Below are 72,089 nucleotides of genomic sequence, written 5' to 3' on the forward strand. Positions count from 1 at the left end.
GGTTCTCAGTGTCCTGCTTTTGGTGAAGCTGGCTTTGAAAACTCACTCCTTCTGCCTCAGTCTCCTGAGTTGCTGGGATTACAGGTGTGTGCCACCACACCCAACAGGTCTTAATTTTTAAGACCACATTGTATACTGCTGTGTCTATATATATCATATTTCCTTTACCATTCATCTACTGATGGATTGTTAAGTTTACCCCTTATGTTGGTTATTGGTAAAATGCTGTTTAAGCAAGATGGTATACACATCTTTTCAACACACCAATTTCATTTCCCTGAAATTTATACCCAGAGTGATAAGACAGTTAGGTTTTATGATAGTTCTATTTTGGATTTCTCTATATGATTGGCCATAATGCCTGCACTGATTTAAATTCCCAAGAAAGTGGGCTGGGAATATAGTTTAGTTTCTAGAATGCTCACCTCACATGCACAAGGCCCTTGGGTTCAGTCTACTGCACCACACACTCAAAAAGAAGGATGTGGAAGGATTCCATTTCTCTAATATCCTCTTCAACATTTTTACCTTTGGCCTAGTTCCTTAATAGCCATTCTAACAATATGTGGTCACATCTCATTGTGGTTTCAACATGCACTCTCCTGATTACTAGGGAATGTAAAATTTTTCATACACCCATTTACCATTTGTTTGCTTTCTTGAAAAATATCTATTCAGGTACTTTGTGCCAACTGTATAAATTATCTGTTGATTAAAGTGGTGAACTTGATCAAAGCGAACAAGGCAACAGGGAAGAATTTTACAAGAGATAAAGATTTGTTAAAATAGGAGCACAACTGTAAGGTTATCATCAGACATCCAGGAGAAAATACTGAAGGCCAGAATGCAGGATTTATTCAAAGTGCTGAATGAGGGCTGGGGTTGTAACTCTGTGCTGGAGCATTTGTCTGGAGGCTTGGTTTCCATCCCCAGGATCACATTTTAAAAAAATATTTTTTTGAATGAATGAAAAACACTGATCACGAACAATTTATCTAGAAACTATCCTCCACAATAAAGGGAATATAAAAACTTCTGACAAAAACACAGCAGAGGAAATTTATAAGAAATCCTACTGCCATAGAACAAATGCTGAAGGGAATCAACCATTGCACTGAAAAATAAAATGATGGCACAGAGACACAAAACTGTTGGGACTAATGACACATTAACTAACTCAGGCTGACTCCTTACTTCCTGGTGAGTGAGCAGGATCAAGGCTCAAAGGCGGTTTCAAAGGTTCATGATGATAAACTGGACCACCGTCAGGGATTGGTTAACAACAGTTCTAAGAACGTGATCAGCTTGTGCTTGCCATATAGTCCAATGGGACTCTCGCTTGCGTGAACACCCCATGCCTTGCTGACCTTTAAGCTGATTGGTTCCCGCCTAGCCCCCACCCTATATAAAAGCTGTGGGATTTCCTCAATAAATGAGTTCCTGCTGTGACGGGTCTACCTGATGCGTCTGATTGTCCTCCGCCGGGAGGGCTGGGGAGCGGGCGGTCAGTCGGCCTTACCTATCCTGATCTGACCTTGTTGGGGAATGTCCCCTTCCCTTGCCGCTGGTTGAGAAGGGCAAGGGGGCTTAAGACCCCGACATCTGGCGCCCATCCTGGGGTCCCTCAAGGCTGAACCACAGCCAAAGCAAAGAGGCAGTTTCAAAACCGAAAGTACCGGCAGATCGGGCCAAGTGAGTTCCGAGGTAAAGCATCCCTGAAAAGATGGGGCAAACACTCACCACACATGGTGACCCTGCACTCTCAAATCTTAGACTCATGCTGAAGAGTAGGGGCCTTGAGTTGTCTGATACACAGGTGGAAAAAGCCTGGGATACCTTTACTTGGGTGGCTCCTTGGCTTCCCACCGCTAATCTTTTTGACTGGTCCACATGGGATCGTGTAGAACAACTTGTTAGGAAGAGGAAAATCAGTTTAGGGGAGGGTCCCCCATTAGGAGTCTGCCCTACGTTATCCGCCTTTAAGGCCTGCTTCTCTCCAGGACCTCCCAAAGGGGGCTCCAAGTTTCTCCCCAGAGAGCCATCGTGTAAAGAACCGCCGGCTCCTCCCGTTGCATCTCCTTCCAGAAACTTGCCACATAGTAAACAACCTTGGGAGACCTTTAATGAGGATCCCAATCCATCTTCATCCGCTCCTCCCAAGGTTGAGGAACCACGAGGGCAGCCAGTCTCTACACATAGGGAGGGCTCACTACCGCCCCGGGGAGGCTCATTGCTGCCATCTTGTATTCTGGGGCCACATCAGACTCCAAAGAAAGCTCTTGCCCTCCTCCTTCCGGATGGTGGGAATTCTTCCCGGTGGCCATTTTATGATACAGGGCAAGAACTCACAGACTCTAACCTCCCCCTTCCCTGTATGGCCTTCCCGGTAAATGGTAAAATGTTAGTTTGGGAAGGAATGACTACCGATCACAAATTGGCATGTGCAGGGATGAAAGATCACTCCATGGGAAGGTGGATTGTGGTACCAAAGATATTGGCACACAGCTTCCGCAAGCAAGCGGGCAGATGGAAAGGGATTCCATATCTTCAAGTCTCTTCTTTCTTGCGCTTCTCTGCTCTTCCTGCAAACGCCTCCTTCTTCTCCCCCTCTTAATCCCTCCTCCTCCTCCAACTTTGACTCAGCTGTTTCTGCTTCCATTCCCTGGCCCAGCCCACCTAGTCCTCTTGCCATGAGGTCCCACATACGCCGGTGTGGAGGGAGTAACCAACCCAACCATCAGTGGCATGTCCTAGTAAGGAGTATGATATAGTAGCCCCAGGCCCCACAAGTAGTGGGAGATAATTATTTCACAATTTTCTGCATCCAAACCTTAATTGATTACTAACCAGGAATAACAGTTAAAATGCCCTAGGCATCAAGTTTCTGCTGGAACATTTTAGCCCCTTTCAGATCCAAATCTCAGTCAAGGCTTACATTGAAATGTAAATAGAGAAAGCCTGAAGACTCAGAAGGAGACAGTCTCAAACCCAAGGAAAAAAAAAAAAAGAAAAAAAGAGCAAAAAGTCTTACCTGAACTCCAGCAAAAGTAAATTTTATGGTGCTTTACTAAAGTAATTAATGGCTGTATCATTTTTCCCATATCATTTTTCCAGGACTCTTGTTTTTTTTGAATTCTACATTTTTTTTGAGCTCATGACTTTTTTGATCAGTTCAATCATTTTTATTCAACTAGAGATTTTGAACATCTGTTACATTGCAATGGAGATTCACCTATAAAGTTTCAAGGCCTTTGATTTTGTGTTATGTGTATGTTGTGCTGTCTGATGTCATGTTTTGTCTGTATCAAAATTGAGCACTCCTAAAATTAAAATTTAAAAATGGATCCAAATATTTTAATTCACGTGATTTAAAGAGGTTCAATTTAAATTGGGTAAACTAATAGAAGTGAAATGTCTTGAAAATAACTTGCAAGTCTCTAGGTGGTCAAACTAATAAAATGTTGGTGTTTATAAAATGTCTAACATCAATTTTTCTGGGACTTTCTCCAAAAAGAAAAAGCTGGCAAATACTGTTCAGGACACTTGTCTAATATCTTGTTTTTTTTTTTTTAAGAAAATAAGTGAATTAGAGTTGACATGCATGGGATTACTCAAATGTGTTTGTAGAAAAAATTGTTTTGGGTCATCACTAAACTAAAAACAAGGTTACTAAGAGTTATGTCCTAAGTGTAATTCTATATACAAAGGGTACTAAAGGTTTCAACTGTGTTTCAATTAGAGTACTATAAATAACAAAATATTTAATCTTATTAAAATGGAGTAATTTATATAAATTAAGAAATTTCATAATAGTTGTTTCAGAATGTGAACAAAAAGGTCAACAGATAGGAAAGAAAAAATAAAAGGTTCTAGATATGGAAGTATATTTAGTGAAAAACAAAATGTTTCTGGGTAAGAAAGTGCTTATGTGATAAAATACTTGAGGGTCTAAATAAGTGCTAAGAAAGTCTGTAAAGGGCAAGTTTCAATAAGTTTGCATGTAACTAAGTTGGTTGTATGTATGTGACACAGTTAAAGCTATTTAAGGTTTTTTCCTAAGGTGAAATACTAATGTTCTGATATAAACCAAAGTTTAATCTATATGGTAAAATGACAAGGATTTCTTAGAAACACTAATTTACTCTTAACTTTGTGTCTATTAAGTTTTATTCTTTAGAAAAATTAGCTTAAAAATTGGGGTTTATACAATTATGGTTACGCAACTGTTAGAGTATTGTACTATGTTACAGAGTCTAAATTTTTCTTTAAAAAACTAAATTTGGTAAGATAAAAGTGTCAAGGTAATTGTGAAATGGTCACTCTTTGTATGTTGAATGTGTTCATATTTTCCAGGTATATAAGTTTTTAAAGCAGGGAATTTATCAAGCAGTTATTCTCCAAACTAAACTTGTCTGTAATAGTAATTTTAAACTTAAAAAGAGTAAATTTTATTGAGGATTTATTTCTATCATTTAACGTTCTATTATAGGACCTGTCATCAATAGGGTATATGTAAAATTTGTTAAATGTATTTCTGAAGGTTATTGAGAGCCTGATTTGTTTAAAGGTTAAACATAAAAACATTTTGTCACTTTGTCACACAAAAGGAAAGTTAAAAGCTCTCAGCCTTTCTTAAATTCATGTTTAGATACAATGTTAAATTGTGTTAACTAATGTTCATATAGACTCAGGATTCAATATATGTAAACTTCTTAAAATGACATTTAAGAAAGAGTGTAATGTGCAGTAGCAAAAATGGGACAACAGTGATTGAGATTGGGGTCTCTCACCTCATGACTTTGGACAGTGGACTTCCTCGAGAGCTACAAAGAGCTCCTAACATTGCACTTTGCAGTTCTACCGTCTTAGATCTACAGGCTCAACTTGATTCCTTGGTTGCTGTTGTCCTGCAAAATCGTTGTGGTTTGGATCTGCTAATGGCCGAAGGAATGAAGGCTTTGCCTATTCCTTGGTGAGAAGTGTTGTTTCTACGCCAACCGCTCTGGCATTGTACAAGATTAAATCAAAACCTACAAGAAGATCTGGAACGTCTTAGGAGCGAGCTCCACTCCAATTTCCTCTGGACTGGGTTATACGGGTGGCTCTCCTACCTCCTCCCGCTTAGGGGACCACTAATCACCATTATCCTTGTGTTCACCTTTGGGCCTTACATAATCAATAAGCTTATCCATTTCCTGAAAAGCTAGGCTAAGTCTGTGCAGCTCATGGTGGTCTGACAGCATTATACCACCCTTCATAATGATGATTGGGAGACCTATAGGATCATGGATCACTCGTATCAAGACACTCGGGTCTAAGTGTCTCTCCCTTAAGCCCTGCTCCTCCTGAGGGGCCTGCCTGAAGTGCTAAGGTGGTAGTCAAAGACGGGTAAGATTCAGGGGGAGCTCATACCGACCTAAGACAGGAAATGAGGATTAGACCCTCATTGTCCAATGACGGGTAAGGATGTTGCTCTGCCATGGACAATCTAAGACAGGCACACCTTCGAGTAAGGCGGACCCCCAAACTGTTAGGGTGATGTTCCCTGATTGGTTAAATCCTCCCAGGGGCAACCTAAGACAGACACACCCTTAATATAAAACAAAAAAGGGGGATATGTTGGGACTAATGATACATTAACTAACTCAGGCTGACTCCTTACTTCCTGGTGAGTGAGCAGGATCAAGGCTCAAAGGCGGTTTCAAAGGTTCATGATGATAAACTGGACCACCGTCAGGGATTGGTTAACAACAGTTCTAAGAACGTGATCAGCTTGTGCTTGCCATATAGTCCAATGGGACTCTCGCCTGCATGAACACCCCATGCCTTGCTGACCTTTAAGCTGATTGGTTCCCGCCTAGCCCCCACCCTACATAAAAACTGTGGGATTTCCTCAATAAACAAGTTCCTGCTGTGATGGGTCTACCTGATGCGTCTGATTGTCCTCCGCTGGGAGGGCTGGGGAGCGGGCGGTCAGTCGGCCTTACCTATCCTGATCTGACCTTGTTGGGGAATGTCCCCTTCCCTTGCCGCTGGTCGAGAAGGGCAAGGGGGCTTAAGACCCTGACACAAAACCATATGAAGTTCTGACCTGAATGAGATTAAACCTTAGTGTGCTTTAGATTTGCAAATGCATTATTGTAGAGATGTTGAATATCTTTTCATGTATTTGATGGCCATCTGTTCTTCTTTTGAAAAATGTCTGTTCTGTGACTTTCCCCATGTTTTGATTGGGTTATTGTTTTTGTTGGTGTTTTATTTGTTGTTAAGTTTTTGGAATTCTTTATACAATAAGGATATTAATCCCCTCCTAGAGGATTAACTGATTCCAATTCTCTAGATTCTTTCTTTGTGCTTGTTTGCTATGCAGAAACTTTTGATGACATCCCATTAATTGATTCTTGGTTTTATTTCTTGGGCTTTAGAGCTCTCTTTTTAACTATTTATTTTCTGAAGTTGTAAATGGAAAGAAAGCCTTATTTTACTTATTTATTTTATATGGAGATAAGGATTAAACCCAGTGTATAATAGGTACTAAGAAAGTACTCTTCCTGAGCTGCAGTACCAGCCATTTTGAGTTGTTTATAAGGAAGTCAGTGCTGCATCAAATATGTTGGATGGTTGACAGAAGGTTTTCTTGTACCAGATGCAGTGTGTTTGGTCTAATACAAAACTCTTTGATCTACTTTGATTTTGCTTTTTTAAAGTTTTTATTTGTTCTAATTTGTTGGACATGACATTAGAATACATTTACATCATTTCATAGATCATACATAAATGGAATGTTTGTGGAGGGTGACACATAGGGATCTAGCTTCATTTTTCTACATATAAATATCCATTTTTGCCAGCACCATTTTTTGAAAAGGCTTTATTTTCTGGAAATTTTTTCAACTGTAAGATGACTGTAATAATGTGAGTTTGCCTCTGTGTTTTCACTACTCCATTTGTTCATAGTTGTACTTCAAAGCCAATTTTCTGCCTGTTTTGTTGCTATAGTTCTGTAACATAATTCAAGATTCAATACTGTAATGCCTCTTACAGTGATCTTCTTGCTCAGGATTGCTTTGGCTATTCTGGGTCTCTTATTCTTCCAAAAGAATTTTTAAAATTTTTTCAAACATTAGTTCAGGATATACCATAACTCAAAGTGGAACTGTAACAATTCCTTGGGTGGCAAAACAATGAGGTAACTTCAGCAAATGATAAGAAAATTGGGCATCACTAACCACATCTCTGTTCCTGCCAGGGGGGAAACTTCACCTGAGTGCAGACAGGCAGTGTTCAGGTCTCTGGATACTCCACTCCCACCAATGGTTATGCATCAGAACTCTGCTGGTCTTGTTCAGAGTCCAAGGCTGGCTTTCCCACCACTGCTGACTGCATACATCAGTCTCCATTGGTCTCCTTGGGCCAATCAGGCTGCACACCTAGGGAAACTCAAAACTGACTGACCTTGCACAAACATGGCTTAGGTCACCATCTAGTGTTCAAATGGAAGTAATGATCCTGGGTTAAGGGAAAATGTGCAAAGGACCAGGAGGAAGACATGACATTAAGAAGAGGGATACAAACCAAGCTAGACAGAGAACACTGGAAAAAATACCAACTTCTTAAATGCAAAACATAGACATGAGTGCATACTACCAAGACCAAACAGAAAACCATTCTCTTACCAAGTGGATCAAACATGACCACAAAGACTGACTTGCAAAAGATGGGAGAAAATTCAGACGAAGAATTGAAAATGGCTGTTTTGAGAAAATAGTGACCTCCAAGAAAAACAGAAAAGCAATTCAGAAATTTGATAAAGATGTTGAAATAATCTTCAAACATCAAACAAAAATTAGGGAGCAGAATAACACAGTGAAATAAAGCCAGACACACTGAAGAATCTACACAGCAAAATTGATCAAGCTGAAGAAACAATCAGTGAACCCAAAGACAGGACAGATGAAAATACATGGTGAGGGAGAAAAAAGAGTGAAGAGAAATAAAGTGAACATTCAGCATAGAGAAGACAACATCAAAACAATCTTAATCCAGTTGTTGCAGTGCACACCTATAACGCCAACTACTTGGAAGATGAGGCAAAGGACTGCAAGATCAAGTCCAGGCTGGGCAACACAGGTGCCCCAAACACAACATGTAAAAATATCAAAATAAAAAAAAAATAAAATAAAAACAAAGACTGAGGAAGAAGCTCTGCAGTAAGTGCCCTTGGGTTCAACAGGAAGGGGATGAGGAGGAAGACAGCGAATGAGAGGGGAGGGGAGGTGACAGCAAGTGGGGAGAGGGATGTGAATAGGGGAAGGGGAGGGGAGGGGAGGGGAAAGGAGAAAAAAATGGGCAAGACTGCTGAGGACAGAGCTCCAGGGTAGAACATTTGAATAGTATGCCCCAAATCCTGGGGTCCTATATCCCAAACATACAATAAAAATGAAAGACAAAGAAGCCCAGGTCAACCAGCTCTCCGAGGGCCTCCACTCCCACTCCAGGAACATCTCCCACAGGCCTCTCGGCTTTGGCTGTGCACCATTGTATTCTGGGGAAAAAAGTCTGGGCGATTCAGCAACCTGAACTCCCGGGATCCGGACTACGTTTCCCAGAGGTCTCTGGCCCGGGCGGTTAGGGCTGTGCACGCTGCATGCTGGGTAAAACAGTTCCGGAGCTCCCATTCCTTGAACTGAGGTCTGCGGACTACGTTTCCCAGAAGGCTCCGGGGCACCGACGTTGTGGAGCTGACCGAGTTGCATGTTGGGAGACGGAATGGGCAGGCGGGAGTTTGAAATGGGCTCCTCCTGGACGCTCTCGAATTCTCCTCAAATCCTGCGTCCCCTCCTGAGGCGGGGCGAAGGCGGGGCGAAGGCGGGTCTACACGAGTGTCGAACTGTTGTGACTCCAGGAGGACCCTCACGGGGTGTGGTGGGGAGGGCGCAAGGACGAGGACCCGATGGAGGAGACCCGAAAAAACCTGCCCGTTTGGGGAGCCGCCGAGAGGCTGCAGCGGCCGTGTGAGAGGCAATCTTGGGGCGGGTCCTGTGGGGACTGAGGCAGTTGCCTCCTGTCACCTCCCTGCAAGACCTTGGCGCCGAGGGCCCGCAGCCCCGCTCTCAGGAGGCCGGCGGGCGAGCTGCTGCGTGAATGTGGAAGAGCAGCGCGGGGTGCGGCCAGGGAGAAGCTCCGCAGCCGCATTTCCCGACTTTCTCCAGATCCCCACCTGCTCCCGCAGCTGCCGACCCTGCGGGGACTGCGGAGGTGGCCAGGCTCGTGCCTGTGTCTGCTTTCAGAGGTCCTGGGGCTGCAGCGGTTGAGAGGAGCCCTCCTCTCCCTCGCCCGTCCTTAGTGTCCGGGCTGCGCTGTCGGGGTGTCGGGTTGGTGTCCAGACAGGCCCCTGGCGCCCTCTGGTGGCTCCTTCTCGGACCTGGCGGTTGGTTCAGGGGCTTCTGTCTCCAGTTCTGCCTGCAGGTGGTCGACACTCAGGTGGGCTGGGTAGTGTGTTCGGTGAGACGCCTCCTTTCCTGTCCGAGTTGTGAGTGTTCCCTCCTCTGAGCGAGTGTTCCAGTCCCTTCCACCACTCTGAGAGGAAGGGGAACCAGGAGACGCACTGATGTTAGTTGCAGACCTGCAGCTCTAAGGGTAGGTCTGCTGTGTAGTTTGACATCCAAGAGACTGATGGCCACCTACACAGGGAAGGTGCGGTCAGAACTGAGCATCAGTACCCGGAATGAGAGACCACAACCTGGATCAGGCATTGAGCAGCAGGCGTCTACACACTGTGTTAGTACTCAGAACAGGAATGAGGTCAGAGTCACACAAGGCATATAATACACTAGATGATGAGATTGCAGTTTCCTGAATGTGGAGAATCCAGGGTAGAAAGGCAAGAGAGGCTTCTGAACTATTCAGGAAAGTGAAAGGTAGAGAGGCAGGAGAATGGTTGTAGGTGTTGGCTGTAAGGAGTTATAAAAATGAATTAAAAGTAATGAAAAACAAGAGTGGAAGAGGACACAGAAGTTGGCTATGAGTAATGGATGAGAGGGAAGAAGGGACTGTAAGAGGAACAAATACCAAGTGATGAACAAGCAAGCAATTGTACGATCAAAACAACTCAAACCCATGTTTAATGAAATCCTACCCAAGTTAGATCAAGTCTAACTAAAAAATACAGGAAGAAAAAAACAATATCATGAAAGTAAAATTATATGAATGAATATATGTAACATTTATATATAATTATATATGTAAAATTTTAAATGCTAAGTTTTAAAATGAAAAAAATGGAGAAAATAAGAAATAAGGTAAGTAAAGAAAAACTAATGAGAGAAAAACAAATTCTTTCCATTGAGGACATTAAAACTGTTGCCAGGGATGGATTTTCATTATTTTTATTTATTTTTAGGTTCAGAAACCCTTGGGCAATGGATGGGTGCTGTTAAGAAATGTCTTTGAGTTCCTCTGCCAGCCTCTATGGCTAGTAACCAAAGCTGGTTTTGGTACCTCTCAGCTTTCCATTTGCCAGTATGGAGTGGGCTAGCTTGGAGAGGGCTGACAACTTGGCAATTCCTGCAGCAGGGTTGGTGTCAGATTCTCAACTGGAACCTCTGGTTGAGGTATAATGTTCACTGAACTATGAGCTATGTTCATGGATATTTGAAATTTGATCCATGGCCCCTATTGCTGGGAGATGCTGGTCTCTACTGGATGTCTGGATCACAGGAACCTCCAACAAAACCCACTTTTAGGGTGTAGGCACTAAACTTCCACAGGCTCAAAATACTATGGAAATGAATGACTGAATATCAGCCCTGGTGTGCGGATGCTCCTGTGTGACTGTTATTGCTATCATGCCAATAGCTGTTACAGGACACCAGCAATGAAGGGAGCGCTCTCTGCTTGATATCCCAAGCTTCTATGCTACAGGCACAATTTTCTTTGCACCCATTTTGGTGACTGTGGATCAGGCACACTGATCATAACAGGCAACTGCTGGGTTTACTGGAAACTTCCCTTATGAGTTGCTGATCTCTCCTTCCTGCCACATTGAATTTAGAAGAGGTTCGCATAACAATAACGAGTTCTCACACTGGTGATCCCAGTTCCTGCCAAGCTATCTGCCTGTGGGCCTAGGAATTTGGATTTGTTTTCCCTCAATGACTTCTCCCACTGAATCTGGATCCATTAAGATCAGCCTCCCCCTCTATTCCACAAATTCGCCCAAGTCAATTTTTAAATTTTTTTTCACTGTAGTTTACTGTCTCTCTGCCTTCTTTCTGTTGCTCTCCATAGCCACAGCTGCTTCTGCTGCCGGCCAAGTTGTACATCCCAAATATATTATTTTTATCTTCAAAATTTCTGACACTCTATATCTGTGTGATATCTTTTACTGTCTGCATTAAGACAATTAATGAATTAATGAATTAAGTGAATTCCCTTAATTACTCACCTCACAGAAGGATGGTTTCATTCTTTCTCAGTCTGGTGCAAAGGGACTTCTGGGAAGTACATACTTCCTCTAATCAAACATGTTCTCCCACCACCCTTCCTTTTGAAAACTATTTTTCCTTAGCATGTTGTGCCATTTGCCAGCATTTAACAATAGTATAACTTCTTTCCAAGTAGGATTGAATCATCTCAGTTATTGCTGCTGCCTATCAACATGAGTATAAGATACTAAATGAGTATTATCATTTCAATGACAGCTATGAAATGTGTAACAGAGGGAGATTCCATCAAGATGTGACCACAGTTTCTTTGCATATCCATAAGAACTCATTGGTTAAATATCACAAGTATGTCACAATTTCATTAATGCAATAGATCTCCTGAGTAAAACTTATTGGTAGTTCTCATAGTTTTTCTCACCATATCTGCAGTTACATGCAAAAATGGATATCTTGAATCCTGAGAGTTCTCTTGAATGTTGGATTCAACCTATTGTGTTGCTGTGAATCCTTATATATTTTCCATTCAGAATTCACAGAACATCTTACCTGCATCTACTGTGGTGAATCCTTTACATGAGTGTTTTATTTTCCTTTGCCAGTTTCTACCAGATGTTCCACTATCTGACATTAAGTCATTCAGAAATGTACCTCTTAATGAAATTCAAAAGTCAAAATTACACCTGGATTCACAGGCTACAAACTAGATTTTTTTTTAACAAATGTAAAAGTAACATCCACTTTATGATTCACCACACTCATGGCAGTCCTTGAGACATCAGGTGCATCATCAATGAGCTGGGATACTTCTCAACAAATCTTTTCTTCCTGGGCTAGAGATATCAATGGTGGCCTTGAAAAATTCAGTAAAGCATTATATACACAGGTAAAGTAGATATTTATGATTCTAAGGGCCCTAGGATTTTTAACATGGTAAATGACCACTGCTTCAATTTGAAATCACCAGCTGTATTAGACCCCAGTGATTGAGTCAGCTGGTCCTTTATGGCTTTGCAGCCAGGCATTGGCTTTCTAGCTATGATTGTCTAGGTGGTTTTTTCATCAGAATTAAGATAACTTTGTTTTCATTGAAAATCTGTCATTTACTCAAGTTCTTACTCTTTGCCAATGACATGATTCTATATTTAGAGAATCCAAAAAACCACCAGAAATCTTCTAGAACTCATAAATGTATTCACCAAAATAGTAGGATCTAAAATCAACACACATAAATCTAATGTATTTCTATTCATAAGAATCCTCTGAAAGATAAATTAGGAAAACTCCATTTGCAATAGCCTCAAAAACATAAAATACTTGGGACTCAATCTAACAAAAGAGACAAGAGACCTCTACAATGAAAACTAAAGAACCCTAAAAAAAGAAATTAAAGAAAACCTTAGAAGATAGAAAGATCTCCTATGGGCTTAGAAAGGCAGAATTAATATTGTCAAAATGGCCATACTTCCAATGGTGCTTTACAGATTTAATGCAATTCCAATTGAAATCCTAATGACATTCCCAAATGAACTAGAAAAAGCAATCATGAAATTCATCTGGAAGAACAAAAGACCCAGAATTGCCAAAGTGAACCTGGGCAAGAAGAGCGATGCAGGAATTATTACAATACCAAACCTTAAACTATACTAGAGAGCAATAGTAACAAAAAAGGCATGGTATTGGCACCAAAATAGATGGGTAGACCAATGGTACAGATTTGAAGACACAGAGAAAAAGCCACATAAGTACAGTCAACTCATACTAGTCAAAGGTGCCAAAAACATACAATGGAGAAAAGAAAGCCTCTTCAACAGGTGGTGCTGAAAAAACTGGAAATCCATGTGCAGTAAGATGAGATTAAATCCCTATTTCACCCTGCACAAAACTGAACTCCAATTGGATCAAGGACCTAGGAATTATACTCTTCACCAAATAGAAGAAAAAGTAGGTGCAAATTTTCATCATGATGTCTTAGGACCAGACTTGCTTAACAAGACTCTCAGAGCACAAGAAATTAAAGCAAGAATCAATAAATGGGATGGATTCAAACTAAACACAATCAATAATGTGAAAAGAGAGCCTACAGAGTAGGAGAAAATATTTTCCACACACACTTCAGACAGAACACTAATCTCCAGAATTTATAAAGAATGAAAAAACTATATACCAAAAATACAAAGAACCCAATCAATAAATGGTCTGAACAGGCACTTCACAAAATAAGATATACAGGTGACCAACAAATATATGAAAAAGATGTCATTATCTAATAATTAGAGAAATGCAATCAAAACCACCCTAATATTCCATCTCGCTCCAATTAGAATGGCTATTATCAAGAAGACAAACACTAATAAGTGTTGGTGCAGATGTGGGGAGAAAGGCACACTCATACATTGCTGGTGGAGTTGCAAATTGGTGCAACCACTTGGGAAAGCAGTATGGAGATTTCTCAAAAAACTTGTAATGGAACCACCATTTGACCCAGTTTTCCCACTCTTTATACCCAAAGGACTTAAAATCAGCATGCTATGGTAGTGCAACCACATCAAGTTTTATAGTTGCTCAATTCATAATAAGTAGATTGTGGAACCAACCTAGATGCCCTCAAATAGATGAATGGATAAAAAAAAAAAACTGGATGATGATACATAACAGGAGGGGTGGTGGTGGGGGTAAGAGAATAATGAAGGAACTTTGGGTTGTGCAGAGGGAAATGGGGTGGGAGGAGCAGGGGAAGGAAATATAGTGGACTGCAATGAACACCATCACCCTATGTACATGTATGATTACACAAATGGTGTGAATTTACATTGTGTACAACCATAGAAATGAAAAGCTGTACTCCATTTGTGTACAATGAATCAAAATGCAGTCTGTAAAAGTAAAAAATTAAATAAACCTGTCATTTAGTGTAGCCACTGTCATCAATCATCTTGACTAGTCTCTTGGATAACTGACTGCCCCTTCTCCATCAGTGCTTGCTGCTTTCCATTGCACTTTCATATTTTGGAGAAATCTTTTCTAGCTTCCAGCTTTTCTTCTGCAGTTTCCCCAACTCTCAGAGCCTTCCCCACATTAGAGTGCCTAGATCTGACTCGACATTTCCTGGTGTGATCTTCCATACTTTCTCCAAATCAGGAATAATTTGGCTTAATTTTCTTACAGTCTGAGGTTCTCTGGGTCATCATTTTAATTCTCCTCCAGACGCTTACTCTTACATTTGTTATGTGTCTCTGTGTTTGGCACCAGAGGCCTCGCTGTTAGTCCAACTTGATTTTTGTCATGACTTTCTTACTAGATATAACCTTTTGTATTTTTAAATCTCTCTCTCTCTCTTTTTTTTTTTTTGGTGCTGGGGATTGAAGCCAGGGCCTTGTGCTTGTGAGGCAGGCACTATACTAACTGACCCATATCCCCAGGCCCCTATTGTGTTTTTGATTATAGTGAGAGTGTGCAATGCTTCCTTTCACTTGAAGACTTTCTGGCCATTGTTGAGTCATTAGTTGGTCTAATTTCAGTGTTTTCCTGTCTCTGGTAGCAGGCACAAAAGGAGTAAGGGAGATGGAACAGAATGTTGATGGAGTTTTCGGAACACACACATTTATCAGAAATGTTTTCTTCTCATTTTGGCCTGGGTTATGCAGTCCCCAAATAATTGCAATAGTATTATCAAACACCACTGAACTGACATCACCAAAGCAGATCTATTATTATTGAAATAGTTTCAAATATTATAAAAGTTATGAAAATGTGACTTGAAGACAAAAATTGAGACATGCTTCTGATGAAACTGTGCAGTGCACTTGCTGCCCCACAACTTCAAACCTCTAAAACTGTGATAATATGAGGAAAAATGAAGTAAAACTATCAAAAGAAACAATCTCAATGCTTTCTTAGATGTGGCTGCCCTTAAAGTTAATCTCTGTAAATAAGTATTTCTATTCTTCCACTGGATAATAAGATAAAAATGGTTGGCAACAATTGTTTTTTAAAAAGCTTGTAGAGAATATTTTTGAATGCTCTCAACACAAAGAAATGGTAAATATTTGAGAGGATAGTTATGCCAAATCCTCTGGTCTGATCATTAAATACTGTGTATACATCTATAATAAATGTTACACTGACATGTTATTATCCACCATTAGTATGTGTCAAATACAGTTAAACCTATCCTAAGGAAAACCTCACTGCTATACCTGCACTACAAGGAATGCTTAAAGGAGTCCATACAATGAAAAATAAAATACTGATATCAACACATAATTATATGAAAAGCAATGGTATCAGAGAAATTTCTATATATACAAAATATAGAATTCAATAGTACTGATATGGTGATGCATAAAAGTTTTAATATTGCCACAGAATTTGAAAATATAGCATATAAATATTCATAAAACTATTGATCAATGTGCAGTCTGAATAGATACAATTTGTGATATCCAGTGTGACTGTGTGACTTTGTGGGTAGACCTAGAGAAAAACAGTTTTGTGTGGAAATAGAGTAATTTATAACCACCTTAAAGTCTATACTTGCAACATTCTGGTGGCTATTTTAATCCCATTGTAGAAGCCACATGAAGGGAAATGATATGCAGATCAATATATGTCCCTAGAAAAATCATTGAAACACAAAGGATTACAACTGAAGATGAATGTAGGACTGAGAAATTCAGAAAACAGTTGACCAAATGACCATCGTAATTCCTTTCCTTCAGTAGTTACTTTCCTTCAGTAATGTTTTTAGTTCCATGTCTTTCTTTTAAAAAATATTTTTATAAGTGCATTCCATAGTAGTGGGGATAATTTTAACATATTCAAATATTTGAATAACACAATTTGGTTCTTTTCAGTCCTCAGTCTTTTCCACTCCCTCCTCTCCTTCCTGGTCATGACCCCCCTTTTTTTTCTCTACTAGTTTCCCTTATATTTATTTTTGATAATAGAGTTCTTATCCCTTTTCTATGATACATAGTAATTATCCAGAATACTTGAATTCATTGTGGTTATTAAACATGCATATAATGTAATGTGGTCAGTTTCACCCTCTGGTACCCAGAGAGTGACATGTGCATAGCTTGTTGTTCTGTTCCCACTGTAGGTGGCTGTGATGGACATTGGAGGCTTTGGACTGTGTGCACAATGCAGTGTTTGTGCATGGTTGGACAGTCATGCCAGGACTTCCATATGAAGACTTCCTGATTCTGTCACACAGCTTCTCACAATGGCTCCCTAGTACTGCACAGTGATGATGCAAGATGACTCCATGATACAGCATCCTTATCTTTATGTGGCTCCATTACACTGCTTTGTGACCTTCTCAGGATAACTTCCTGGATGATTCCTCAGAACAGTGCCTAGAAACTAAAGTAGAGATGACATTCCTAGTGCTGGTAAGTGGTGAAACTCCCATGTTAAATCTCTGTTAAGACTGAATGTCTGCATGGTGTGGAGAGCTGAGCACCCTGTGTTTTCCAGATCTGTGCCTCTTTTTTCCACCACATCAACTTCTACCTCAGCCACCTGCAGTGATGTGCCATGTTAAGAGCTGTGGCCCTCTCCCACAGCCTGTGTTGCAGTCTGTGATGCCACCAGTGTTTTAAAATCTGGTTTGGTCTGTTCAAAAATAAACTCCAGTTGCTTTGCACAGTCACTCATCTTAATAACCATACTCTCAAGTTGTTTTGAATCTATCTCTGGAGCAGCTACTGATAACTGAGTATTTTCAGATCATGTTCTTAGATTTAGACTTTTTTTTTTCTTTTCATACCAGGAATTGAAACCAGGGATTTTTAAACTCAGAGCTACAATCACAGTCCTTTTTTATATTTTACTTAGAGACAGGCTCTCACTGAGTTGCTCAGAGTCTTGTTGAGTTGCTGAGGTTGGCTTTGAACTCAGAAATCTCCTGCCTCAGTCTTCTGAACCACTGGGATTACAGGTGTGAACCTCCCCACCCACCTTCTTAGAATTTTTCTCAGTAATTTTTGCAGGAAACCATTCATGACTTGTATGACAACCGAGCATACAACCAGGAATATCTGACTTCAGGAACTCAGAGTTGGACTACTGTTCCAGAACACCTGACTCCTGTGGTTATCCTGTGTCAGCTCACCACTCAACTTCAAATACATGAATCAGAAATGGGAGTGACCTGCTAGAGCCAAAGGGTATGCTTACCTCTATCCCACATCCTGTTTTTCTCAAAGAAGCTCCTTCTGGTCTTCTTTGATCTGTTCTGCTATAAATAAAGCAAGCAAAAACTCCTTCCTTTGTTAGAGCCACACATTTCTGGATGACTCAATTGGTAAAGACCTGCTTTAAAAATATTCTTGCCTTTTAGTCCTTATTTCTGATCCATAAATTTCTTAGTTTTTATTTCCCAGTCAGTCTGTCCCTCTGATGGGAAACCTCTTCCTTGCCCAGGCAGGACATGTACAAGAAATTTTGAAATATAAATTGATTAACTTTCACAATCAAACTGCCTAAATTGCTCAAAGGTATTTAAAAAAATAGGAAAACATAGTCCAACTAGAAATTTTCTAATATAGATTCACTTTAGATCTAGGAACACAATAGGCTGTAAGCAAAAGGATGGAAAATACACTCCATGCAACTGGAAACCAAAACAAAAGATTGGTGATAATTATTATGTTATACAAAGTACCCTTTAAGGTGTAAACTGTAAAAAAAGGAAAAAGAAAAAAAGAAATGCATTCATTAGGAACCTATGTAATTATAATATATATGCAATTTACTTTAGGGTTTCCAACTGTGTGAGACAGTTTTGACAAATGAATCAGTAGACAGCATCACAGTCATACTAGAAACCTCAGTTGTCCTACTTCCCATAACGGATAAGGATATCACACAGAGTATGCATAAGGAAGCCAGGACATATGCAATGCTACAAAACAGTCAAGCCTCGCATGTAGAGAGTACTCCACCAAACATAGCAGAATACACAATCTTACGAAAAACTCAAAGAAATTTTCACAGTATGGATCACATCCTAGGTCATAAAAAGTCATGAAAAAATAGAGAACATTATAATCCATTAACTTTTTTATGAGCAAATGGAATAAAGATATACATAACAGATTAGAACTCCTGAGAAGATATAATATGTTGACCTTGTACCCTTGTCCCATGTTCCTTAATTGACCCAACATGAGATAAGAATCTGAGGAAACATGTCAGCATAGGTTCCATGTTATGGTTTGGGTCATGGGTTCAGTCTTGTTCCCCCAGGCAGCTGTGTTCAGAGGTAGGGCCTTTTTTAGAAGATGCTTTAATCTTGAGGCTCTAACCTCATCAGTAAGTGTGTCCACGGTTGCACTTATAATTTATGGGCTATTGGGAGTGAATAGAGACTGAAGAGATGGGGCTAATGGGAGGAAAGGTGTTCTTGGGGTGTTTTGTAAAGGATATATTTTCTCCCTGCCCTCACAATTTCTCTTTCTTCATCCCCATTCCATGAGGTAAGCTGTTGGGTTCCACTCTTGCTTCCTGACATAATGTTCTGTCTCAACACAGTCATAAAAGCAATAGAGCACCTGATCATACACTAAATTTTCTGAATCTGTGAGTCAAATCTTTTATTAAGTGGGATGGCATCCAATGTAAAAACTTTTGCAAAGCAAGGAAATAATTAATTTAAGAGCATAAAGAGAGAGTCTTCCAGATTGGAAGAAGACCTTTTCCAGCTAATTCTCTGGAAGTGAATAAGTATCCAGAATATATTTTGCAGATTTAATGATATCAGAAGAGATTTAAACAACACCCTGATTCCACTACTATGTGTATGTGCTATAGGAATTTGTACATTGTCATCTAAATATTTTCCAGATTTGATGTAACTTATGATTCTTCCTAATTACTGAACTGGGACACACTCACATTCCCATAGGCAGAGGATGATTAAGTCAGTGGTCTGATTTTCACACAGCATAATTGAGTGCTGAGAAAGGATCTACAATAACATGCAAAAATACAGATAAATTCAAGGCAACCCATGGAATTTAAAAGCGATGGTCAACAGAGTTCCTGTTGTATGATGTCTGTATCAAAAACAAAGCACCTTAAAGTGCTCTCTGCTGATAGATGTCAGAAGAGAACTCACCCTTGAGGACAGAGAAACCAGGAATCCTGAGGAGAGCTCTCTGACTGAACACATGATGATTTTTTCTAACAAGACTCAGAGTTATGCCTCAGAGTTATGTTTTTTAAACATCATGTGAATGCCATGGATGACATTTTCATGCACCATTAAATATTTTACATGTGTTAAAATTAGTTTTTGGCCCAGAGGATTGAACCTGTGTCTTACACACACTAGGAGGACACTCTATCATGAGCCTCATTGAAAGTCCCAAATCAGAATATTTCTAAAGGAGGGGAAATGGAGCAACATAAAATTGTCCAAAGTCCACAGATGTTAAATCTCTAACTTGTGCTTAGTATCTTAAAATAAACTGTAGTCTAGATTAAAAACAAATATAATAAGCATAAAATTTCAAATGAAAAATATAAAATATATCTCAAAATTATTATAAAAGATAGGAAGATGGCAAAACATGAGGAACACACATAAGGCGATAATTCTTGTTACAAATAACTCCATTATTATCTTCAACAAAAACAGAGTAAGTGTTCCTCTTGAAGACATATCTTTAACCATAGTCAGATCTTTGAAGAGATAATAGCCATTCATCAGTACCCTAGTGACATAGATATCAAAATTAAATAATAAATGGTACAGCAATTTGTCTTTCATGTAGCAAATATTTTTTTATATTCTTTTACTATGTTTTATTAATGCCTTATACTTATACACCATAGTGGGTTCATTTTGACCCAAACATAAATGCGTGGAATATAATTTGTTCCATTTCACTCCTTACTGGTCTTTCTTTCTGATATTTACTTATTTTTAATTGGTGCTATATAGATATACCCAAAGGTGGAATTCACTGTGGTATTTGTATATATGTACAAATCAAAATATGGTCAATTTCATTCCCCATTCCCTCAATGCTCCCAGTCCTTCTTCCTCCCTGTTAACTTCCTTCTTTAATCCAATCATCTCCCATATGATTTCCTAGGATCTTCCCATCCCCCTTTTCTCTTTTGCACTATTTGCTGCATATGAGGGAAAACATTCAACTGTTGACTTTCAGATTCTGGCTTATGTCACTTAGTATGATGTTCTCCAGTTTTATCCATTTTCCAACAAGTGACATAACTTTAGTTTTCTTAATGGCTGTGTAAAATTTCATTGGGCATATATACCACATAGACCTTTTTATTCTGAATTATTGTACACAAATGGAGTACAACAATCCTTTCTCTGATTGCACACGAAGTGGAGACACATCATTTATGTAATCATACATGTACATAGAGCATGATGTTTGTCTCATTCTATAATATTTTCTCCCCTCTCCACCTCTCATTTTCCTCTATACAATCGATCTTTCCTCTCTTCCTCCTCCCTTCCACACCCTATTATGTATCATCATCCACTCATCAGAATATACCACATATTCTTATTCCATTCATCTCTGGAAGGGTGCCTGCATTGTTTCCATAAATTAGCTGTTGTGAATTATACTACAGTAAACATTAAAGTTTCTGAATCACTGTACTAGACTGATTTGTCTTTTTTGGGTCAGTAACAAGCATGGGATTCTGGGACATATAGAGTTTCCCTTACTAGATATTTTAATATCTCTATATGCTTTTCAAAGGAGTTGTGTAGTCCTTCCAATAATATACAAGTGGACCTGTCCTCTGGCTCCATTTTCACAAGCATTAATTAGTATTTCTATTCTAAATGAGTGCCATTCTCAGTAGAGTGGATGAAACTACAATGTAGTTTTTATTTGAGTTTCCCTGATTGATAGGAATTTTAAACAATTTTTCACATACTTTTTGGCAATTTGAATTTCTCCTTTGGAGAAATGTCTATTTTGTTCTTTTTCCTTTTTCTCATTTGGATTATTTCTTGGTGTTCTTCTTGTTGTTCTTGTTGTTAACTTTTTCAGTACCTTTTAGGTTTTTTTTTTTCAGAATATTACAAAAAGCTTTATTCTAATATATCTGAAAATTTAGATAAAACAGAAAAATGTCCAGAAAAGTGTGTTGTATTGCAATGATCTCAGGAAGAAATAGAAAATTTGATGAGTTCTGTAAACATTTAAGTTTAGTACTTTAAAGTCTACCAAAAGCAAAATATCCAGCCTATGTATTTTACTGGATATGTTGCATGAAATATTCAAGTATAAAATATTTCTAATTTTTTATTTGTTTGTTTTAGTTATACATGACAGTAGAATATATTTTGACATATATATACATGGAGTTTCACTTCCCATTCTATTGATTGTACATGATATGGAGTTACACTGGTCATGTATTCATATATAAACATAGGAAAGTTAGATCTGATTCATTCTACTGTCTTTTTCATTCCCATCCCCTTCTATCCTCCCATTCCCTGCTGTCCCAATTCAGTGGCTTTGCACATTCCTGAAATTAATCCCCCATGAGATTAACTTGCAAAGAAGAGTATCCATTTATTATTAGTTCTTAATGTAGAAGATTCCAATATTATCTCTTACTAGACTATCAGAATGATATAACTAGTCATCACACACACTCAAAGATATGCAATGGCTCCTTTATACTTATACAACTTTCTGTATTCTGACACTTCCTTGTGTTTTGACTATGTCATAATTGCACTTGTGGATCGAGGTAGATGAGTAAACAGCAGATCATTGTATAGGGGCATATAGTTCACAGAGTTATGCAGATAAAAGGGAATCCTCCACCCCTTATCCAGGTGAAGTAGAGCCTGGATACGTTGGAGTCTCCTCTCATGAGAACAAAGGGACTGAGAGCAGAGAAAGCTATGTTGGTTAAGGCAGAGAAGTGCACCACCCACTGACTGGGATTTCCAGAAACACCCAAGCAAACCTGAAAGCTGCAGGAGAGAGTGTACAGTGACACAAAGGTGCTCACCAAAAGAAGGATGGTTGTGGTTGCTCTGGACTCAGGGGAGGATCTGTTGGAGGGACTGTTGCCATGGAGGTGTTGGAACCGCTGCTTGTGCCTGTATAGAATGATAACCATGGAGCCACTGGCCCAGGGCATGATCCCCAAACACAGCACATCAGGGAGGGATACCAAGGCTGCATTTACTGTATGTACACTTTTTTCATAATCACTAGCAAAACAGTATCCAAATTCATTCCTTTTTGTCATATTAATGTTACCCCTATTTGCAGTCACATGCATTGGAACAATGATATTGATCAGCAGGTGGAGGGACCAACACAGAAATAGGGAGGTGCCAGTGTACCTGGGAGCTTTCACTTTGAGCTTTGCCCACCTGGAGTCCCTGGGGCTGATGGTGATGGCCTGGAAGACACTCAAGAGGTATGTGCTGCTGCAGGACATACCCCTGCCCACTCGGTGAACATAGAAAACAAGTTTGCATCCAAGATCACTGATGAAATGTCTAAACCCAAGTGCTTCCATGGTATGTGGGACTGACCTGAAGAGAAGGAATAGGCAGTTGGCTGCAACCAGGTGCTTAATAATCAAATCTGTGCATCTAAACCTACACCCAGAGAAGTCAAGGCAGAGGTAGGAAGAAAGGAGACAGAAATTCCCCAGGATTCCACCCACAGTCAGGATTAAGAAGATCATACCCATCATCAATTCCCCAGCGGCCATTCTGCCAGTTCTCATATTTATCTTCAGAGGCAGAGGATTCTGCATGAGGACAAGAGGAATGGGCTACATTGAAAATGTCAAATAACAGTCAATATGTCTACTTATTTTTCTTCAGTTGAACATATTAAAGATTTTTTAATTATTGGACTTAAACTGTTTTAAGTTTCTAAGTACAAATTTTAAGTGTAGAAATAAAATGACCCATGTTTTTTAAAAGGTTCCAACTTTAAGATGACAACCATTTCAATTGTATTATTATGTTTTTACCACTGATGTAAAGAGGAGACGTTAACTTTCATTATTAATAATTCCTTTCATAATAGTACTAAAACATGAAGAAGATTTAAGCTGAGTGATAAATGATTTGTTTATTTCCTCCCTGGATCAATAGTATGGGAATTGATACAGTCCAGCCTGATTAAAAGAGTGCATTGGACCTAGTTGTGGTCTTTATACTAGTTACTTGTAACAAAGTCCATTCTGCCATAAATAGTCTCACATGAAGGTACCGATATTTGAGGATTTGTTGACTAAAGCTAGTGAAACCTCTAAATTTTACCTACAGTGCTGATTTATTAAAAAATGTTACCAGATTAGGAAAATAGAAATAATAAAAAGTGCATTAACTACCATGTTTCACCATCACAGCTAGTTAACTGAGATCTTCCAGTATCCCAAACATGTTTAGTTTTTTTTTACACTGTGTCATTCTGTTGTATATCAGGAATATCAAATTTAAGTTTTGTGCATTTATACTGATATATAAAGAAGTATTCTGTAAGGAAGTATCAATTATAAATAAACCTCCAAATATCTTGATAAATGTAGATGCAATGGTTGCAGTGTAGGATTACAAGAACCTACCCCTTGTTCAAGTTGGATATCATGAATACAAGATCAGCCCCACCTGAAGAGAGCCACAGAAAAACTTGTTTTAGGCAAGGAGAAAAGCTAAGGATCCCTACCACAATCTGATGGCATCCCAATACTATGCGGAATGCAACCCTAGTACATAATAGAGTAGAAGAGTGTAGAAGCTATCTTTTACTAGTGACATTTTATATGCTCATCATGTAACATAAGGTACATAAACCAACACAAAGAGATAAGATTTGTAAAGATTATTTCTATATATATTTATGAAAATTGAAATAGTTTGACAAGGATTCTGTGCATTTTATAGAGTGAAATGGTGAATATGGGGGTTGATGTTCATTTTTAATAATATTTGTGTTAATTCACTAAAGATTTTGTACATTGATAGTGTAAAATTTTACATATTCATATAAATATACAAATGTCAATGCACATTTTTAAAGAGTCAGTCAGCTCAGTCGGTCTGTGAACTTGTCAGGATGGAGTTGATGAAAATGGAATATTAGAATTTTATTGTGCAGAACAACATCATCATAAGAGTCAAGGAAATATGACAACTGCTATCTGACACTGATTATCATGAATTCAACTGTTCCTTCCACACTTCGTCCTGAACCACAACATGGAAACCATCTCACTATCACCCACAGCCACTCATGTCACTAGTACAGATGAGTCACTGTCTTATTCAGCACCTCTGACAGCAGAGCATGAGGAAATATTTCCAATCCTGCCACTGATAATCAGATACACTGAATCAGTACCTGATTATATATTTCTTGCAGGCTTATCCTTTACTTTATGACAAGAATTGAGCTACCTAATTATTCTAAAACTTGAGTCTATGATTGGTATTAAGCAAGCTCCACAGCAGAATAATTCAGATGTACAGACTCCAAGCATAATCACAATCACACTCAGTTTTCAATGTCACATGGATTACAAAAAAAAAAAAAACACACTTTATTTTAATGACTGAACTAACTTCTATTGGGGTCCATAGGTACTGGGGAGGGCTCTACTATCCTCAGCTCTCCACTAGTTTAGTTCATGCCTCAGGAATCACTTCTCCTCCTGGGTAGCTTTGTCATTGGACCACAGTCAAACCCATAAAATCCCCTTTACCTGATATGTATTCTTCCCCTATAGATTCTACCTGTCAGAAACAAACATAAACTCCTCACCTTCCTCCATCCTGCTGACTGGTGAGTGTAGTCCAGTGGTCCTGACAGGCAGTTGTGTGTGGGTGGAGGCAGCCAGACCACAAGATATGGCTCTGTTATTCTGTGACCTCATCTCCCTGCAGATCTGCAATTTCACCTGTCACTGAAATGATGGTTCATCTGGGGAAGATGAGAACAACTCTGGAAAATTTCTCCCTGTTGCAATTAGCAAGTTAAGTTCCTGTCTGCTAGCGAGCATCTCCAAAGAGAGTTGGGATTGTCTTGGGACCCTGTTTTAAAACTCAATCATGATCACAGGCAGTGGGGCACATGAAGAAGAGCAGGGAATATTATGGTGTTCATAGATGGTTGAATGGTTGAAGGATCTGTGCTCATATACCTGCTGTATACTATTCATCTAAAAGAATGAAATGTTTTCATTTATATCAACATGAATGAGCCAGGAGAATATTGTAAATGAAAAGTATACACATAAAGAGGAATACTGTGTGTCCTCACTTATGTTTTGAGCTACACAGTTTAAAAATCAGAGCAGGATGGTGGTTACCAGAGGCAAGGTAGAATGGGAAGAGGGATGGGGAGAGCATGGGAAGCAATTGCAATTGTGCTGCTTTGTAGCAGTAATAAATTTTTGTGTTCTACAACACAGTAGGATGACTAGTGACAACAATTGTGTATTTGAAAACAGCAAGTAGAGGGGATACTGAGTGTTTACAACACAAAAATGGTTGAGGTTGATTTGATATGTTTGTTCCCCTCTTTAACACATATTGTACACATGTACCAAAATACTCTGTAGCCCTTAAATAGGTAAACTGTTTACATCAATTTCACATGTTAAAAAAAAGCAACAACAACTTCTTTCTACAAAAAAATTACCTAGATGGGTAGTGCATATCTTCCTATTTGGTACATAGTGCCTGTTTTTGGCCCTAGTAAATATGGGTATGTTGGATTAAACATACAGAAGGTAACTTTTGTTTAATGTGGTCATATGTTGAGGCTTTTGTGATAGGATTAGGGCTCTTTACAGAAAAAAAACCTGAAGATGTTGCTGTCCTTCTTGACACATAAGGACATGAGAAGACCACCATGTGCAACAGTTTGTAAGCACACTCAAGAAGTCAGGAGCTACTTAGCATCATACTAAGTGAAATTGGCCAAACTCAGAAACTCATAGGCTGGAGCTAGAATAAAATAAAGGGGAGGGAAGGATAAGATGGCATAAAAAATCAAATACAAATTAATAGATGAGCAAAAGGAAGTCTAGTAGAGAAGAAAAATAAAAATGGGGAAGGAGGTCAGGAAGGAAAAGGGAGGATAAAAAAATTGATTTTGAAGTGTGAATGAGTTTGTTAGGATTAATCCAACTACTATATATAATATATGGTCCTAATAATAATAAAAAAGAGATGTGGGCCCAGAATTTTGATGTGGTCTTTCCAGACATCAGAATTCTTAAATAAACACAAGCTACTGAAGCACCCAGGGTAGTGTTATGGCTGCATCAGCATATTAATAAGGTAACTAAGGTCATGATTAGGTTTTTCTTCTTTTAAAATTGATATTTTCTATGTAAGAATGGATTAATAATTTTCCTTTTGGATTATTTGTATTTAATTTAAAATATATTTGATATTTTTGCTACTATAATGCAGTCTCTTCTCATAATATCTAATGATTCATTAAAATCAGCTCATGGGTTATTTTTATTTCTAAAAATTAGTGAGAGTGGTATGCTAAATTTACCCAGGTTTTTCATTTAATATAATGTTTCCCTCCAATGCTCCTAATAATGCAGGAATATTCAGGGGCAAAAATGATTTGATTGTGCAAGCAGTAACCTAATAAGTCCATCCTACATGAAATGGAAAGACTCACTGGTAACTTTACACAGGTTGTGCAAGGCTATTGGAGATGGGACACTGGAGGCAACCCCTGGATGGCTATCTTCCACATGGTCTTTTCCTCTGTCTGTCTCCTTCCTGGCCATACAATGGAATAAACAAATTCCTGCTGCTTGTCCATTCTACCATGATGGGCTGCTTCATCTTGGACCAAGCCTAATGGACTTGGCCATCTAAACACTGAGACTTCTGAAACCATGAGCCTCCATAAACTTTCCCTCCTCTCAGTTGTTCGTGTGGGTTTTGCTCAGAGCAATGCAAACACTGACTAAAACAGAAATTGGTGCAGAGAAGTGGGGTGATTCCTATGACTAAGCTGACCATGTGGTTCAGAACCCTTTGTAGCTGCTTTCCTGGAAGAATGTTGAAAAGATTAGAAATGCCAACTGGAAAGGCTTTAGAATACAGTAAGTGCACGTGAATGGGTGATTCTGGTGGGAGCTCAGAACAACAGAATTCAGATAAGAATGTGGACTCTGCTCAAACAGAGAAACAACATGTATCCCATTTGTTTACAATTAAAAAAAAAGAAAATGTTCTAAAATTAGATAATCTTGATTGCCTGATCCTGAATTATACTAAACCCTACAGAATTGTATACATTAAAAGAGTAAAATTTATGGTATGTGGCTTAGATTTTTAATAAAGCTGTGAATTTTAAAAAAGGGGAAAAAAAGAATGTTGTTTAAGGATTACCATGTACCTCTCAACACTCAATAATTTCCATTTTTTTCTCATCTGCTTTCAACTATCATCCCCTATTTTTTAGGTATTTTAAAGAAAATTCATGTTATTTTACTTAATATGTATCTCTAACTGAAAAGTGTCTTTTACATAACATTGTACCACTTAAGTAATTAACTATCATTCCTTAATGTCATTTAATATCCAGTCAACATTTCAATTTCCCTAATTATCTAAAATATATCTACTAAGAGTAGCTTTGTTGGAATTCAGAATGAAACAAAATCCACTCATTACATTCTCTAGTTATGTCTCATCAGTAACTTCTATAATTTTTCCTCAATATTTTTCAATCTCACTACTTTATCCTGGAGAAGGTCCACATTATGGCTTTGTGGATTATGCTTTTTTGGTGTGTCGCTTGACTGACTTATCAATTCTTTTTAAATTTTTTTATTTGTCCTAATTAGTAGTACATGACAGTAGAATGCATTTATACATGTTCACAGATCATATAAAAATAGAGTGTAATCTCTCATTTTTCTCATTATGCATGTTGCAGGATCACATCAGTCATACAGTCATACATGTACTTGAAGTAATAATGTCTGTTTCACTCTACAATCATTCCTTCCCTCATATGCCTTCCCATCTCTTCACACTCCTCTACCTAATATAAAGTAATTCTATTCACACCTATTTTTCCCACACACCTTATTGTGAAGTAGCTTTTGCATTTCAGAGAAAATATTCAGCCTTTGGTATTCTGTGTTTGGTTTATTTCACTTAGCAAGATATTCTCTAACTTCATTCATTTGCTGTAAAATTCTAGAATTTCATTCTTCTTTAAAGCTAAGTAATATTCCATTATGTGTGTATGTGTGTGTGTGTGTATATGCATATATATACATATCACATTTTCTTTATCCATTCATCTGTTGAAAGACTTAGGTTGGTTACACAGTTTATCTATTGTGAATTGAGCTGCTATAAATATTGATGTGACTGTGTCACTGTAGTGTGCTGATTTTACAAATGAATGAGTGGGTACAAATGAATGAGTGGGATAACTGGATCAAATGGTGGTTCCATTCCAAGTTTTCTGAGGATTCTTCATATTGCTTTCCAGATTGATTGCACCAATTTGCATTCCCACCAGCAGTGTATGAGTCTACCTTTTCCCCCACATCCTCACCATCATTTATTTTTTCTTGTGTTATTGGTAATTACCATTCCAATTGGAGTGAGATAAAATTGTAGAATAGTTTTGATTTGCATTTCTCTAATTGCTAAAGATGTTGTACATTTTTCATATATTTGTTGATCAATTGTATATTTTCTGTGAAGTGTCTGTTCAGTTCCTTAGTCCATTTATTGGTTGTGTTATTTGTGTTTTGGGGTGTTTTTTGAGTTCTCTATATATCCTAGAGAGTAATAATTTATCTGAGGTGCATGTGGTAAAGATTTTCTCCCTTTCCGTTGGCTCTCTCTTCACATTATTGATGTTTCCTTTGCTTAGAAGAAGCTTTCTACTTTGAGCCAAACACATTTATTGATTCTTGATTTTAATTCTTCCACTTTAGGGGTCTTATTAAAGAAGTCAGTTTCTAGGCTGACATGGTGAAGATTTGGACCTACTTTTTCTACTAGTAGGTGCAGGGTCTATGTTCTAATGCCTAAGTCTTTGATCCACAATGAGTTGAGTTTTGTGCAGGGTGAGAGAGAAGAGATTAATTTTATTTTATCACATGTGACATTCCATTTTTCCCAGCACTAATTTTTGAATAAGCTCTCTTTTCTCCAGTGAATGCTTTTGGTGCCTTTTTGTCTAGTATGAGATACCTGTATTTATGTGCGATTTAAGAGATGCCTGTATTTATGTAGGCTTGTCTCCATGACTTTTATTCTGTATTATTGGTCTACATATTTGTTCTGGTGCCAATACCATGCTGACTTTCTTTTTTTTTTTTTTTTTTGGCAGTGCTGGGGATTGAACTCAGGGCCTCATGCTTGCAAGACAAGCACTCTACTGACTGAGCTATCTCCCCAGCCCCTGATTTTATTATTATAGCTCTGTAGTACAGTTTGAGGTCTGGTATTGTGATGCCTTCTACTTCACTTTTCTTGCTAAGGATTGCCTTGGCTATTCTTTCTCTTAATTTTCCAAACAAATTACATGATTGCTTTTTATAGTTCTATAAAGAATGTCATTGCAATTTTAATAGAAATTGCATTGAAGCTGTGTAATGCTTTGAGTAGTATGGCCATTTTGACAATATTAAATCTGCCTCTTTAGGAGCATGAGAGATCTTCCCATATTCTAAGGTCTTCAATGTCTTTTTTTAGTGTTCTATAGTTTTTGTTGTAGAGGTCTTTCAACATTTTTGTTAGATTGATTCCCAAGTATTATATTTTGGGGAAGTTGTAAATGGAGTAGTGTTCTTTATTTCTCTTTCAGTGGATTCATTACTTATCTATAGGAATAAGTTTGAATTGTGGGTATTTGTTTTATATCCTACTTTGCTGAATTGATTTATTAGCTCTAGAAGATTTTGGGGGGATATTTTTGCATCTTGCTAATATAGAATCATATCACGAACAGTGATAGTTAGAGTTTTTCTTTACTTAATTGAATACCTTTTATTTCTTTCTTCAAATAGCTCTGGATAGAGATTCAAGGACAATGTTGAATACAAGTGGTCAAAGAGGGTCTTCTTGTCTTGTTCCAGTTTTTAGAGGGGATACTTTCAGTTTTTCTCCATTAAGAATGATATTGGGGTATCTCAGGTTTCAAGAGGATATCTGTTTCTTGGTGAGGCAGTTTTTGCTGCTTATTGATCCCTTGCTGTTTACCCCATTTGTATACTGCGATCACCTGCAGTCTGCCAGCATATCTATGACTACATTTTGAATGCAGATTACTCGCTCTCTGGCACCTACCATCTGCCATTTGTCTGCCTTTTACCTGTGCATAGACTGCTTTTCACCTACCCATCACCCACGACTAGAGGTTCACCAGCAGATCATCTCACAGCAGCCAGCAGACTGACCTCAGACCACCAGTGGAGTGCTAGCTGCCTGCTGTTTGTGGGCTGGCAGAGAGCCAAAGGGCGTGCTTGGTATGCCTGGAGAAAAACAGGAAGCTGTTACAATTGGCTACATGTATGCTTGAGCTTGTGATTGCCTGACTTTTAACAGGATTGAGTGAACATATCTGATTGAAATTGTTTATGCATGAGACTGCTTATATATTGAGGGTGAGACTGCTTTTTGTGGTTGTTGTTGTTGTTGGGATCTGAATAAAGAGGAAGCTGCTCCATGACAATCTGAGGTGTATGTGTCTTTATGTCCCGCTGGACGGCGACATTTGGTGGCCCGTACGGGGAAGGGTGAGCACTCAGGTAAGTAATAAAGGAGAAAATTTTTCACTAGCACAGTCAACTAGCAGTCAACTATCAGGTTTCCCTATTTGAGGAAACAGTGGCCTGAAAGTACTAATGGAAGGCTCCCCTAGTGAGGGAACTTAACAGAAGGCTGTCCCAAGAGACAGCAAAGGATGTCCTGTAGTAAATGAATGTGTGTAAGGTGTTAGTTGTGTTAATATTTTTGTTACTTTTTCTTGTTTGATTTCTGTTTAAATTTCACTGATTCACATGGAAGGCTCTCTTAATGCCTCTCCCTCTTGGTACTTTGCCTATATGGACATTAGTTCGTTTCTGTCTGACTTCCAAAAAAACAAAATTTCAAGAACAGCTAAGAGAAGGAGAAGAGATATTAGAAACTGTAAAAGAAGAACAATCAAGTCAAACTTCTGAAAGAGAAAGTAGATGTTCAGACTCAGAATAGGGATGTGACTCTGAAGAACAGGAACTATCTGAGACAGAGCTAGAAAAGAAGTTCTCTCAGTGGCATTAAGCCCCTGCCACACCACACCCTCTCACATATAATAGAAGTCATCACTCTTTTCCACGTTGTAGGGGCACATGTACTTGCTGCACAAGGGCGGCCCCCAGACAGTGGGCTGATGTAGAATCTCGATCAGTGTTCCCAATATTCCCGGTATTTGAAGATCAAAACAATCAGAGATATCATCAAATATTAGATATAAAATTAGTAAAACAGTTAAAAGAGGCAGTTATGTCCTATGGAGTACAAGCTGCATTTGCCATTTCTTTATTAGAGAATGTTGCAAGTCAAAATCTTACTCCAACTGATTGGGGTAATTTAGCAAAAGCATGTTTACCTGGGGGACAATATCTCATGTGGAAGGTGGCCAACCAGGAGTTATGTTCTGATACTTCCCAATGTAATACAGTTGCAGGCAATCCTCAATGGAACCTAGACATGCTGACAGACCAAGGACCATATGAAGGGCAAGGTTAATTTCCACCCTGGTGTGTATCAACAAATTAGTGCTGCTGCCACTAAAGCTTGGAAAATGCTTTCAGGTGCTGGCAATCTTCAAGGACAGTTATCTAAGGTTGTTCAAGGCAACAACAAACCCTATGCTGATTTTGCAGATAGATTGATTCAAACAGCAGGATGTATATTTGGAGATGTAGACCAGGCTATGCCTTTAGTCAAACAGCTTGCATATGAGCAAGCAAATAAATGGTGTAAAGAAGCAATAAGACCTTCGGAAAACAAAGGCCTTGGAGCCTATTGAAAGGCTTGTAGGGATATTAATGAGGCTTTTATTCAAGGTCAGGTGATGTCTTCAGTTCTTACACAGGGTCTTAGAGGCAATGCGAACTCCCGCCCAGGCCAACAGTGTTATCGGTGTAAACAATATGGACACATAAAAAAGGACTGCCCCCAGGGTCCTGTGACAAAATTATGTCCCCGATGTAAAAAAGGGAAACACTGGGAAAGTGACTGTAAATCAACTAGAGACAAAGATGGTAACCCTTTACCTTCAAAAAATGGGAATCAGGGACCCCAGCCTCAGGACCCACAAATATACGGGGCTATCCAGTCTGTACCTCCAACCCATTACCCCTTGACTCCCCAATTGGACAAATAAGAGGAAGTGCAGGATTGGACCTCTGTGCCTCCACCAGAGCAGTATTAGGTGACATTAACTGGATTAGACCTTACCTTCACTTACCCACCTCAAGTTTGGGCCCCCTGTTTCACACTCTTAAAGGTGATTCTGATCCCCTTTCTAAGTGGGTGCTTACCCCTAGGGTTCGAACAGCTCTCAGGCTTGTTGAAATGGCTTTGGAAGGGGTTCATCTTGATCATGTTGACCTAGCTAAACCTTTATCATTTGTTGTCTTGGCCACAAATAAGTTACCCACAGGAGTGTTTTGGCAAAAGGGTCCTATTCTATGGGTTCACATGAATTATGTCCCTAACAAGGTCTTAACCTTGATTACTGAATCTGTGGCAGAATTAATCCTTAGGACATTAAAAGTATCCCTTTCCAACTTTGGGTCTCATCCCTCAACAATAACTACTCCTTATAGTACTGATCATATATAATATCTTATTAATAATTCAAATTCATGGGCTATAGTCTTTACTAGTACTTCTTCTGTGTTTGACAATCATTTTCCATCTGATCCTCTTCTCCAATTTTGGAGTCAACATCCTATAATTTTCCCTAAAGTCACCCAAAAAGAACCTATTATAGGAGCTACCCTTATATTTACTGATGGATCAAAAAATGGTACGGGTGCTATTACTGTAAATAATGTTACAGAAACATTGCTGTTTAATACTCTATCTACACAACAAACAGAACTATTAGTAGTAATAGAAGTATTCAGAACCCACTATGAACCCTTTAACCTATTCTCTGATAGCAAATATGTTGTTAATGCTATTCAAAATTTAGAATTAACTGGTTTGCTCTCCCTCACTTCCACCATCACTAAGTATTTACAATCTTTACAAAAACTTATTTGGGATAGAAAAAGCCCTTTTTTTATTGGGCATGTTTGGGCTCATACTGGCCTTCCCAGTCCTCTAAGTTTACACAATGATTTAACAGACATGGCCACCAGAGTTCCACACATCTTTGATGCACTTGAAAATGTAAAAATATTTTCATTCCAAATTTCACATAAATGCTTCGACTCTAGGTTTACGCTATCAGATTACTAAGGTAACAGCTCGGAACATTGTCAAGTCTTGTGCTAAATGTGCTGCACTTATTCCTAACCCCTCATTAGGAGTAAATCCAAAAGGGCTTCAGCCCAATCATATTTGGTAAATGGATGTAACTCATTATTCAGAATTTGGAAAACTACAATTCATCCATGTATCAATAGATACCTTTTCCGGACTTATTATGGGCTCTGCTTACACTGGAGAAAAAACCAAAGATAACACACTGTTTACATTCTTTCTCCATCCTAGGGGTCCCCAAACAAATTAAAACAGATAATGGTCCTGGATATACATCCCAGGTCTTTAAACAATTTTGTTCCACCTTTGGTATTCAACATGTCAAAGGAATTCCCTATAATCCTACTGGACAAAGCATTCTGGAGCATGCCCATTTAACACTTAAAAACATGCTTTATAAACCAAAAGGGGGAATAGGGGCATCATACAGATCCCCAAAAGACAAATTATCTGTTGCCTTGTTCATTTTAAATTTTTTAAATCTTGATTCTGAGGGCCGATCGGATGCTGTCATTCAGAGCCTAATAAAAAACATCTACCTCAAGTGCTCTGGAAGGACATTCTATCGGGACAATGGAAGGGCCCAGATCCGGTATTAATCTGGACCCGAGGGTCTGTTTGTGTTTTCCCACAGGACACACAATCGCCAATTTGGGTGCCTGAAAGATTGATCAAGGCTTCCTCAATAGAAAACCAAGAACAACGAGAAGATGTGGAAGTTCCTCCAACTGCTGTTGTTGATTATCCCTCACCTTGTTAATGGAGGAGCCGTGCATTACATATGGGGGATAGTAAAGGCATAGCCTTGCCCTTTGTCCCTTACTAACTCTTCCAATCTATATCCTCCTATTTTTACCACTAATTACACATTAGGGTTACCTACTGTACCCTTTTTTCCTGACTCAGCACCCTTCCCAAATGGCTCCTGTGACTTAGCAGATTATGTGGGAACCTCCTCCCAAGTTTGGCTATGCTAGACCAGTAGTCAGAGACAGGTAAGATTTGTGAAGAGCTCATACGAACCTAAGACAGGGAATGAAGATATAAGCTTCATTTTCCGATGATGGGTAAGGATGTTGCTCTATCATAGATAACCTAAGACAGGCATGGTCTTTTTCTAAACAACAGGGGGAGATGTGGGCTGGCAGGGAGTCAAAGAGCATGCTTGGTATGCCTGGAGAAAAACAGGAAGCTGTTACAATTGGCTACATGTATTCTTGAACTCGTGATTGCTTGACCTTTAACAGGATTGGTGGACATATCTGATTGAAATTGCTTATGCATGAGACTGCTTATATATTGAGGGTGAGACTGCTTTTTGGGGGTTGTTGTTGTTGTTGGGATCCAAATAAAGAAGTTGCTTCATGACAATCTGAGGTGTACATGTCTTTATGTCCCGCTGGACAGCAAAAGCTCTTGCTTGGAATTTCACTGTCACAATACCTGCAGGTTTGGTTACACATGGCTGCCTCAATTTTGAGACAACAGTCAGGACCTGTAGGATCCCTGGTGGACTTACTAAGCCCTGTCTCCAGAACCCCTCAGCCTGACTGAGCACTCCCTGCCTCCAGTGCCCTCAGACCAACTGACTGCTCCCCACCACCAGGACCCGCAGGAAGACTGACTGCACCCTGCCACTAGAAACCCTGCCTGACCAATTGCCTCCACTTCCAGGACCTCCAGCCGACCACACACACACACTGTGCTCCAGTTCCCCAAGTGGCAACACATTTGGAAGCCAGAATGGCTATCTAGTATAATCCTGAAAACGGTATCTGCCATCTTTAAGTGGGTCAAATCCCATCCAGAGATAACTGCAGGAGACTGAAAGCTCATTGTCAGGTAATTCTCATACATCTGACTAAAGAAGACTTGGAGGTTTGAATAATATATGACTGTTATAGTGTAGATTTTCTTTTTTATCTCCTTACTGAAAAATGTTGTGTTTATTTCTTTACTTTTCTTGTTCTATTTTCCTTTTGTTTACCTGTTCCCTCAGAGTCTCTTTCTTCCTTTTTGCATGCTAACAACCAGCTTCTTCTGATTACACTCTCACTCTTTCTGTGATCTAGAACTTCTATATATTCTTTTCTTACCCCATTATCAGCTACATTCTGCAGCCCTCCCTATCCTATTTGTCCTCCTTTAGAAACTGCAGACCTTAGTGCAAATCTATTTGTTATACTGAAGATAATTATTGAACTCATTCTGTTTCTTGTGACAATATTGTTAATGTCCTCAAGGGGATCATTGGTTTAGGGTTGCCTATTGTCTGTACTAGGCACTGCTAATATTCATCTCCCCATTAAAGAAAAGGTTTTGGAAACCTATAGGGTTGCTATAAGCCTATGGGAGAAATTGCAATACCCAAAATCTGCACTGCTTGATGGGATGATATATGAATAACATGAAAAAATAAGGAAATAAAGTGATCCAAACAAACCTGGATTCTATATTAATAGACTCCAGTGACCAGTGTGGTAGAAGAAATGTCAGAAAAGGACTTCAGATTATACATCATTAAAATGATTTGTGAAGCAAAGTATGAGATAAGAGAGCAAATGCTGGCAATCAATGATCACACTAATAAGCAGTTGAAGGAGAAACTGCAGGAAACAAAAGACCATTGCAACAAAGAGATAGAGATCCTACAAAAAAACAAGTGAAAATTCTTGAAATGACAGAAATAATAAACCAAGTAAAAAACTATATGGAAAGCATCACTAACAGACTAGACCACTTGGAAGACAGAACCTCATACACAGAAGACAAAATATTTAATCTTGAAAATAAAGTCGCCAAACAAAGAAGATTGTACGAAATAATGAACAGAATCTCCAAGAATGATGGGACATGAAAAGCCCAAATTTAAGAATTATTGGGATTGAGGAAGGCACAGAGATACAAACCAAAGGAATGAACAGCCTATTCATTGAAATAATAGCAGGAAATTTCCCAAACCTGAAGAATGAAATGAAAAATCAAACACAAGGTGCTTATAGCACACCAAATGCACAAAATCACAACAGATCCACACCAAGGTACATTAAAATGAAAATGCATAACATACAAAATAAAGACATTATTTTGAGGGCTGTGAAAGAAAAACATGAGATTACATATAGAAGGAAACCAATACTAATATCAGCAGATTTCTCAGCCCAGACTCCAAAACCTGAAGGGCCTGGAACAACATATTTCAAGCTCTGAAAGAGCAGAATTACCAACCAAGAATCATACACCCATCAAAACTAAGCTTCAGATTTGAAGCCAAAATAAAATCCTTACATGACAGACAAAAGTTAAAAGAATTTACAAATAGAAAGCCTGCGCTACAGAATATTCTCAACAAAATATTCCATGAGGAGAAAATGAAAAGTAACAATGTCGGTCAGAAAAGGGAAGAATACCTTAAAGGAAAAACCAATCAAAAGAGAAACCTAGTCAAGTTAAAAACCAAAAATAAACCCAAATGACTGGAAATACAAATCATATCTCAATAACATCCCTGAAGGTTAATAGCCTAAATTCATCAATCAAAAGACATAGGCTGGCAGAATGGATTAACAAGAAAGACCCAAAAATATGCTGCCTGCAAGAGACTCATCTCATAGAAAAAGACATCCACAGACTAAAGGTGAAAGGATGGGAAAAAACCTACCATGCACATGGACTCAGTAAAAAAGCGGGGGTTTCCATCCTTATATCAGATAAAGTGGACTTCAAGCCAAAGATATTCAGAAGGGATAAAGAAGGATATTTCATACTGCTTAAGGGAACCATATCAAATAAAGTGGACTTCAAGCCAAAGTTATTCAGAAGGGATAGAGAAGGATATTTCATACTGCTTAAGGGAACCATAAATCAGGAGGACATAATGATAGTAAATATTTATGCCCCAAACAATGGTGCATCCCTGTACATCAAAAAAATCCTTCTCAATTTCAGGAATCGTATAGACCACAACACAATAAATCTGGGTGACTGCACCACTGTCACCACTACATAGATCTTCCAAACAAAAACCAACCAAAGAAACCACAGAACTCAATAACACAATCAATAACCTAAACTTAATAGACATATATAGAAAATTCCATCCATTAACAGTGGTTTCAATTTCTTCTCAGCAGCATATGGAACCTATTGAAAATAGACCATATGTTATGCCACAGAGCAACCCTTAGGAAATGCAAAATAATAGAGATACTGCCTTGTGTTCTATCAGATCATAATGCACTGTGAGTAGAAATCTATGACAAACTAAAAAGCACAAATTACTCCAACACCTGGAGACTAAATAATATGCTACTGAATGAAACATGGGTAACAAAAAGTATCAAGGAGGAGATAAAAAAATTCTTAGAGATCAATGAGAATTATGATACAACATATTGAAATCTCTGGGACATTATGAAAGAGGTACTAAGAGGAAAATTCATTGCATGGAGCGAATTCCAGAAAAGAATGAAAAGTCAACCACTAAATGAGCTAACATTACAGATCAAAGCCCTAGAAAAAGAAGAACAGAATAACACCAAAAGTAGTAGAAGACAGGACATAATTAAAATCAGAGCTGAAATCAATGAAATTGAAATAAAAGAAACAATTCAAAAAATATAAAACAAAAAGTTAGTTCTTTGAGAAAGTAAACAAAATAGACAAACCCTTAGCCACATTAACAAAGAGAAGGAGAGAGAAAACTCAAATTACTAAAATTCGTGATGAAAAAGGAAATATCACGACAGTCACCACTGAGATACAGAACATAATGAGAAGGTACTTTGAAAATATGTATTCCAACAAAATAGAAACTACTGAAGACATTGATAAACTTCTAGAGACATATGCTCCTACCAAACTGAACCAGGAGAACATACACAATTTAAACAGATCAATATCAAGCTATGAAGGAGAAGAAGCCATTAAAATTCTACCATCCAAGAAAAGCCCAGGACCAGACACATTCTCAGCCGAGTTCTGCAAGACCTTCAAAGAAGAACTCATTCCAATACTTCTCAAAGTATTCCAGGAAATAGAAAAGGAGGGTACCCTACCAAACTCGTTCTATGAAGCTAATATCACCCTCATACCCAAACCAGGCAAAGACACAACAAGGAAAGAAAATTTTATACCAATTTCCTTGATGAATATAGATGCAAAGATCCTTAACAAAATATTGGCTATCCATATCCAAAAATATATTAAGAAAATTCTGCACCATGATCAAGTGGGGTTCATCCCTGGAATGCAAGGATGGTTTAATAAATCAATAAATGTAATTCATAAATCAATAAATGTAATCCATCATGTCAATAGACTTAAGGATAAGAATCATATGGTTATTTCAATTGATGCAGAAAAAGCGTTCAACAAAATACAGCACCCCTTCATGCTCAAAACACTAGAAAAAATAGGGATAGTAGGAACATACCTGAACATTGTAAAGGCTATTTATGCTAAGCCCATGACCAACATCATTATTAATGGAGAAAAACTGAAAGAATTCCCTTTAAAAATGGGAACAAGATAGGGATGTCCTCTTTCACCACTTCTATTCAACAATGTCCTGGAAACTCCAGCCAGAGCAATTAGGCAGACTAAAGAAATTAAAGGAATACAAATAGGAAAAGAGAAACTTAAGCTGTCACTGCTTGCTGATGACATGATTCTGTATTTAGAGGATCCAAAACCTCCTCCAGAAAACTTCTAGACCTCATCAAGGAATTCATCAGAATAGCAGGATATAAAATAAACACGCATAAATCTAAAGCATTTTTATATGGAAGCAATGAAACAATTGAAAGAGAAATGAGGAGAACAACTCCATTTGCAATAGTCTCAAAAAAAAAATACTTGGGAATCAATCTGACCAAAGAGGTAAAAGATCTCTACAATGAGAACTACAAAACATTGAAGAAAGAAATTGGGGAAGACCTTAGAAGATGGAAAGATCTTCCATGTTCTTGGATAGGCAGAACTAACATTGTCAAAATGGCCTACTTCCAAAAGTGCTATACAGATTCAATGCAATTCCAATTAAAATCCCAATGAAGTACCTTACAGAAATAGTGCAAGTAACCATGAAATTCATCTGGAAGAATCAGAAACCCAGAATAGCTAAAGCAATCCTTATCAGGAAGAATGAAACAGGGGGTATCACAATATCAGCTTTACTACAAATCAATAGTAACAAAAACAGCATGGTATTGGCACCAAAATAGACAGGTAGATCAATGGTACAGAATAGAGGACACGGACACAAACCCAAATAAATACAATTTTCTCATACTGGACAAAGGTGTCAAAAATATGCAATGGAGAAAAGATAGCCTCTTCAACAAATGGTGCAGGGAAAACTGGAAATCCATATGCAACAGAATGAAATTAAACCCCTATCTCTCACCCTGCACAAAAATCAACTCACAATGGATCAAGGATCTTGAAATGAGACCAGAGACCCTCCATCTTATAGAAGAAAATGTAGGTCCAAATCTTCAACTTTTTGGCTTAGGATCAGGCTTCCTTAACAGGACTCCCATAGCACAAGAAATAAAAACAAGAATCAATAACTGGGATAGATTCAAACTAAATAGCTTTCTCTCAGCAAAGGAAACTATCAGCAATGCGAAGAGAGAGCCTACAGAGTGGGAGAATATCTTTGCCACTCATATTTCAGATAGAGCACTAATTTCCAGAATATATAAAGAACTCAAAATCTCTACACGAAGAATACAAATAACCCAATCAACAAATGGGCTAAGGATATGAACAGACGCTTCACAGAAGATCTACTAGCAATCAACAAACATATGAAAAAATGTTCACCATCTTTAGTAATAAGAGAAATGCAAATCAAAACTACACTAAGATTCCATCTCACACCAATTAGAATGGCGATTATCAACAATACCAAGGAACAATAGGTGTTGAAGAGGATGCGGGGAAATCGGTACACTGATACATTGCTGGTGGGGCTGCAAATTAGTGCAGCCACTCTGGAAAGCAGTGTGGAGATTCCTTAGAAAACTTGGAATGGACCCACCATTTGACCCAGGTATCCCACTCCTCAGCCTATACCCAAAGAACTTAAAATCAGCATATTACAGAGATACAGCCACATCAATGTTCATAACTGCTCAATTCACAATAGCCAGACTGTGGAACCAACTGAGATACCCTTCAACAGATGAATGGATAGAGAAACTATGTGACATATACACAATGGAATATTACTCAGACATAAAGAAGTAAAAAAATATGGCATTTGCTGGAAAATGAATGGAATTGGAGAATAACATGCTAAGTGAAATAAACCAATTCAAAAAACCAAGGACCAAAATATCTCTCTGATAAGTAGGTGAGGATACATAATACACGGTGGGAGGGAGGCAAGAATGGAAGGAGCATGGATTGTATAGAGGGTAAAGAGTGGTGGCAAGAAGGTGGAGGAAGGAACAATAAGAGAATGAGACATACATCATTACCCTATGTAAATATATTATTACATAAATGGTGCAAACTACTTCATGTACAACCAGAGAAACTAGTTTTCCCCCATTTGTGCATGATAAATTAAAATTAATAAATAAAATTTTTTAAAAAGCCAAAAAAAGATCTAGTATTTTTAAAGGCTTTTAATGTTCCATTGTTTTATAAAACAGAAGAAAGATGACTGTATATTTTTTACCTTGATAGTGTTTTTATCTGATCTGTAAAGAAATTTTAAAAAATGGAAATCTGAAAAAAAAGAAGTAAGACCTACAGAGTAGAGGAAGGGGAAAAGGGAAGTAAGAAGTGGAAAGAGACATCATATGGAGCACATCATATGTTATTCATGTATGATTATGTCCACATGGACCACACAAAGTAAAAATAAATAAACAAACAAGAAAAAATTAATAACCTAATTACAAAAAGGTAAAAGAATTTAGTAGACATTTCTGACTAGACTACATACTAATGGCCAGCAGATGTATGGAAAGCGGTCAATATGGTCAGTCCTTAGAAAAATACAATCAGAGCCACAATGAATTACCTCCTCACCCCATTCAGAAGGACTGTGATCTAGCATAGAACATCACAAGTACTGTCGAGATGTATGAAGAAGAAAACCCTGGTGCACTCTTGGTGGGGAGGGAAATCACTACAGCCATGAGAGGAGCCAAAGGGAAGTTTCTCAAAAGTTGGAACTAGAGCTGCCATGGGGTCCAGTCATCCCAGTGCTGAAAATAAGTTGAAAGAAATGAACTCAGTATGTCCCAAGGCATCTGCATTCCAAGTGTTTTGCAGCACTATTCTATCCAGCCAGGATGTTAAATCAACCTGAATGTCCATGGAGAGATGAACGAAAATGAAACACTGTTCTGCCATAAAAAGAATGGTGAAGTCCTTTTATTGTGGTAAATCCCCAGGATGGAACTGGAGAACATTTTATAATGGGAAATGACACAGAATAACAATCCCATCATGATCTCACTCAAGTAAAAACTAAACAAGCAGATCTGTTGAAGGTCAAGTGCAGAATAGTAGATACTGTGTACTGGGGAGAAAGTGCTGTAATCTGTGGGTACATTGTTATTGTTTAAGAAGGAATCAGTTATGTTGTTCTGGAGCAAAGAGTGTAAATATACTTGACCGAAAAGCATCATACATCTCAAAATAATCAGAAAAGCTGAAGTTCATTGTAGTCATCATAGAAAGATGATAATATTAGAAGTTCTCATTACTCTGAATTGATCACTACTCAATATGCAGAAATCATTATATCACAGTTACACATAAATTTGTACAAATATTGTAACAATCAAAACAATTAAAAATAAATTATTTACATGTTCATAGACTTTTAATTTAATCATTTTATTTATATGTGGTGGCGAGAATAGAACCCAGTCCCTCACACATGCTAGGCAAACTCTCTATAACTGAGGCCCAGCCCCAGCCCCTTAAAGATAAATTTTAAATAACTCCTTTGACCTACTTCTTCCACCTTCCTTTCTGTATCTTCAGATCCATGTTATTTATCTCTTACTCTATGCAACTTACTAAAAACAATTATAAGAAACAGAAGTGACATAAAAGTGCATGGTAGCATCTAAATTCTTGTGTAAAACATGAGACAGTATTGAACCTCCCTGTATATTATGATGATTAACTCAGAACAGAACTGAGGTTCCATCAGATGGCACCATAACAAACTTCTGATCATGTATAACAGGTTTATTAAACATTGCATTAATAAATGTAAACATGGTGATTTCCAAAAGCAGACTTTCTTAGACAAGTGCCTTCACCAGCTTTCATGAAATAGAAAGCAATAAAAAAATGTGGTCTTTCAGAATGATGACTAACATTCTTCCACGGAACAAAAAGAAGTAGTATTTGTGTTGATACAATGTATTTGGGTGTGAGGGACCCTGTGCAGTACATGCTTTCTATAGTGTAGATTTGGTAACATTGAATACAGAGGGAAGAACATCACCATCAACAGGGAGGATTTTAAAAGAGCAAATTCATGGGATTCACTCCAAGCCAGCAGAACTGCAATGTCTTAGATAGGACTGTGGATACCACATGATTGACAAGCACATGGGAGATACAGAGGCAACTTGCCAAAGTGGTCTCAGCCCAGAGTTCAAATGAGGGTCACAGTCCAGAGTTCCAATGAGCATCACAACCAGTTGTAGGAAATATATTCACCATGTCCACCACTGTGAATTGAGTCTGCTTATCATGGAAGATGCATCAGTGGTGTTTGAATTAACAGTTCATGTTGAATGTAAGATGAGTCCAGGGTCAACCATGAGGGTTTCTCACTACATTCATAGAAGTGAGTTTACTACCCATTCCAAAAAGAGGTAACAGGCTCTGCCTAGTTGCATTAGGGGCAGGGAAGGACAGGGCAGCCCATATTCCCATTACTATAGCAAAAATTCTTGTTTTGGAGGCAGGGGAGAACAACCTGCGTGCAGGAAGGGACTCCCATTTTGGTCTCCACACAGTTCATTGTTCTTGAACCTCTGCTGGGACAAAGGGCACAGGAGTGAGGTCTTTTCTGTTTGTGAGATCCTTGTGCCCAAGGGTGTGGTGGATAGGTGAAGGGTTTTGCTGATGACTTTAAAGGAAGCTTCTCAAGCACAAGATAGAAAAGGTAATCTTGCCTGAGAAGGAAACCCAGAACAGGAGTAGGGAGAGATGGCAGCCTGGCAGGCAAGAAATTCCAGGACTAGGGCCCTATCCACTTTTCCTCCTGAAATGTTATATATTTAGAACTTTAGAATCTTCACTTTTGGTATTGTTATCCAATGCATCTGTTTCCAAAGGAATATTTTATTTTTCTTTGTATTACAATAAAGGATACCCTTATTTTTATGACACTGGGGATTTAACTCAGGACTTTAGGCATGGCAGGCAAGTTTGTACCACTGACCTACATGCTGACCCCAATGTTAACCCTTAACATACTTTTCCCTTAGATATCAGAGCCAGCTCTCTATTCTATCCTCTTTGAAATCTTTTGTTTGGACCAAATCCTCACCATGACTTTCTTTTTGCAGTTCTGGGGATTGAATCCAGGGCCTGTGCATGATAATCAAGCACCCTACAACTTAGTTATATCCCCAGCTCCTCACCATGATTTTGAGACCTGTGATACTGCTAATGTTCCTATTGTGATAGATGAGCATGAAAATATGTTGATCCCACTTCCTACTGGAAATGGATTGTAGTCCTCAAGTCAGTGAGAATGGAGCATGCAAGTTCCACAGTTCTTCGTTAGCTCTTTGCAGTCCAGGCTTTGGGAAATGCATGTGAAATCAGCGGCATTCATACAAACCTTTTACAAACCTACTTGGCAATATCACCTAAAGCAGAAGAGATTTCAACACCTCCACTTGTATCCTTTTAGGACATAAAAAAAAAGCAGGAAAGAGCTGTAACCACAGGATTTATTAAACTTATGCCAGCACACACTTAATTGCAACACATGAAACACTACTACATCAGTGAGTAGGATAGAAATTCAGTTTTCCAGGTTTTCTTATTACAGATATTAATGTATTTTTTAAATGAAACAACTGCTCACTTAGTGAGACGTAGGGAAGTACTTATGCAGGGCAAAAGTGGGAAATTTGTAAGGCATGGAGTCATGTGCATTTATGTATAAAAACAGCAGACTTGGTGTTTACATTCATTCTCAAATGACAGCTCACATGTATTTGGTAAAATGGGATGTTTTTGATCTTTATACATTGGAGAAAGTGTTAATAATTTAATTGACACATCTACAAGCTCGTGAATTTGTCTTCTTGGGGAGGTGAATAAGGTGATATTAGAATTTTATAAGCAGGGAAACTCATAACAACTTACATCAAAGTCAGAAAACTGCTGTCTGACACTGATAATCATGTTACCTGTTCCTTCCACACTGACTCCTGAACCTCAGGAATGAAAACAAATCCACCATCCTCATCAGTCCTTCATTTCCACAGTACAGATGCAGTTACTGTCCATTCAGCACCTCCTACAGAAGAGTTAAGGAAACATTTCTATTATAGCCAGCAAAATTCAATGCATGGAATCTGCACAGGACCAGATAGTTCTTGCAGGATCATTCTAGTGCATATTATAAGCATGAAGGTTATATAAGTACACTTCTAGTTACTCTCAAAATTGTATTGATGATTGAGGTAAAGCAGGCTGAACAGCAGACTGATTTCAGAATTGCATTCCTTAAGCACCTTGACACTCAGGTTTCAGTGTCACATGACTTAACAACAAAAGTCTTTATCACTGATGAAAACACTACTTTCCATTGGGGGCTTCAGGCAATGGTGAGGGGTCTGCTACTCTCAACTCCCTAAAATAGTTCAGCTCAGTACTTAGGTGTGTCCACTCCTCCTGCTTGGTCTTGCCACTGGAGCACGTTCAAACTGTAAGATCCCCTTTATCTGACACAATCACTTATCTAGACTCTGACATGCCTCCTTCCCTCACACATTCTGTCAGATTCAAATGTAACATCCTCACCTTCCTCCATCCTGCTGACCGGTGAGCACAGCCCACTGGTCCTGACAGGCAGTGCTGTGTGGATGGAGGCAGGCAGACCACAAGACATGGCTTTGTGATTCTGTGACCTCACCTCCTGCAGAGCTGCAATGATCATGTCACCTGTCATGGCAATGGCAGTGCAGCTGGGGAAGCTGAGATCATCAGAAAATGATTTTCCCTGTTCCCATTACCAAAACAAATTCTAGCTCCCAGCTGGCATCTCCAAAGAGATTTGGCAGTGTCTGGGGAGGCTTCTTTCTTTGATCCCTGGCCATAGGAAGGGGAGCACATAGAGAGCAAGGAATGCAATGGTGTCCATAGATGGATGGATGGATGGATAAAGTAAATGAGAATATATACATTCATTTGAATATTATTAAGCCATTAAAGTTTGGAATATTTGTCACTTGTGGCTACATAGAGAAACTGAAGGGCATTAAGTGAAAATGTTGATTAAACATCATGAATAGTGCACGTTCTTATATGTAGAAGCTAAATTTGTAAGAGTTGAAGACTGATTACCTGAGGCAAGGAGAAGTGAGGGATGGGTAGAGAGAGGATGGTTAACAGGGACAGCTGTGCAGTTGTACAAGATAGATTCTACCTAGTGGCTTGAAAGGATGAGGCAGGAGGATCATGAGTTTAAACCAGCCTCAGCAATTTATCAAGACCTTGTTTCATAATTAGAATTTGAAAATAGGGCTGGGGATGTGGCCCACTGTGAGAAGTGACGCCATCCAGCAGAGTCAATTTGGCACTAGAGACAAATGAATAGCGAGGCTCTTGAATTTGGAAACTTGAACCTGGAACCTGGGACACCAGCGCTCCAGGAGAGCCAGCTTATACCCCCTTCAGGAGGAAGAGGGTAGGGCTGATGCCAATTATGCGAAGATCAGGTGAGGAGCCAGCTGCCCAATCATGGTAAAGGTCAAAACGAGCAGGCATGATCAGGAGCACTTGAGAACACATGTGCATGCATTGTATGCGTGGACTTAATTGAATATGGTCAATGACAAATCACCTGAGTGTGCTTATGCTAATCAACCTCCTCACTGTGGATGTGACCAAAACAACTTCTGGCTGGCTGCCAGGCGCCATCTTGGCGAGTCCACATGGCATAGCCCCCAACAATTCCCCCTTCCTTATATGAAATGAAAAGGAAGCTGGCAGGGATCATGTCTGTCTTAGGTCCCAGGAATCAACATCCTGTCCTTACCCATCATCAAAGGATACCAAGGCAGGGTGGGCCCTTCTGTCTTAGGTTGGTACAGTGTTTTCCCATGGTTACCCATCTTTGACTACCGATCCAGCATACTAAGCCATATACTGGTATATTTTCCTGCTCCAAGGGCGGCCATGGCCTGCTTTGTGATCACATTATAAGCCTGTTGACTGGCTTTGAGGTGTTTGTAGATGTAGAATAGAATTAACACAAGCATACCCAAGATTATTAGTGTGGGACTTAAGGGTGCCCCAAATTTTGTGCCAAATTGTGTTAGTTTATCTAATGCTCCCGTGATAAGCCATCCCGGTTTGACTTCCAACTTAGTGGCGTTCATGACGAGGATCTGCAGTCAAAGCCTTGTTACCAGCTCTGTTACCAGCTCGTCAAATCCATCTGTCCATTGTTGTGCAATCTGTGAAAATAACTGTCTAGAGAAGTTCTCATTAAAAGTCACAAAAAGGAAAGGGAGAGCTAGGCACACAGAAGTATATGAAAAAACAATCATTTCACTCTCAACATATTTCAGTATCAACTCCATTAACCTTTTGATCAGTGCACTTTCCTTTACTTATAGACCCTCCTTTTACAAAAGCCAGGGGGCTTATATCCGTACATGCCTTAGGTCCGCATAAGGACCAGATAGATAAGGGGTTGAAATTGCCTTTATATTCCAAATTTTCTATAAAATCTTTTGTACCTTAAGATGTGATATATATCTGATTAGGTAAATACCAAGGTCCAAAAGCCAGATTACTGGAGACCCTTTTATCAGGTCCTAGGTGCTGACAAGACCCCCATAACAGAGACCAAGTAATAGGCTTTTTGAAGGACTGGCAATGGCCATACCAATGGATATGAAAATCAGTCTTTTTATTAGTAGCTTTGGGCATGTAACAGTAGGTAACCCTAATGTGGAATTAGTGGTAAGAATAGGAGGATATAAATTGAAAGAGTTAGTAAGGGGCAAAAGGCAAGGCCACACCTTTACTATCCCCCATAGGTAATGCACGGCTCCTCCATTAACATGGTGAGGGATCATCAACAACAGCAGTTGGAGGAACTTCCACATCTTCTTGTTGTTCTTGGTTTTCTATTGACGAAGCCTTGACTAATCTTCCAGGCACCCAAATTGGTGATTGTGCGTCCTGTGGGAAAACACAAACAGACCCTCGGTCCAGATTAATACCAGATCCAGGCTTTTCCATTGTCCGGATAGAATGTCCTTCCAGAGCACTTGAGGTAGATGTTTTTTATTAGGCTCTGAGTGATGATCAGCAGCTGATTGGACCTCAGAATCGAGATTTAAAAAGTTAAAAATAAATAAGACAACAGATAATTTGTCTTTTGGGGATCTGTATGATGCCCCTATTCCCCCTTTTGGTTTATAAAGCATGTTTTTAAGTGTTAAATGGGCATTCTCAGCAATGCTCTGTCCAGTAGGATTATAGGGAATTCCTGTGACATGTTGAATACCAGAGGTGGAACAAAATTGTTTAAAGGCCTGGGACATATATCCAGGACCATTATCTGCTTTAATTTGTTTGGGGACCCCCAGGATGGAGAAAGAATGTAAACAGTATGTTATCACATCTTTGGTTTTTTCTCCAGTGTGAGCAAAGGCCATAATCAATCCTGAAAAGGTATCTACTGACACATGGATGAATTGTAGTTTTCCAAATACTGAATAATGAGTTACATCCATTTGCCAAATATGATTGGGCTGAAGCCCTTTTGGATTTACTCCTAATGAGGGGTTAGGAATAAGTGTAGCACATTTAGCACAAGACTTGACTATGTCCCAAGCTGTTGCCTTAGTAATTTTATAGCATGTACATAGCGTAGAAGGATTTACATGAAACTTTGAATGAAAATTTTTTGCATTTTCAAGTGCATCAAAGATATGTGGTTCTCTGGTGGCCGTGTCTGTTGAATCATTGTGTAAACTTAGAGGACCTGGAAGGCCAGTATGAGCCCAGACATGCCCAAAGAAAAAATGATTTTTTCTGTCCCAAATAAGTTTTTGTAAGGATTGTAAATATTTAGTAATAATGGAGGTGAGGGAGATCAGACCAGTTAATTCCAAATTTGAATAGCATTAACAACATATTTGCTATCAGAGAACAAGTTAAAAGGCTCATGGTGGGTTTTGAATACTTCTATTACTACTAATAGTTCTTTTTCTTGTGCAGATAGAGTATTAAACAGCAATGTTTCTGTAACATTATTTATAGTAATAGCACCCGTACAATTTTTTGATCCATCAGTAAATATAAGGGTAGCTCCTATAATAGGTTCTTTTCGGGTGACTTTAGGGAAAATTATAGGATGTTGACTCCAAAATTGGAGAAGAAGATTAGATGGCAAATGATTGTCAAACATAGCAGAAGTACTAGTAAAGACCATAGCCCATGAATTTGAATTATTAATAAGATATTGTTTCTGGTCAGTAGTATAAGGAGTAGTTATTGTCGAGGGATGTGACCCAAAGGTGGAAAGGGATACTTTTAACACCCTAAAGATTAATTCTGCCACAGATTCAGTAAACAAAGTTAAGACCTTGTTAGGGGCATAATTCATGTGAACCCATAGAATAGGATAGGACCCTTTGCCAAAACACTCCTGTGGGTAACTTATTGTGGCCAAGACAATGAATGATAAAGGCTTAGCTAGGTCAATATTATCAAGATGAACCTTTTCCATAGCTGTTTCAACAAGCTTGAGAGCTGTTCGAGCCTTAGGGGTAAGCACCCCCTTAGAAAGGGGATCAGAATCACCTTTAAGAGTGTCAAATAGTGGACCCAAACTTGAGGTGGGTAAGTGAAGGTAAGGTCTAATCCAGTTAATATCACCTAATAGCTTTTGAAAGTCATTCAAAGTCTTAAGTTGGTCTACTCGAATACTAATTTTTGTGAGTTTAACCATAGTTGCATTTATGATAGATCCCAGGAAGTTTTTGGTGGCTGTCATTTGTACCTTATCAATGGCAATATGTAAGCCCACCTTTTTAGTGACTTTATTAAGGAACTATAACAATTTTCCAATACAGTTTTTTCTTTAAGAGCTAACAAAACACCATCCATATAATGATAGATTAAAAGTTGAGGGTTTGCTAGGCATATGGGTTCTATAGCCTTGTTTACATATATTTGACACATAGTGGGGCTATTGGCCATGCCTTGTGGGAGAACTATCCATTCATATCTTTTATTAGGAGAACTGTTATTAAGTGAGAGCACAGTGAATGCAAACCTTTTGGTGTCTGAGGGATGTAATGGAATGGAAAAAAAGCAATCTTTTATGTCAATTACAATGGAGGGCCAATTAACTGGGATAGTCAATAAAGTAGGTAATCCTAATTGAATAGGTCCCATGGGCTCCATTATCAAATTTACTGCTCTTAGGTCATGCAATAGCCTCCATTTTCCTGATTTCTTTTTTATTATGAATATTGGTGTGTTGAAAGGAGAGGTGGATGGTTTGATGTGTCCGGCCTCTAGTTGTTCTTTAACCAATTGTTGGGCCCCTTCTAATTTGTCTTTTGAGAGGGGCCTCTGAGGGACCCAGACAGGTTTATCAGATTTCCATGTTATTTTAATTGCTTCAGTGACCCCTAATGAAAATCCAATCCCTTTTTATCTTGTTTTGGAGTAACTAAAATGGGTGAAATAGGTCCTCGACTATTTTTACCAAGACCTTTTCCCCATATGTGTCCTTGGGCTAACATCACTTGATTAGCTTTTGGATTACTGTATGGGATCTCGGATGTGAGATGTAAGTCCATCTGTTCCATGATATCTCTCCCACACAAGTTTACCAGGAGATGTTCGAGGATGTAAGGTTGGACGGTACCACTATGACCTTCTTCATCCTTCCATTTTAATATGGCTGCGTTTTTGTTAGGATTGGAAGCAATACCAAATCCCCTTAAAGTGTGATCTGCATGTTGAAGCCACCAGGCTTTGAACCATTCTGTAATTTTGATAATACTTTTATCAGCCCCAGTATCTAATAAGCCTTCAAAACTTTTGCCTTCTATCACTAACTTTGTCATAGGTCTATCTTTTAAATCCAATGTTAACATGATCATATTTTAGCCAGTAGAACCTAATCCTTTATTTTCCCTAATAATATTCTTTGATGGATATTGATCATGGCAACTGGGTAAGACAAACAATTGTGCTATGTGATCACCCTGAGCTATTATTGCTACACCTCTTGGTGAAGAAGCAAGGATTTTTATTTCTCCTGCAAAATCAGAGTCTATAACTCCAGGGACAATATTCAATCCTTTTAAAGCGGAAGAACTCCTCCCAAGAATTAGCCCCACTGTTCCTTTAGGTAATGGGCCAACAACTGAAGTTGGTATTGGTTGTACTCCCATCTCTGGAGTTAATACTGCTCTGGCAGAGGCACAGAGGTTCAATCCTGTGCTTCCTCTTGTTTGTCTAATTGGGGAGTCAAGGGGTAATGGGCCTAAGGCACGGACTGGATAGCCCCGTATATTTATGGGCCCCGAGGCCAGAGGCCCTGATTCCCATTTTTTGGAGGTAAAGGGTTATCATCTTTGTCTCTAATTGATTTACAGTCACTTGCCCAGTGTTTCCCTTTTTTACATCAAGGACATAATTTTGGCACAGGACCCTGGGGGCAGTCTTTTTTTATGTGTCCATATTGTTTACACCAATAACACTGTTGGCCTGGACTGGAGTTGCATTGCCTCTAAGACCCTGTGCAAGCACTGCAGCCATCACCTGACCTTGAATAAAAGCCTCATTAAACCAAACAAATAAAAGCAATAGAACTAACACTTTAAACACATTCATTTACTATAGGATGTCCTTTGCTGTCTCTTGGAACAACCTTCTGTTATGTTCCCTCATCTAGAGGAGCCTTCCGTTAAACCTTAAGGCCACCGTTTCCTCAAATAGGGAAACCTTCTCATTAATTATGCTAGTGAAACTGTCTTTTACGTGCCTTATCCTTGTGGTGCTGATAGCTGTATAAAATGTTACGGGTCCCCATACAAATGCAGAGATCTTCTTAATTCCCTGTACAAATGCAGAGTTCCCCGTATGGGTCACCATTTGATACCATCCAGCGGAGTCAATTTGGCATGGGAGACAAAGGAATAGCAAGGTTCTTGAACTCAGAACAATTTATTGTACATTCAGGAAACCTGGGAACCGGAACCTCGAATTGGGAACTTGGGACACCAGCACTCGAGGAGAGCTGGCTTATATCCCCTCCAGGAGGTGAAGGGTAGGGCTGACACCAATTATGCGAAGATCAGGCGAGGAACCAGCTCTCCAATCATGGTAAAGGTCAAAACGAGCAGGCATGATTAGGAGCACTCGAGAACACATGTGCATGCATTGTATGCGTGGACTTAATTGAATATGGCCAATGACAAATCACCTGAGTGTGCTTATGTTAATTAACCTCCTCACTGTGGATGTGACCAAAACAACTTCTGGTGCTGCCAGGCGCCATCTTGGCGTAGTCCGCATGGCATAGCCCCCAACAGAGAAGCCATCCTTATTTAGCAGAATCCCACTAGGTTGAGCCATGGGATGCAGAGGCCTGGGATCTAGGAACTGAAGAAGAATGTGGCGCTGCATGGGAGTGGTTTCCTGTCTCCTTCTGCAATTTTTCCCCTAAGAATGGCTCCTCTAACTCCACCCTCTCTGGTCCATCACAGAAGAGACTTCTCCTGTTACTTGCCTCCTTTACCTGAATATTATAAATAAAGGAGAGTTGGGTGAGTTGTTGTTGTAAGAGATCAGAGCTGATATGGCCAGACATGTCACAACCCTCTCATAAGAAGAGTATTGGGTCTTGTGTGCTCATTGAGTCAATCATTTTTTTGGGTAAAAGAAAAACTGCCAACATCCTCCTCCAACCATTAACCCTTTTCTACTCCACACTGAATGTGGCAGGACCCCCACAGCTCATTGGTTCAACACTCCTGGATTCAATACCCAGTACCAAAATAAAATTATAAATATATATATCTATATCTATATCTATCTATCTATATATATATCTATATATATAGATATATAGATATATATATATATCTTCCAGTGTTCCATAGCATAGAAGAGTAACTATAGCTGACATCATTCAGTAATGTAATTCAAGGTAGCTATTGAGGTATATTTTCAATGTTTCCAACAAAAAGAAATGATCAATATTTTTTTGTTCAATATATTTATCACTCTGATGATCTCTCCATTACATATTGCATACCTATATTCAAACATCACACTGCACTCTTAAATAGGTACAATTATTATGTCTTCAATATTTTTAAATTTATATTCAGAAAATAGCCTATATATAATGCAATCATAAATATAATGTACCCATAAATATGTGACTGTCATAACAAGGGTGGAAGAGAGCACTCAAGAAATCATTTATCCAAAACCTTAACCTTGGTCTTCCCAAACCCCAAAACTTCAATAAAGAAAAAATTTAACTTGTTTTTCTGTATGTGAGGGGCTGCATGTTCTTGTAACCCAATATTTATATGGTGGTATTTGAGATGGGTGCACAGAAGGTAGCATAAGTTAACTGAGGTTACATGTTGGGGTGTTCATGATGGGAATATTGGTCTTAAACAAGAGACCCTGAAGATTTCTCTTTCTTGAGGGATGATGATATGGCAAGAAGGTCACTGTTATTGTTTAGATGTGAACTATCCAGCTGTCTATGTACTGAGATTTCTGAAACCATAAGCCTCCAAATAAACTTCCTCTGCTAAATTTTTATTTTTGGTGAATTCTTTGGATCAATGCAGTGAAAAAGCAGACTACAGCAGGCACCATGCACAACACAGAAAGAAGGAACTCTCAAAAATTGGTAACCAGAACCTTGTTGTTGATCTTCTTAGATTCCAGGATGGGAGAAGTAAATCCATGTTGTCCAAGCCCCTAGTATTGTGTTATGGCCACCAAGCAGTTTAATCCTGTAAACAAAGGCATGACTGGATTTTTCCTTTTCTTTAAATCTGCAATATTGCTGTAAGGAATGCTTGACAACTTTCATCTTACACAGTTTTCACATTTTATTTCCAGAATTCCTTACACTTTATTATATGTCTTATAAGTTTAGTCACTTTTCCATAGAATCTTATAAAAAATAAAATGTATAGATGTGGAAGCTTGATGAAAAACAGAGAAAAGGGGAATCTCATGAAAATAGAAGGAATATCAGTGGAGAAGATGAAAGGTATTTGGAGGGAAAGTAGAAGATCCAGGGAAGGGAGGAACTGCACAAAGAAATTGCCCAAATTATGCTTTGTGTGTGTATAAATCACAGTGATCTCTACCTTTATATAGTATCAATTAAGAAACAATAAATAAATAAAACAAAGGTCAGTAGAGTAGAGGAATGGAAACAGAAAGAGAAGAAAGGGCAGGGAAAGAGAAGTACTGAGGACTGAAATGGAACCAATTATATTCCATGCATGTATGATTTGTTAAAATAAATAGCACCATTTTGTATAACTACAATGCAGTAATAAATGGATAAATATAAAATATAACTAGAAATGTGTGAATTGTAAAGAAAATGCAGATATTAGCTCAGTGTGCTTATTTAATATTCTATTAGATTATTGCACATTTATCTTTCTAACAATTCATCCCATTCATTTCTTTGACTTTGGGTATGCATCAATATGTTCTGTAAGAACATATAATTTTACCCATTTATATCCTGTGTTTCATTGCCATTTATAATATTTCCAGAAAAGAACCAAATAATTTAGAAGATAGGGGGTCTCTTAGTGCTTCATGTGGCTTCAGCAGGAAGCCCACTATTTCTATCTAGGTGAATTAGCATTGATGTTCAGGGACATTTAATTGAATAAACAGCCACTAGTACCTCGCTGCTTTTTTTTACCATTATCTGTGAAGTTCTGCCATTCCAATTTTTCTTTTAATTTTTTATTTGTTCTAATTAGTTATACATGACAGAAGAATGCATTTATGCATTTTGATAAATTATACTTAAATGAATTAAAATTTCACATTTTTCTGATTATACATATTGCAGTATCACATTGGTCATACAGTCATACATGTACATGAGGTAATAATGTCTGTTTCATTGTACTATCATTTCTTCCCTCATACCCCTTCCCCTCCCTTTACTCCTTTCTACCTATTTTAGAGAAACTTTTCTTCCCTAATTACACCCCTCTGTATTGTGAATAAGCATCCACGTGTCAGAGAAAACATTTGGCCTTTGGTTTTTTGGGTTTGGCTTATTTCACTTGGCATGATATTCTCTAACTCCATCTATTTACCAGGAAATTCCATATTCCATATTATATGTATATGTGTATATGTGTGTGTGTGTGTGTATGTAAATATATATAAACACTTTTTTATTCATTCATCTGTTGAAGAACCCTTAGGTTGGTTCCATAGTTTAACTATTGTGAATTGAACTGCTATAAACATTGATGTGACTGTGTCACTCTAGTATGCTGATTTTAAATCTTTGGGTACAAATCCATGAGTGGGATAACTGGGCTAAATGGTGGTTCCATTCCAAGTTTTCTGAGGAATCTCCATATTGCTTTCCATAATGGTTGCACCGATTTGCATTCCCACCAGCAATGTATGAGTGTACCTTTTTCCCACATCCTCACCATCATTTCTTGTTTCCTGTCTTCTTGGTAATTGCCGTTCTGAATGGAGTGAGATGAAATTGTAGAGTAGTTTTCATTTGCAATTCTCTAATTGCTAGAGATATTGAATATTTTTTTCATATGTTTGTTGATCAATTGCATATCTTCTGTGAAGTGTCTGTTCAGTTCCTTAGCCTATTTATTGATTGGATTATTTTTGGTTGTTTGGTGTTTTTTGAGTTCTCTATATATCCTGGAGAGTAATGCTTTATCTGGGAGGTTCATGTGGTAAAGATTTTCTCTCATTATGCTGGCTATCTCTTAACATTATTGATGTTACTTTTGCTGAGAAGAAGCTTTTTAGTTTGAGTCCATCCTATTTATTGATTCTTGATTTTACTTCTTCCACTTTAGGTGTCTTGTTAAGAAAGTCAGGTTCTAGGCTGATATGGTGAATATTTTTACCTATTTCTCCTTCTAGTATGTGCAGGGTCTCTGTTCTAGTGTGTTAGTCTTTGATCCACATTGAGTTGAGTTTTGTGCAGGGTGAGAGGTAAGAGTTTAATTTTATTTCATCACATGTGACATTCCATTTTTCCCAGCACTAATTTTTGAATAAGCTATCTTTTCTCCAGTGAATATTTTTGGTGCCTTTATCTAGTACAAGATACCTGCATTTATGTGGGCTTGTCTCCATGCCTTTTATTTTGTACCATTGGTCTACATGTTTGTTTTGGTGCCAATACCATGCTGATTTTATTACTATAACTCTGTAGTAACTTTGAAGTCTGGTATTATGATTCCTTCTGCTTCACTTTTCTTACTAAGGATTGCATTGGCTATTCTGTCTCTCTTATTTTTCCAAATAAATTTAATGATTTCTTTTTCTAGTTCTATGAAAAATGTCAGATATTTATATGAATTGCACTGAATTTGGGTAATGCGCTTTTGAAAATATTAATTCTGCCTAGTGAGGATCATTAGAGATCTTATCACCCTCTAAGGTGTCCTTTAATTTTCTTCTTTAGAGTTCTGTAGTTTTCACTGCAGAGGTCGTTCACCTTTTTTGTTAGATTGATTCTAGTTTTGGTTTTTGGTTTTTATTATTTGCTCATTTGTTTGTTTTTCTGAGGCTACTGTGAGTGGAGTAGTTTTCTTAATTTTTTTATTTAATATTTTATGTATTCTAATTAGTTGTATATCACAGTAGAATGCATTTATACATTTTGATAGATCATATATAAATAGAGTGTAGTCTCTCTTTGTTCTGATTGTACATATTGTAGGATCACATCAGTCATGTAGTCTGTTCCAATGGATTCATTAGTAACATATAGAAATGCATTTGATTTATGGGTATTGTTTATATCCTGCTATTTTGGTAAATTTATTTATTAGTTGTATAAGTTTTTGGTGAAATATTTTGGATCATTTTTTAAATTAATTTTTATTGTAAACAAATGGGATACATGTTGTTTCTGTTTGCACATGGAGTAACAAAATACCGTTTGCGTAATCATACATTCACAAAGGGTAATGAGGTTTGATTCATTCTGTTATTTTTTCCTTCCCCCCACCCTTCTTTTCCCTCTATATGGTCCCTCCTTCCTCCATTATTGCCTCTCCCACCCCCTATTATGTGTCATCATCCGCTTATCAGTGAGATCACTTGTCTTTTGAATTTTTGAGATTGGCTTATCTCACTTAGCGTGATACTCTCCAATTTCATCCATTTGCCTGCAAATGCCATAATTTTATTATTCTTTATAGCTGAGTAATATTCCATTATATATATATATATCACAGTTTCTTTATCCATTCATCAATTGAAGGACATCTAGGTTGGTTCCACAGTCTGGCTATTGTGAATTGAGCAGCAATGAACATTGATGTGGCTGTATCTCTCTAATTTGCTGATTTTAAGTTTTTTGGGTACAGGCCGAGGAGTGGGATACCTGGGTCAAATGGTGGGTCCATTCCAAGTTTTCTAAGGAATCTCCACACTGCTTTCCAGAGTGGCTGCACTAATTTGCAGCCCCACCAGCAATGTATGGGTGAACCATTTTCTCCACATCCTCTCCAACACCTATTGTTGCCTGTATTCTTGATAATCGCCATTCTACTTGGGGTGAGATGGAATATTAGGGTAGTTTTGATTTGCATTTCTCTTATTACTAAAGATGGTGAACATTTTTTCATGTTTGTTGATTGCTAGTAGATCTTCTGTGAAGCGTCTGTTCATATCCTTAGCCCATTTGTTGATTGGGTTATTTGTATTCTTCATGTAGAGTTTTTTGAGTTCTTTATATATTCTGGAAATTAGTGCTCTATCTGAAATATGAGTGGCAAAGATTTTCTCCCACTCTGTAGGCTCTCTCTTCACGTTGCTGATAGTTTCCTTTGCTGAGAGAAAGCTATTTAGCTTGAATCTATCCCAGTTATTGATTCTTGCTTGTATTTCTTGTGCTATTGGTGTCCTGCTAAGGAAGTATGATCCTAAGCCAAAAAGTTGAAGATTTGGACCTACTTTTTCTTCTATAAGATGCAGGGTCTCTGGTCTGATTTCAAGATCCTTGATCCATTGTGAGTTAATTTTTGTGCAGGGTGAGAGATAGGGGTTTAGCTTCATTCTGTTGCATATGGATTTCCAGTTTTCCCAGCACCATTTGTTGAAGAGACTATCTTTTCTCCATTGCATATTTTTGGACCCTTTGTCTAGTTTGAGAAAATTGTATTTATTTGGGTTTGTGTCCGTGTCCTCTATTCTGTACCATTGATCTTCCTGTCTATTTTGGTGCCAATGCCATGCTGTTTTTGTTACTATTGATTTGTAGTATAGCCGAAGTTCTGGTATTGTGATATCCCCTGTTTCATTCTTCCTGATAAGGATTACTTTAGCTATTCTGGGTTTCTGATTCTTCCAGATGACTTTCATGATTGTTTGCTCTATTTCTGTAAGGTACATCATTGGAATTTTAATTGGAATTGCATTGAATCTGTATAGCACTTTTGGAAGTATGGCCATTTTGACAATATTAGTTCTGCCTATCCAAGAACATGGGAGATCTTTCCATCTTCTAAGGTCTTCCCCAATTTCTTTCTTCAGTGTTTTGTAGTTTTCATTGTAGAGATCTTTTACCTCTTTGGTTCGATTGACTCCCAAGTATTTTAATTTTTTTTGAAGCTATTTCAAATGGAGTTGTTCTCCTCATTTCCTTTTCAATTGTTTTGTCGCTTGCATATAAAAATGCTTTAGATTTATGCGTGTTAATTTTATATCCTGCTATTTTGCTGAATTCATTGGTGAGGTCTATAAGTTTTCTGGAGTTTTTTGGATCACCTAAATAGAGTATCATGTCATCAGCAAACAGTGACAGCTTAAGTTCCTCCTTTCCTATTCGTATCATTTTAATTTCTTTAGTCTGCCTAATTGCTGTGGCTAGAGTTTCCAGGACAATGTTGAATGGAAGTGGTGAAAGAGGACATCCCTGTCTTGTTCCCATTTTTAAAGGGAATGCTCTCAGTTTTTCTCCATTAAGAATGATGTTGGCCATGGGCTTAGCATAAATAGCCTCTACAATGTTCAGGTATGTTCCTACTGTCCCTATTTTTTCTAGTGTTTTGAGACAAAGGAGTATTGCATTTTGTCAAATGCTTTTTCTGCATCAATTGGAATAACCATATGATTCTTATCTTTAAGTCTACTGACATGATGGATTGCAATTATTGATTTATGTATGTTAAATCACCCTTGCATTCCAAGGATGAACCCCACGTGATCGTGGTGCACAATTTTCTTAATATGTTTTTGGATATGAATTGCCAATAATTTGTTAAGGATCTTTGCCTCCATATTCATCAAGGAAATTGGTGTAAAATTTTCTTTCCTTGATGTGTCTTTGCCTGATTTGGGTATGAGGGTGATATTAGCTTCATAGAACAAGTTTGGTAGGGTACCCTCCTTTTCTATTTCCTGGAATACTTTGAGAAGTATTGGAATGAGTTCTTCTTTGAAGGTCTTGTAGAACTCAGCTGAGAATCTGTCTGGTCCTGGACTTTTCTTGGATGGTAGATTTTTAATGTCTTCTTCTATTTCATAGCTTGATATTGATCTGTTTAAATTGTGTATGTTCTCCTGATTCAATTTGGGAGGAGCATTTGTCTCTAGAAATTTGTCAATGCCTTCAGTAGTTTCTATTTTGTTGGAATACAGATTCTCAAAGTAGCTTCTTATTATGTTATGTATCTCAGTGGTGTCTGTTGTGACATTTCCTTTTTCATCACGAATTTTAGTAATTTGAGGTTTCGCTTCTTCTCTTTGTTAGTGTGGCTAAGGGTTTGTCTATTTTGTTTACTTTCTTAAAAAAACAACCTTTGGTTTTATCATTTTTTGAATTGTTTCTTTTGTTTCAATTTCATTGATTTCAGCTCTGATTTTAATTATTTCCTGTCTTCTACTACTTTTGTTGTTATTCTGGTTCTTCTTTTTCTAGGGCTTTGATCTGTAATGTTAGGTCATTTAGTTGTTGACTTTTCATTCTTTTCTGGAATGCGCTCCATGCAATGAATTTTCCTCTTAGTACTGCTTTCATAGTGTCCCAGAGATTTTGATATGTTGTATCATAATTCTCATTGACCTCTAAGAATCTTTTTATCTCCTCCCTGATGCTTTTTGTTATCCATGTTTCATTCAATAACATATTTTTTAGCCTCCAGGTGTTGGAGTAATTTTTGTTGTTTATTTTGTCATTGATTTCTATTCTCAGTCCATTATGATCTGATAGATCACAAGGCAGTATCTCTATGTTTTGCATTTCCTAAGGGCTGCTTTGTGGCATAACATATGGCCCATTTTTGAGAAGGTTCCATGTGCTGCTGAGAAGAAAGTGAATCCACTTGTTGATGGATGGAATATTCTATATATGTCTATTAAGTTGTTTAGGTTATTGATTGTGTTATTGAGTTCTGTGGTTTCTTTGGTTGGTTTTTGTTTGGAAGATATATCTAGTGGTGACAGCTCTGCATTGAAGTCACCCAGAATTATTGTTTTGTGGTCTATGTGATTCCTGAAATTGAGAAGGATTTGTTTGATGTAGAGGGATGCACCATTGTTTGGGGCATAAATATTTACTATCGTTATGTCTTCTTGATTTATGGTTCCCTTATGCAGTATGAAAAGTTCTTTTTTATTCCTTGTGAATAACTTTGGCTTGAAGTCCCCTTTATCTGATATAAGGATGGAAACCCCCGCTTTTTTACTGAGTCCATGTGCATGGTAGGTTATTTCCCATCCTTTCACCTTTAGTCTTGGATCTCTTTTTCTATGAGATGAGTCTCTTGCAGGCAGCATATTGTTGGGTCTTTCTTGTTAATCCCTTCTGCCAGCCTATGTCTTCTGAATGATGAGTTTAGGCCATTAATGTTCAAGGTTATTATTGAGATATGATTTGTATTCCCAGTCATTTGGCTTATTTTTGGTTTTGAAGTTGGCTTGGTTTCTCCTTTGAGTGTTTTATCTCTAAGGTAGTTCCTCCCCTTGCTGAACTCCATTGTTCTTTTTCATTTCTTCCTCATGGAATATTTTATTGAGAACATTCTGTAGTGCAGACTGTGTATTTGTAAATTCTTTCAACTTTTGTTTATCATAGAAGGATTTTATTTTGCCTTCAAATCTGAAGATTAGTTTTGCTGTGTATAGGATTCTTGGTTGACAACCATGTTCTTTCAGAGCTTGAAATACGTTATTCCAGGCCCTTCTAGCTTTTAGAATCTGATTTGAGTAGTTGGCTGCTATCCATATTGGTCTCCCCCTATATATAATCTGATGCTTTTCTCTAGCGGCCTTCAAAATCCTATCTTTAGTTTGAATGTCAGGCATTTTCATTATAATGTGCCTTGGTGTGGATCTGTTGTGATTTTGTGCATTTGGTGTTCTGTAAGTCTCTTGTATTTGATTTTCCATTTTATTCTTCAGGTTTGGAATATTTTCTGATATTATATCATTGAATAGGTTGTTAATTCCTTTGGTTTGTATCTCTGTGCCTTCCTCAATCCCAGTAATTCTTAAATTTGGTCTTTTCATGAAGTCCCATGGTTCTTGGAGATTCTGTTCATGATTTCTTATCATTTTCTCTGTTTGGGCAACTTTATTTTCAAGATTAAATATTTTGTATTCATTGTTTGAGGTTCTGTTTTCCTAGTGGTCTAGTCTTTTGGTGATGCTTTCCTTTGAGATTTTTTTTGGTTTATTGTTTCCTTCATTTCAAGGATTTCCATTTGTTTTTTTTTTTTTTTGGTTTTTTTTTTTTTTTGAGAATCTCTATCTCTTTGTTGAAATGATCTTTTGCTTCCTGCACTTGCTCTTTCAGCTTATTGGTTTTATCATTCATTGCCTGCATTTGCTCTCTTATCGCATCCTTTGCTTCACGAATCATCTTAATCATGTATAATCTGAAGTCCTTTTCTGACATTTCTTCTAATATACTGCCATTGTATTCTATTATTATAGAATCTAGATTTGTTTAGATCATTTCCTTCCCTTTTTTTTTTCATGTTGTTCATGTATCTTCCCCTCTATCAGTGGAGATCTGGGGTATTGCATATATCCCCCTATAGGCTTATAGTGGCCCTATAGGTTTCCAAAACCCTTTCTGACAATGAGGTTCAAGCTTCCAGCAGACATCTCAGGATGGGTTTTGCCCCACCTAAAGATTGGAGCTACGGCTTCCAGTATTATCCAAGATGGTGCTCTGACTTCAAAATGTGTTTGCAAATGGGGAGCTGTGGCTCAGGGTGTGGCCCTGGTCAGCAGGAGGTCCTGGAGGCGGGATGTGGTTGGTTAGGCAGGGGTCCTGGATGTCGGGTATGTTTGGTGTGATTGTGGAATCCTGGAGGCTTGTTGCAATCAGTCAGCCTGGGGTCCCAGTGATAGGGTGCAGTCAGTTGGTCTGTGGATCCTGGCGGCTGGAGCAGTCAGTTGATGTGAGGGCCCCAGAGGCTGGGAGTGATCGGTTGGCCTGAGGGATCCTGGAGATGGGGCTCAGTCAGTCTGGCCAGGGTTCCTACGGGGCATGGCTGTTGTCTCAAAATTGCGGCAGCCATGTGTAATCAAACCTGCAGGTACTGTAACAGTGAAGTTCCAGGCAAGAGCATGCAGCTGGTGCTCCACTAGCAGCCGACAATCAGTTTGCTGACTATTGTCGGAGGATTGGGAAGTGAACCTCGTGCGTTGGGTGATGGATAGGAGTAAGGAAGGCAATAAACAAGTGAGAGGCAGGTAAATGGTGGATGATAGGTGCCTAACAGTGAAATCCGTCAGCTTGTCTGGAGCTACTGCTGGACTCAGGGGAAGCAAACCCCTGAGACTATCTACAGTAAGCAGAGTCAAGAAAGACCCAGTTCCTAATTCTCGTGGCAACTGCAAGCAGAGGAAATTTCTTCTTTTGTGGTCAGACAGTACATTTTACCAGGACTTGTCCTCATGGTCCACAAGGAGGAGGAAATATGATGCACACTCCCAAAAACGTGTGTCCTAAATGACAGATGGGTTTTCATTGGGCCAAAAAATGTATATCTAAATTTTATAAAGCTGGACACCCTATTGGAGCCAATTCATTTCCTCCTGAGGAGAGTTCTATGATTCCAGTAGGATCTACTAGGCCTGTACAAAAAATGGGTCTTGTGGCCAGTCCCAGGCCCCCTTTGTCTTCTTCCAGTTTGTAGAGGGAATGCTTTCAATTTTTCTCCATTTCAAATCATGCTGCTCTTCAGTTTAGCATGTATTGAGGTATATTCCTACTACCTCTAATTTTTCTAGTGTTTTGAACATGAAGGAGTGCGGTATTTTGTCAAATGCTTTTTCTTTATCTATTGAGATGATAATATAATTCTTGATTATATATCTGTTGATATGATGAATTACTTTTATTGATTTCCATATGTTGAATCAACCCTGCATCCCTGGGATGAACCCCACTTGATCCCGGTGCACTATCTTTTTATTTTCTTGTATACAACTTACCAGAATATTTAAAAAATATTTTAGTTGTTGTCACATCTATTTTCTGCTACTCCAACATTTGACATGGTTCTGTTGGAGTAGAGGATCTGACACTTGACATGGTTCTGTTGGAATACAGGATGCAACACTTGACACAGTTCTGTTGATTGTCCTTTGTCCTCCCTCTTGCAGGCCAAAGGCATAACATGTCTCCATGTGTAGTTGCTTTTTAATATTAATCAATATATCATTAGAAACTTATTAGAAACACATTGGGACAGTTTTACTGCATTGGGATGCAAAATAGTGCACAATGAAAATTTAGCAGTAATACATATATAAAATACATGAAAATAAACAATTGTATCTGTGCTCAAGTTAAAAGGAGCCTGTGATTGCTTTAGTATAATAATAGATGGATAAAGTGGCATTCCTCTGAGCTTCAATGTGGTGTTTAGCCTTTGTTGCTTTTCTAGTTTTAATAGTTGATCCTAGAGATACTGTACATAATAAAAACATTTAGATTAGTCACAAATATAATTTGTGCTTCTTATGTTCAGTCTAATTCTTTTAGAATCAGAATAAGATTGTAGTCTGCCATTATATTAAATAGAATAGACTAAATATTAACTATAAGTTGATTTATTTGCCCATTAATAACAGTAAAACTTTTCACTGTTAAAAATGCTGGAGTTCATGGTGGGGGCGGTTTCTCAGAAAATCTAGTGATGTGTTTGTTCTGAAGGTTGAAGGTGCACAGATCATGGTGCCCTCAGGTTAGCTGGGAGACAAGGTTGTTTTAATCTAGCAGGGAAATAAGGTTCCTTTGGTCTGGGCTGTCATACAGAGAGAATGTGTACTTTGAGAAAATACATAGATTGTACTTCTGAAGGTATTTTTTTTTAATTTTAAACTAACCATAAAATGACATAATTATTAAAGAAAAATATCTATAAAATTACTGAAAGAAAAAATAAAGACAGATTCAGCCTCAGAATACTTGGTGTCCCTGTGTGCTGTTACTCCACCATGCTGATGCCTCCCATCCAGCTAGGACCACTGACCCCTGCTAGGGCTGGACCCCAGCAAGCTGTCAATGGATCTTTTATTTTATTTATTTATATGTGGTGCTAAGTATCAAACCCAGGACCTCACACATGCCAGGGAAGTGCTGTATCACTGAGCCACCACCCCAGCTCCAATTTGCAAGAATTTTATTCAGAATTTTTGCATCTACATTTATCAGAGATATTGGTCTGAAGTTTTCTTTCCTTGATATGCTTTTGTCTGGTTTTGGTATCAGGATGACACTAGCCTCATAGAATGAGCTTGGAAGGATTCCCTCATTTTCTCTTTCATGGAATAATTTGAGGAGTATTGGTGTTAATTCTTCTTTGAAGGTCTTGTAGAACTCAGCTGAGAATCCATCTGGTCCTGGACTTTTCTAAATTGCTGGGTTTTTGATGGCATTTTTTTTTATTACTTGGAATTGTTCTGTTTAAATCATGTATGACCCTATGATTCAGTTTAGGTAGGTCATATGTCTCTGGAAATTTATTGACAACTTTGATATTTTCTATTTTATTGCATTATAAATTTTTAACATTATTTTTAATTTTCTTTGGTATTTCAGTTGTGTTCATTGTGATATTTGTTTTTTTTCATCATGCATTTTAGTAATTTGGGCTTTCTGTCTTTTTTCTTCCTTAGAGTTACTGGGGGTTTCTCAATTATTTTGATTTTTTTTCAAAGGAACAACTTTTCATTTTGTCAATTTTTTCAATTGTTTCTTGAGTTTCCATTTCATTGATTTCAGTTCTGATTTTAATTATTTCCTGTCTTCGACTGTTTTGGGTATTGATTCTTTCTTTTTCTAGGACTATGAGCTGTAATATTAGGTCATTTATTTGACTTTTATTCTTTGATTGAATGAACTCAATGCAACAAATTTTTCCTAATTTTTCAGGTAATCCATTTTCCTTCTGACAAGAGGAATATATCACAGATATATAATTTTCTTTAATCTTTAAAAATATATTCCAGAAAAAATGCTTATACAATATTTAAAGATAAATTTTAAGGACCATACAGAATTGTGTTAGAAAAGTGACTAATTTATTTAAAATATGGGAATACTACCTGATTAGTTGTTGCACACCTGTGATTCCGGTGACGCGAGAGGCTGGGGCAGGAGAATTGCAAATTCACAGGCAGTCTCAGTAACTAAGCCAGAACCTCAAGCAATTTAGTGAGATCCTGTCAAATTTTACAATGAAAAGAATTGAGAATGTGGCTCAGTTGTAAAGCTCCACCAGCAGTTTCAATCCCCAATACAAGGAATTGCACATAATTGAGGACCATGTGGAACTTCCTCAAAAGTGTTAAAGCAGTACATTATGCAGAAATTCTACTTCTGGATATGTACCCTAAGTAAACAAAATGAACATTACTTAAAAAGAAAAAGCCATATTCACATATTTATTGTAGCACTGTGCACAGGAAGCAAGATATGGAACCCATGTTTGTGCCCTTTAATAGGTTAATGGATAAATGGTAATGAATGTATGCAATGGGAGATTATTCAGAAATAAGGAGGAGGAAGATCCTGCTTTTGCAACAGTAATGATGAATGTGGTAGACAGTATGATGGGTAAAATTACCCAGACTAAGAAAGGCTCACTGATTGATCCTGTGTCATTAATTGAACTCATAGACTAGGCAGTGACTCTGGCTGGTTGTTGGGAAATGCACTGATGTTGATCTAAATATACAAACTTTAAGTAAGAAAATGAACAATTTCTGACAATTTATTGTATATTAATCTAGCAGAGAAATAAGGTTCCAATTGTATGTTGTTTATAGCAAAATACCCCATATTATGTCATAGACAATGACAGTTAATTGCTCACATTTGTGGAGCACCTTGAATGCTGGTCCCTCCCATGATGGAAAGGTCAAATAGGCTATGCTGTGTTCCTCAAATTTCCATTATGAAGTCAAAATTCCCAATCATGAGGGTCAAACCCTAATAACTCAAATCCCTCCTAAAGACCACAATAGTAATACTATAGCACTAGGGATGAAGTTTCAACATAAAATTGGAAGGGATTCCAATCATAGCATATGAGTACATTAAACTGGTTTAAAATCAATACCCAATATATACATATATGAAATCATCATATTGTACCCCTCAAATGTATTCAATCTATTTTTACCTGATCTTTCAAGATGTATATGACAGTATATTCTGACATACTATACATACATGGAGTATATCTTATTCTAATTAAAATCCCTTTTTTGTGGCTGTACATGATATAGAGATTCACTTGGTGAATTCACATATGAACAAAGGAAAATTATGTCAGCTTGATTCCACTGTTTTTCCTAATCCCATGCCCCCTCACTTCCCTGAATTTCCCTTTGTCTAATCCTCCGAACATCTATTCTTCAACATCCCCTTGTTGTCTTAATATCCACATATCAGAGAGAATTCAGCATTTAGCATAAGGGGATTGGCTCATTTTTCTTAGCATGATAGCTTTCAGTTCCATACACTTACCAGCAAAAGTCTTGAAGTCATTCATTTTTTTAAGACTGAGTAATATTCCATTGTGTATATATTCCACATTTTCTTCTCCATTCATCTGTTGAAGGGCACCTGGGTTGGTTCCATAGCTTAACCATTGTGACTTGAACTGTTATAAAAAACTGATGTGGTTGTGTCACTGCAGTTTGTTCATTTTAACTATCATTGAATAGTGTTTTTCAAGGGAAATAAACAAGATTTAAAATGTGAATACATGCTGAAAAATAAAAGACTCTTTGAAAATTTGTTACATCGAGATTAACTTTGTTTGTTTGGTGCTGTTGGATTGCTAATGAAGAATGCTGCAAAAAAATAAAAATAAAAGGAAGCATAAACAATTTTTACAGAGAAGCCAGCTCTGAGGTTGGGTGATGTCAGCTTGGCTGAGGAAATGGCAATGAAACCATTAGAACACATTTTGAGAGTGAATTGCATATTGTTACCTCATTGGAAAAATCAAAATCACTAGTAACACAAGAGACCAATGCTGAATGGATTTCTAACCCAAAATTTAAGTAGAAATCATGATGAATTTGCAAGAAACTAAAGAATATCTCTGGTTTTCCAACAGGAAATAATTTTTTTTATTGTAAATAAATGGGATACATGTTGTTTCTCTGTTTGTACATAGAGTAAAGGCATACCATTTGTGTAATCATAAATTACATAGGGTAATGTTGGTTGATTCATCCTGTTATTTTTTCCCATCCCTCCACCCCTCCCATCCTTCTTTTCCCTCTATACACTCCTTCCTTCCCCCATTCTTGCCCCCCTCCCTAACCCTAACACTAACACTAAAACTAACCCCTCCCACGCCCCATTATGTGTCATCATCCACTTATCAGCGAGATCATTCTTTGGTTTTTTGAGATTGGCTTATCTCACTTAGCATGATATGCTCCAATTTCACCCATTTGCCTGCAAATGGATAATTTTATCATTCTTTATGGCTGAGTAATATTCCATTGTAAATGTATGCCACAGTTTCTTTATCCATTCATCAACTGAAGGGCATCTAGGTTAGTTCCACAATCTGGCTATGGTGAATTGAGCAGCAATGAACATTGATGTGGCTGTATCTCTATAGTATGCTGATTGTAAGCCCTTTGGGTATAGGCCAAGGAGTGGGATAGCTGGGTCAAATGGTGGGTCCATTCCAAGTTTTCCAAGGAATCTCCATACTGCTTTCCAGAGTGGCTGCACTAATTTGCAACCCCAACAGCAATGTATGAGTGTACCTTTTTCCCCACATCCTCGCCAACACCTGTTGTTGCTTGTATTCTTGATAATTGCCATTCTAATTGGTGTGAGATGGAATCTTAGGGTGGTTTTGATTTGCATTTCTCTTATTACTAGAGATGTTGAACATTTTCCCATATGTTTGTTGATTGCTTGTAGGTCTTCTTCTGTGAAGTGTCTGTTCATTTCCTTAGACCATTTGTCGATTGGGTTATTTGTAGTCTTGGTGTTGAGTTTTTTGAGTTCTTTATAGATTCTGGAGATTAGTGCTCTATCTGAAGTATGATTGGCAAAGATTTTCTCCCACTCTGTAGGCTCTTTCTTCGCATTGCTGATAGTTTCCTTTGCTGAGAGAAAGCTTTTTAGTTTGAAACTATCGCAGTTGTTGATTCTTGCTTTTATTTCTTGTGCTATGTGAGTCCTGTTAAGGAAGTCTGGTCCTAAGCCGACATGTTAAAGATCTGGATCTACTTTTTCTTGTATAAGATGCAGGGTCTCTGGTCTGATTCCTAGGTCCTTAATCCATTTTGAGTTTAGTTTCATGCATGGTGAGAGATATGGGTTTAGTTTCATTCTGTTGCATATGGATTTCCAATTTTCCCAGCACCATTTGTTGAAGAGGCTATCTTTTCTCCATTGCATATTTTTGTCACCTTTGTCTAGTATGAGAAAATTATATTTATTTGGGTTTGTGTCCGTGTCCTCTATTCTGTACCATTGATCTACCTGTCTATTTTGGTACCAATACCATGCTGTTTTTGTTACTATTGCTTTGTAGTATAGTTGAAGTTCTGGTATTGCAATACCCCTGCTTCATTTTTCCTGTGAAGGATTGCTTTAGCTATTCTGGGTTTCTTATTCTTCCAGATGAATTTCATGATTGCTTGTTCTATTTCTGTAAGTTACATAGGTGGGATTTTAATTGGAATTGCATTGAATCTGTATAGCACTTTTGGTAGTATGGCCATTTTGACAATATTTTTTCTGCATATCCAGGAACATGGGAGATCTTTCCATCCTCTACGGTGTTCTTTAATTTCTTTCTTTAGTGTTCTGAAGTTCTCATTGTAGAGGTCTTTCACCTCTTTTGTGAGATTGATTCCCAAGTATTTTATTTTTTTGAGGCTATTGTGAATGGGGTAGTTTTCCTAACTTCTCTTTCTGAAGATTCATCACTTATGTATAAAAATGCATTAGATTTATGAGCATTGATCTTATATCCCGCTACTTTACTAAATTCACTTATGAGTTCTAAGAGTTTTCTGGTGGAATTTCCTGGTTCCTCTAAGTATATAATCATATCATCAGCAAATAGGGATAGTTTGAGTTCTTCTTTTCCTATTTGTATCCCTTTAATTTCTTTGTTCTGTCTAATTGCTCTGGCTAGAGTTTCAAGGACAATATTGAATAGGAGTGGTGAAAGAGGGCATTCCAGCCTTGTTCCAGATTTTAGGGGGAATGCTTTCAGTTTTTCACCATTTAGAATGATATTAGCCATGGGCTTAGCATAGATGTTCCTTTACAATGTTAAGGAACGTTCCCACTATCCCTATTTTTTCTAGTGTTTTGAGCATGAAGGGGTGCTGTATTTTATCAAATGCTTTTTCTGCATCTATTGAAATAATCATGTGATTCTTGACTTTAAGTCTATTGATATGGTGAATTACATTTATTGATTTCCTGATGTTGACCCAACCTTGCATACCTGGGATGAAACCCACTTGATCATGGTGCACTATCTTTTTAATATGTTTTTGTATGCGATTTGCTAAAATGTTTTTCAGAATTTTTGCGTCAATGTTCATTAAGGATATTGGTCTAAAATTTTCTTTCCTCGATGTGTCTCTGTCTGGTTTAGGTATCAGGGTAATATTGGCTTCACAGAATGAGTTTGGGAGAGTTTCCTCCTCTTCAATTTCATGGAATACTTTGAAAAGTATTGGAATGAGTTCTTCTTTAAAGGTTTTGTAGAACTCGGCTGAGAACCCATCTGGTCCTGGACTTTTCTTTGTTGGTAGGCTTTTGATGTCTTCTTCTATTTCATTACCTGAAATTGGTCTATTTAAATTGTGTATGTCCTCCTCGTTTAGTTTAGGCAATTCATATGTCTCTAGAAACTTGTTGATATCTTCAAAATTTTCTATTTTGTTGGAGTATAGATTTTCAAAATAGCTTCTAATTATGTTTTGTATTTCAGTCGTGTCTGTTGTGTTATTTCCTTTTTCATTCCGAATTTTGGTGATTTGGGTTTTCTCTCATCTTCTCTTTGTTAGTGTGGCTAAAGGTTTATCAATTTTGTTTATTTTTTCGAAGAACCAACTATTTATTTTGTCAATTTTTTGTATTGTTTCTTTTGTTTCAATTTCGTTGATTTCAGCTCTGAGTTTAACTATTTCCTGTCTTCTACTACTTTTGGTGTTGGTCTGTTCTTCTTTTTCTAGGGCTTTGAGGTGTAGTGTTAGGTCGTTTATTTGTTGAGTTTTCCTTCTTTTATTGAATGCGCTCCATGAAATAAATTTTCCTCTAAGTACTGCTTTCATTGTGTCCCAGAGATTTTGATATGATGTTTCTTTGTTCTCATTTACCTCTAAGAATTTTTTAATTTCCTTCCTAGTATCTTCTATTATCCATTCATCATATAATAGCATATTGTTTAATCTCCAGGTGTTGGAGTAATTTCTGTTTTTTACTCTTATATTTATTTCTAATTTCAATCCATTATGATCTGATAGAATACAAGGAAGTGTCTCTATCTTCTTGTATTTGCTAACATTAGCTTTGTGGCATAATGTATGGTCTATTTTAGAGAAGGATACATGTGCTGCTGAGAAGAAAGTGTATTCACTCTTTGTTGGATGGTATATTCTATAAATGTCTGTTAAGTCTAAATTATTGATTATGTTATTGAGTTCTATGGTTTCTTTGTTCAATTTTTGTTTGGAAGATCTGTCCAGTGGTGAGAGAGGCGTGTTAAAATCACCTAGTATTATTGTATTATGGTCTATTTGGTTTCTGAGATTGAGAAGGATTTGTTTGACATACATGGGTGAGCCACTGTTTGGGGCATAGATATTTATGATTGTTATGTCTTGCTGATTTATGGTTCTCTTAAGCAGTATGACATGTCCTTCTTTATGCCTTCTGACTAGTTTTGGCTTGAAGTCCACATTATCTGAAATGAGGATGGATACTCCAGCTTTTTTGCTGGGTCCATGTGCATGGTATGTTTTTTCCCATCCTTTCACCTTTAGTCTATGGGTATCTCTTTCTATGAGATGAGTCTCTTGCAGGCAACATATTGTTGGATCTTTCTTTTTTATCCAATCTGCCAGTCGATGTCTTTTGATTGATGAATTCAGGCCATTAATAT

This window comes from Sciurus carolinensis, chromosome 16 (genome assembly GCF_902686445.1).
Source record: "Sciurus carolinensis chromosome 16, mSciCar1.2, whole genome shotgun sequence".
NCBI classification, from domain to species: Eukaryota; Metazoa; Chordata; class Mammalia; order Rodentia; family Sciuridae; genus Sciurus; species Sciurus carolinensis.